Source organism: Rhineura floridana, chromosome 5 (genome assembly GCF_030035675.1).
Source record: "Rhineura floridana isolate rRhiFlo1 chromosome 5, rRhiFlo1.hap2, whole genome shotgun sequence".
Lineage (NCBI taxonomy): Eukaryota > Metazoa > Chordata > Lepidosauria > Squamata > Rhineuridae > Rhineura > Rhineura floridana.
In genome coordinates, this window is record NC_084484.1 from 95607204 (window position 1) to 95677278 (window position 70075).

Below are 70075 nucleotides of genomic sequence, written 5' to 3' on the forward strand. Positions count from 1 at the left end.
ATACTAATTGATCATGCGAATAATTCGCTGGGTTTCTAATGGCCAGCCATGAGTAATCATCGTCATTTTCCTTGCCATCCTACATTCTTGGTCAACCCACCTTTTGCCCAAATGCCTATTGGCCTTAAGTTGTTTTTTCTGAACCAACATTGGCCTTAGGAGGCGCAAAATAGATTGAAAGGCCTCAAGAGCATCTAAATCAGAGTTCATGACTCCTTGGCGGAGTGATTGAAAGGTGTTACTAGCAAGAAGTTGCGAAATGGAGAAGTGCAGGTCACTTGACCAACACATTCTCCGTTCCGTGACTTGGGTCTCATCAGGGATTACTACTGGTTGAGGGGGCATAGGTTGCAAGGTTCTCAAAGACAGTAAAAGTGAAAAGTGATCACTTTCCACCCTGTTGCCAACCTCAAACCTAATTATATCTAGAAGCAGGGCATTAGATGCTAGCATGTAATCTATTGTACTAGCACCCAGGTTGGTCAGGTATGTAAAAGGGCCTTTGGACACATCAACACCGGAGCCATGTAGACATTCCAAATGATGGAGGTGCAGAAGTTCTGCCAATCTCCAGCCTTGTTTATTAGGCGTTTTGTCCTGAGAAACCCTATTAATCAGAGATTGAAAGATAGGTTCATAATTTGTAGAGGCCTCGGTGCTTGACCATATGTTCCCTAGTCTGGCATTAAAATCGCCACATAACAGCAATCTAGAGTCTGGGAATTGGAGTTCCAGCTGGGACAGAATTTCAGAGAGTCGATCCCATATGCTATTATGACCCAACTTCTTAGCCAAAAGGGGAGGAAAGTATATATTAACACAAATAAGGAGTCCTGTAGGTTTACCCCAGATCTTCAAAGTCTGTACGTACTGAGAACTATTATTATCCAATAGTTGGATGTCTACTGCCAAATCCACTGCGATAAAGGTGGTGAGTCCACCACTACCACGACCTTTTGACCTATATTTTACAGCGGGATTGGGAAAAGTGCAAAAGCCGTGTAAGAGCAGTGGATTTGTTTTAACAACCCAAGTTTCTTGTAGACACAAGTTCTTAAACTTTTGGAGGTAAGCCACAAAATCTGCATCTTGCAGCTTATTTTCCCAACCCATAATATTCCAAGATAAAATAGATAGTTGTCAGGCTGGGGAGATTTTATCAATCTCTCTGGTGGCACATACACAACCATTTACTTTGGCGGGAATTTGAGCAGTGGCATCACTAGGGTTGGTGTCACCCGGTGCGGTAACTCATGGTGTCACCCCCATGGACCTCCTCCCGTATCAGACCATACAGAATCCTTAGTAATGTTTTTTGTACTAATGTTACTCATGAACAGTAATTCCCATATATCACTGAATGTAATGGCAATAGTAGTGACATAAACAACTAGCAAAATTAAAATTACACCTTTAAATTACAATATCATACGCACAGCTCAAATTCTTGCTCTTATTACTAATGGGAGTTAATTATCTTGCATATGCCCGTAGTAAATTTTCAGATACTTTCAGACCCTCAGCAATTTTCAAGTGGTCTATGTAGAAGAAAGGTTTGGGAACCCCTGGTATAAGACATCTGCTTATGTCCCTATGCTGCTCTCACCCCTCATTTAGGTGCCTGGGATGCATGCGTGTGGACATACCTCCTTACAGTTATGGAAAGTGATTCTTAATAATAAGTCTCCAGACACAAAGTTACATAGGTATTTATCAGTTGTTTAGTAGAAAATTCAGAGCTGCAGGGTCCCTTCATGATAGTTACAGCCACATACATCCTTTTTTGTTCCTGGATTAAGAATGAGATCTTTGTTAATGCATTCTCTCACAACAACAAACATCTCTAGGAGCCAATCAGCATGAAAATGAAGAGCGTTAGCAACTGAGAAGAGTCTTCTCAGTGGCTGACTCACCTCCTTTCACTCTGATTGGCTCAAATCTGCAGAAAAGGCAAGGAAGCATATTAGAAGACTCTTCTCAGTGACTAACACACTCCCTTTTCATGCTGACTGTAGGATGCTTGGAGACATAGGGACCCTACTCCCAAAAAAGCAGAGGGACCAAGATCCCCTGGGCAACTACCCTCTTGGTGCTTATGGACATGGCCGGAATATATTTTGTGATGTGCAAGTTCAACATTATTTATTAAGTGTGTTTAGGATTACACTGATGGCATTTCCAAATATGTACTTTCACACAGACTTTGGTTTTCCATAACACAATGTTTGTCCAAGCCTCCACACTGGGGGGGGGGCACTACTTGCACACCCTTCCATAAGCACATCAAAGTTGGATACACACCTGAACCAAGACCCAGACAACAGGGCACTCAAAACAAAAAGGTAATTACAGTGGCTGAGTAGATCTTGTACAGTGGTTATACTGACTGGGCAGCCATTGTCCTTCACATTTTACAAAATACTTTTTCCTATACAAAGATTAAATTTCTGTGTATGAAAAAGTAATATATGAAGTGGTCTCAACAGTGAGAAAACTAAACAAGTGAATGGTGATCCAAATGTTTTTCATTCTCACGTTATGAAGCTAGCTGCCAGATGATGTATCACCTTTGCTACGTATGCAGCGTAGACTGAAAAAACAGCACCCAAGCCACCATTCAATACGTGCACGTGTTCTTTCCAACATGAATCTACAGGTCTCAAAAAGTTATGTGTGACAAAGTCCTCAAACACTTTATAACATGCCTCAAACATGGTCTCTTGTTCTACCAGCATGCCTTCACACCATCACTTTGCCAAAACATAAGGATAGGTAAATTGCTTTTAGGGAGGTTCACAATTATGATTTCCTATTTATTTAATCTAAAAATATTTAAAATACATAAAAACAGCCAGGGGAAGATATTGGAGAAATATAAAATAAATACAAATTAAAAAAAGGGGGGGGGGAGGTGAAAAGACCTTAAATGTGCTACTCACCATCTCTCAGCCTATCCTCCCCTCAGGATGAAAACAACGGAGAACCATGACCACCCCCAGGAAGAACGGCACACTTAAAATGTAGAGGAAAAAATCATCTACAACCATAGTGTGAAATCAAATACTTATTGGGACACAGTATGAAGAAATATTTATATAAACATGACTATCAAATATGTTTATGAATTACACAATCTTTAAATATATTTATAGTGCAATCCAATGTTTGTTTACTCAGAAGCAAGTCCCAATGTATTCAATGGGTCTTACTCAAACTGGGAAGTGTGCAGAGAACTACAGCCTCAAGTGATAAGGAACTTGTTCGTTCAACTTGTTCTTTTAAGTTGAGACCATATCCAAGTCTGAGTCTGTGTTGGAATTGCTTTTTAATATGTTTTTAAGCCTTTTCTTTGTTTTTTTAAAAATGTCTTTTTAAAGCTTTTAAAAAATATTTTCAAAGATGTTTTAATATATTTTAAAGTCTGTTTTTATGATGTTTTAAAGTGCTTTTAGTACTTTTGTTTGCCACCCTGGGCTCCTACTGGGAGGAAGGGCGGGATATAAATCAAATAATAAATAAATAAACTTCATTCACCCAACCCAAAATTCAGAATCATGCCTCTTTAGGCTGTTTTCCAACTGTTTATTCTTGCTTTATGGTTATTGGATTTTAAATGGCTTTATTTCTTGTTGTGAGCTGCCTTGATTTCCAACCCTACCTCACAGGGTTGTTGGAAAGACTACACACACACACTGCAGATGTATAAATACATACAGCCCATATAATAGTTTATTGTCAAACCAGTTGGTCATTGCAGAAAAATCAGTATTAGTTTTTTAAAAATCAGTATTCGTTTCCTACAGAATAAAAACTGTAATACCTAAGTAAGCCCTGCCTACTTGCTTTAAAATAGGACTGGAGGAGAGGGGGACAGAAAGACAACACAAACACAATTCTTTTTTACATTCACTCCAAAGTCCCATTGATTTTCAGCACATTCATAACCATGTCTACTCAAAAGTAAATCCTATTGAATTCAATGGGATTTACTCTGGAGATATGGGATTAGCAATGCTTTTACCCCCACAAAAGCAAGTATTGGGAACGTTTTGAAAACACTGCCCAGGATCTGACTCCTACACACAAGAGGGGAAAAAACTGAAATATATATACTTACCCAATTTATGAGATTTTCAGATAAACGGGGGGGGGGAACCACCATTTTCTGGCCTTGCAATGAGGTTTACTAGACACTGCCACAGGTCAAACAAACACTTCACTGATTGGCTGCAATCCTGAACGGGTGGGGTTAAAGCTACGAAGTGCTATACAGTAGTTTAAAAAAAGATCTAACGGGGTGGCTGACGTTTTTATGTATATCTCGAGAACTGGACCACCTAGAAACTTAATTTTTTAAAAAAATTAAAGCTGAGAATCACCCCCCTCTGATGGTGAAACCTGGTGTGGTCTGCGCCCCCCGCACCCCCGTAGTGATGCCACTGGGGGGCAGCTGACGTTTTTATGTATATCTCGAGAACCGGACCATCTAGAAACTTAATTTTTTAAAAAATTAAAGCTGAGAGTCACCCCCCTCTGATGGTGTCACCTGGTGCAGTCCACACACCCCGCACCCCCCTAGTGATGCCCCTATTTGAGCCAAGGTTGGAAAGTGAGCGCTTTTCCCAATGTGTATTATACCTGACTCAGAGCCACACGTAGCAAAAACTGGTAAGCTCTTAACTAGTTGAGTGTTAATTAGTGAGTGTTTGCCTCTACAGGCACCTGGAAGTTAGAACTTGTTGTTTCTCTATTCAAAATGGGCCTTTCAGGCAGTCCTAACTCCTCCTCTGCAAGATATCTCATATTTTGCCAATGGTTAGAGTTTGCAAAATTCCTATTATCAGCCGGTATAGGGGCAGTGGGCGATGTCTCGGAAAATTTATTTACACAGTAACTAAATGGAACATTAAACTTTATCATGGTCTGATGGGCATGGGAAAAAACTCACACATCGCATATGGTCAACCCCTCTATGTTGCGTTTCCCTGGGCTATTAGGGAGAAGAGTAGGGAACGCTCCCACAAGCCCCCCCTGATCACCCATAGACTTACCCTGGGTAATAGGGATAGACAACTGTTGACCCAACCCCCTCCTGGCTTTGTCAGGGGTACACACAACTTTAGGCTTCGTTGATTCTGGTTCTAACGCCACTGGGACTGATACCGGGTCTGACACCACTAGGTCAGTGCCAGATGAAATTTCTTCTTTATATAGATATTTACAAGATGTGACTTAAGTTGATCCAATCTTCTTAATATTTCAATTTGGCCTTGAGATTGTAAAGAGCCGAAAGAGTCTATCAACAATCTTTCTTCCACGTCGAAGGGATCATTAAACACACCAGAGTTTTGGGATCGTTCCTGTCGGTAGAAGTCCAGATCTCCTTTATGCATACATACATTTTTATTTACTGTCATTGACCAATCATACACATACATACAAATACGATTGAGATTAAAAACATGAATTTGAAATCTCATATGCAAAATACAGCATAAAACTTATACAAAGAGAAAAAGAGACTTTTAATCCTATTTAGCTAAGAACATAGTGCCTTTACCATCTGCTTCCTTATATTGCATGCACCAGCACAGAATTTCGCTACCCTAAGGGTTGTTTCCTTCCTAAGATCTGAAAGGAGGAGTGAGACATATGATGTATCAGGACTATGGGGCAGAGTTTGTAAGATTGGGGCAATATAATAAGCACGAGTGTCCTTGTAGTATGAGCAGTAAAGAAGAACATGGGTAATTGTTTCAACCTCCCCCGATTGGCATGGACATCGGCATTGGGAGTATGGGATATACTGGTATCTCCCCTCCAGTAAGGCTGACGGGAGTGCGTTTAAGCGGGCCAGGGTAAAGGCTCTACGGAGCCTAGGGATATCCAAGGCGTAAAGGTATGTTTCAGGGGCAAAGCTGATATTAAAATTTACCAGAAACTGGTAAGTTGCCACCTGAGCTTTGTCATTTTGTAGGGCTACATCCCTTATCCTATTTTTGATCACTTCTTTAGCCTTAATGGGGCCCAACTGGGCCAAGGCTAAGCGAGAGAACCCATAGTGGTGTAGTTTTTCCTCAACTTGGCTTGCCCACCCGCGTGTCAGATTGTCTGTTAGGATCAGTGGGGTTAGTCCCAGCATGTTAGCATTTAGCTTGATCCAATAGTTGAATATATTTATCCACATTCGGGCTTCAAGGGGAATTAGCCCAACTTCCAATCTATATATGGCATTGGGGATGCCGCACGGGGCACCAAGAATAGAGCGTAAAATGTTTGATTGTACTGCCTCCAAGGGGCGAACATCTTTATAGATGCATACCTGTGAGCCATAAAGTAGTTGGGCCATCACCTTACCCTGGAATACTTTAATAGCCAAGGGGATGTGGGCAGCTCCCTACGTATGGAAAAACCTAAGTATAGCAGTAGCAGTTTTACGGGTGTTCTGTATTAGGTGGGCAGTTTGTGCTCTCCAAATGACAGTTGACTGAAAGACTACACCCAGGTACTTGTAGATCTTAACTTGTTCAATGTCGTATCCATTGATAGTCCATCTGCGGTTGGTGTACTTTTTGGAAAAGACCAAGATTTTGGTCTTTTCATAGTTTATTATAAGCTTCTCTTCTTTGCAATATGCCGTAAAAGCACGGAGTGCTCTTCGAAGTAAGCTGCCTCGGTATTCCCGTTACCGGTATGCAAGTCAACCAAGTCCAAATCGACAAGGATACCCTGCCTCGCTATCCACTCGTCTTGCATGTACTCTGATCGTGAAGGACGGTGGGGAATTAAGGCCACTGGGAGGGCCTTATTTTCGAAGTGTCTTAAAATTGCTATTCCAGCCTTAGCAAGGTCATCCTTGCTATTTAGAATTTGACCCACCACGTACCTTGAGGTGAAAGAGGCAATAGTCGAAATGGCCGCTGGTTATAGATGGAGAGCCCATCAGAGCAATGCTGGAGATGAGTAAAGTAAATTTATAATCTTTCCTGGTGAGTTTCCAATTCTAAAGACCAAGGAATAACTTTGCTTAGCCCAATACCTTGTGGGTGGCTGATAAACTACTAAATTATCTAGAAGAAGCCTCCGTAGCGAACTGATCATTTGACTGCTTGATTATTCGGGTGGAGGAGTATGGCGTTGTAAAACTCTCAAGAGTACATCAATCAGAGAGCCACAAGGTTGTGGACAGTTTTAAATGATAGCAGGGGAACTTATAAACATTTCTAATGGTGCTAACAAGAAAAGCATGGAAAGCCCTGGGAGTTTCCCCTTTGTTTGAGAGTATGCCTACAAAGAAATGCTCGAGGAGGAGGGAACAAACTCAAGCCTCACCTCCCAACTTAAAAACCTTGGAAAAGATCCAAAGAAGACAATCTAAAATTACACATTTTTACGCTCCAGTATTGAATCATGTGTTTGTTGAGGATGCCCCCCAAGATTTATACTCTTCTCATGACTGGTCTCTTACCCTCAAGGAAAACACCCATCCAGTTCCAAGGGAGTATTCATCTTTAAGTCTGGCAGCAGAAATAGCTCTAGCCGAGGGTATATGTGCAACAAAGATAACAAATTTGAAAATACCTGGTTTATATCCTGCTGATACCATTTTGCCACAGCCCATAGGGCAGCTCAACATTTCAAACATGGAGACTTCCTTAAACCAAGAAGAAGAAGCGCCTGGTGAATCACAACCAGACACACCTAAGTATGAGGTGTCTGAGGTCCCAGTTTGGTTACAACCTACAGAGTTGGCTAATCCCTCAAGTAAAGAAGTGTCCCCAATCGGGGAAAAAGAAAGAAAACCTTTGGCGGAGGAACAACATGCGGATTTAACCTGGAATGGGCTTCCAATACTGGGATGGTTGTCTATGCTTGTAACGGATATTGAACATGTAAAGGCTTTCCTGTCGGAATGCAACCATCTACTAACACTACTAGTGGAACTGCACCAAAAGGTTGCTCCACTCTCTTTAGACAAGGAATCACCCACAATTCAAAAGAATACCGTCAACTGCCCTGGGTGAGGTGATGCCCAGATCACGGGTACGCAGGAAAACCAGGAGGGGCTTTACCAACTTGAAAAAGAGTAAAAATATGAAAAATCATACGCCTGCCCACAGTAAAAAAATGAATTTTAAGAAATTATTTAATCTGGTGGACAAATCTCCTGCACAGAAAGAGGGGAAGGGAGTGAGTATACCTTCCAAGTGCCCCAAGAGGAAAATTATTACAAACCCCCAGGAGGACTCCACTACTCATTGCGTGTCTACACCCCCTCCTTCATTTTACTCTGTCTCTCACAATTATGGACTGGATTTGTACAATGCCCCCCAGGACCCTTGGTTGGACGTCTTGCTAAAGGAGAACACAAAACAAGCATTGGCGGAAAACTCGCAGGCCATTAAATGGAATTTAGTACTGAACTGCCATAACTTGGTGCTAGCAAATTATCCCAAACCTGGAGGGAAATTATCCCAAACAGAACGTAAACTACATCTCCTGGATCTTTTGAAGAGATTTTCCCTAAACAAATTTATAATAACTGATATTGAAAAGGTGGATTACTTATACTACAGTGGCACAAGAGCTCGAGCTGTTGTATCTTTCAGTCAGAGAGAATGGAGAGTTCAAAGTCTAAAAAGAGAGAAAAAAACCCCAGAGCCCTTTTGGACTTTTTTCTCTGAGAGTTCTCATAATCTGTTGAAATTCATTAAACATCAGTCATATTCACAGAGTACCTGTAATCCTAATACTGACCTTACCCCATACTCTGACCTTCATCTTCTGCAGTTTAAAAGTTAAAAAATGCCTGGCTGATTTTTAATTAATTTAATTAATTTTGGCTGGCAGCTTATGATAATGCAGGGCATGCTCAGTAAGAACCAACTGTCAGAATTCTAAAAGCCAGACTCACAGCTGCTGGGCTTGCCTAATCAGGGGGCCACACCCACACCAGGCTTTGATTTCACTTGAGACAGTCATGGCTTCCCTCAGAGAATCCTGAGAAGTGTAGTTTGTGAAGGGTGTTGAGAGGAGACTCCTGTTCCACTGAGAGAGCTCCAGCGGCCAAACTGGTTTAACAGTCAGCCACTCTGATTGAAGGTCTGTGAGCGTCTCCTAGCAACTCTCAGCACCCTTCACTAACTGCACTTTCCAGGATTCTTTGGGCGAAGCCATGACTGTCTAAAGTGAAATAAAGGCCTGGTGTGGATGTGGCCAGGGAAAGCTTTGGTTTAAATTTGGGTGGGAGGCTACTTGTGCCTGCTGTAGAATAAAAGTTGGGGGAAAGCCTGAAAAAGAAGGATACTGTTCACAATGTTTTCCTTTTGGAAAGGAAAGGGGCTTCCCCTCTGCCCAGTGCCCACCCATCTAATCTCCTCTCCTCCCCTCCCCTCCCCCTTCCTGCCCTCCTCCTCCTCCTCTCCCTGTTCTTCCCCCATGTTAGTTTCACGTATCCTAAGCATGACTGAACAGGAGTAAATCCCACTGAAAAAAAGCATGCAAATGATCAAACCTGCCCTGCCCTACTACTCCCTCCTATCCCCTCCCTCTTGCACCTTCCCTCCCCCTTCCTTAACCCCTCCCTTCCTCCCCCCATTCCAATCCCCAACTTCCTCCTCTTCCTCCTTCCCCTCCCCTCCCCTCCCCTCCCTTCTGCCCTCCCCTTCCCCCTCCTCCATGGTCAGTTTTACCTATCCTAGGACTACTGGTATAGCACAGTGAGGAGGAGAGCCTGGCTGGGAGTCTGCATGCACAGACTCCCCGGGCATTGAACTCCCAGCACAGCAGCCGTTGTTGAACCCCTTGCCCTGCATTAATGCAGGAAAGGGTGGCAGTTGACTGCCTGCTCAGAAGATGCCCACCATCACACCTATCTCCAGTCATGGCTCGGGCCGCAGTCATAACTGCAACCATAGCTCAGGTTCCTTCTTGTCCCATGGCAGGGACACATTGCATGCCGCCCACATACGAAATGCCTCTTCATAAGACAGCCATGCCAGTCCCGAGAACTCGACACAAGCCCTGTATATTATGTCCAAGTACTTCAAGAGAGACAGTCCCCTTTGAGGTTGCCTCTCCATCAGCACTCCAGCGTATGTGCAATTGGCATGACAATTGGCATGACAATTGTCTTGGCTTATAAAACAAGTCCAAAATAGTTTATTATTATTATTATTATTATTATTATTACTACTACTACTATTGTATAAGCCACCAATGCAGAGCTAACGCCTGCAAGGTCTAAACCCTGCAGCCTTTTCCCCTGATTAAATTTAATTACTGATACTACTGCCACCCAACAGGAGTAATGTGATCTAGTTTAACTGGCTGCAAAAACCAGCTGTGAGCATTCATGCACAATATTATAAGCAATGTGTGTGATCTTGCTTAACTGACTGCAGTTTACTGGTTGCAGAAACAACTGTGAGCATTCCACAATATTATAAGCAATGTGTGTGATAAGCAATGTGGGTGTGATCTTGCTTAACTGGCTGCAGAAAAAGGCCTTGAGTATTCAAAGCCTAGCAGCCCTCTTGCTTAACTGGCTGTAAAAAACAGCCTTGAAAAACCAAAGCTTCCAAGTGTGATTACTTTAACTGGCTATAGCAATAGCCTTAGAGGCGGCGCGCCTCCCTATCCCTCCAACCGTGGGGGGGGGCAGCCACGTTCTGCTCTGTAAGCCTTTTCTAAAAGGCCAGTCCCAGCTGCCACCGCTTCTCCAACCCCGCACTGCTTCGGCTGCTATCGCTACCCCCTCTGGGGAATAATAGGCCTAAACGGCCACTGAAAGCGGCCGGAGCTGCCAAAAACCAGCGCCTAATGGCACAGAAGCCAACAACACAGCCCATGCTGCAGCAGATCAGCACCTCAAAATGACGCTGATCCTGTTGATCACGCGGCCATCCTAAATGGCCACTGCTGCTCTTCTCTTCGCTCTGCCTGTCTCTCACCGTTGACGTCGCGCAGCAAAAGAGGAAGGTAGGAGGGGCGGCTGGACTTAAATAGTCCTATAGTCTCCGCCCCTCACGCTGCACATCGCGCTCACGTCACAGGTCCTCATTCAGTCCATTTGGGCCCCTTAAAATCAGAACTGGAGAACACTTAAGTAACATCAAATGCAAAAGGAGAACTGCGCCTCTAGTAAACCATTTTTTAGACCATGACTATACCCACAAGGATTTTGTATTTTGGGGTTTAGAAAGAACATGAGGACCCAATTCCAATATACTCATGAGAAAAGAAATAGAAAGGATCCTCAAACTGAATACCCTTTCCCCAAATGGACTGAATGAGGACCTGGATTTTCTTCCCTTATTGTAAAGATACGCACTTTACACAAGATCCCTAGACTGCAATTACAGCATGCATTTTATCCCAGCTGAAAGTACTTTGCGACCTATTTTACCCCAACACTTACAATGGACACACCAGATTTGCCCTGACGAATGTGTTGCTGATTCTCAACAGTCATGTGGAAAGAATCTGATCCATTACAGCTTTGATTTAAGAAAAAATATAGACAGTCATGTGAGTAAGAAATAATATGTACTCCCACCCCATTGTTTTTTAAAACAAAACTGTATGATGATAGTTTGCAAAAAATGTAAAGACACTCCTGTATATATTTGTTTCTTACAGCCCCTGATGAAGGCTATACAACATTAGCCGAAACGCGTTGGGCTTTTTTGCAGATCTTTTTTATCTTTGAAATTGGAATAAAAATTTGTGAATTTACATATATAATTTTACTCAAGCTTTCTTGTCATCCTGGGGTGCCCCCCGTTTTTTACCTATTTGCCTTATTGGATGACATCCACCTTTTCCTCCATCAAGAAAATGTTATACGATGACTCGGCCGAATGCAAAGTTTGGTGTTTCTAGGGACAGGGAGAGGATTTGCTGCTTTCCTCAGTTAAACATTCCATACAAATTAATATTTTTTTCTGTGAACGTTTGGCTGAAAACAAAACAAGCAGCATAACTAAAACCGCTTTACTAATTAAACTAATTTTAAATCAGGTTACAGGGACCAGCTGGGATTCAGCTATGTGGCAGCTTAACTGTTTCCATGAAAAGAAGACTAGGGAGATGGAATGGGGGGCAGGGTTATATAATGCCAGTGCAGCAGCCAGTTGGGACTTCAAAACCATCATACTGGGTTAAAGGAGGCTTAAAGGAGAGGGTTGGGGGACTTTTCAGTCTCCAAGTCCCCTTTCAGGAAGAGAGCATGATTCAATTAAAACTGGGAGGTGTCAGGAGTGGGGCTTCTGGATTTCATGAATAGGTCCAACCAACCTCCTTCTCCATAATTTGAACCAGTTTTTCATCAGTAATGGTTTGTGTGCTCTCTATATTAAACCAAATTGTAGGGCTGTGCACTGAATTCGGCCAAATTGGGCATATGCAGAGGTTTTTTGTGCCTCAGCTGAGTTGGGCAGAGATATCCATGGATTGCTATGGGTCATATTGGATGACCCAGAATGATCTGGGGCTGTCAGGGGACAGGGCATCAGGCAGCAAGGAGAATCAGCCATCTGATAGGAAAACCCATGAAAAGGCCAAGAATGAGAATGTAGGCCCAATGCTGCGGCTTTCTTCCCTGCCTGAGTACTGCCCTATGGGATGAATGTCTCTGTTCCACAGCTGTTGAGCTGAGGGAGCAATCCTGCAAGGTGCGGGTGCTGCATTGCGTTGAAGGAAAACCACTTGCAAAGCAGCATCACCACAGGAACACTTCCTCTGCTCATCAGGTGTTGAGAGGAGGGAGCGATTTGATACTGCAGGGTGTGATGCTCACTCCCAAGCAGCTTCCAAAACAGCACATCACTTATGGTCATGAAAAGAGATGCAACTCACCCTTCCCAGTCGTGTGTTTAATTAGGGGTTTTAACCCTAATTAAATACTAGTCTGCCCTCAAACTTATTCTGGAGTGGCTTTGAGGTGGGGTGGGTGGTCCCCAGCTTGAGCTAGGGTGGGCTGGCCTGATGGCCACCCCCAGATCAGAGCCACAGGGCAGATGGAGGCAGAGAACCTCAGATGGAGGCAGAGGACCCCAGAGGGTTGGGGACTGAATGTGGCCCTCCAGGCCCCCCCCTCCCTCTGAGCCACACATCTCATTGGTCCCATTTCACACCCTTGAGTGCTTTTGCCCAGCTGGAATGTGTCTTTGAACTGTGATAATGCCTCTTGTCTTGATGGTGGATGGGGAGACACGTGGAGGGGAAAATATAGAACCCTCTGACTTCTGTGTGGTTGAAATGTAGCCTACAAAGATAAGGGTCATATCCATTGCTCCACCCACTTTCCCCTCTGGCCCTGCCCACCCATGGAATCTGATCCGTGGAAGGATGTTCATGAAAGAATGCTGCCCTTGGGCAGAAAAAGATTCTCCTCCCCTGAAATAGCACACCAGCCTTGTGTATCCTTCTGAAGGTAACTGAAGTGCCACCAGGCAAATGCTGAAGACACTTTTATAGCCAGCAAGTCTGAAGAATAACTTGTACAGGGGAAATGTACAGGCTGTAGATGCATGCAGCTAAAACTTACAAAACTTTGTCCGTGCAAGATCCCCTTCAACTGTTGCAAAAAGAGCTGTACGCCATCAACTGAAAGATGCATGTGGCTAGCAGCACTTCTTCACCAATGTCCAAAGCCTCTGACTTCCCATACGTTGCCACATGTTGGTTATGAATATCATTACCACACTGCTACAATGAATAGACGACTGGAAAAAAGAAGATACACTGAGCTTTCTCAGTATGCCTAAAAAAAAGTTCTGAGAAGAACATTCTCCCTAAATAGCCCATTTTCTAACCAAAATGCACAAGGAAGGTGATGAAAGGAACGTACTGAAGATAATCAATATTGTAAGGTGTTAATAATTCTATGCTGCTATTGTTTCCATATAAAGAATCAAAGCCTATTTCAGATTAAATTGTTTGTTGGTGGTAGGGAAGGAAAGATCTGTCAATTTCAGTCCTTTCAGTTTCTCATTTTTCCAATTTTAAATTCGGTTCTCCACATTTTTGCAGCAATTTACATTTTTGAAAAAGAAAATCCTCATAAAAATTCTCCAGCATTTTAGTGTGATTTTCTCCTAATAAACACATTTTTGTAGGAGTTTTAACTCATGTACACATTTTTGCAAGCAAGTTTTTGTCATATAATGCCATTTTTGTATGTTGTTTTCACTCATATTTTTGTCATGGCCCCGTCAGAGGACTCATCAGACGAGGAGTAACAGCAGCAGACCCAGAAGCAGCAGACCCAGAAGGAGAAATGGAGGAAACTCCTGAGAACCCAGCTCCTTCTCCCCCTCAGCTGCAGAGCACCCCAGACACAGTTGAAGCCCTTCAGCCAGACGCAGCCAGTGAACAGGATACTCCCCCCTCACCTGCAGAACATAAACAACAGAAGGTCAGGCAGAAGAGGGGCAGGCCTGTCCACTTAAGGCCAAAACGCTGATGGCTCACATCTGCTGACAAACCTGCTCCTTAAAAGACAAACCTTGGCTTCAGCTTGTTGCTGACTACAATGTCAGGCGTGACCACTGTGTGTCTTCCTATCCCCTGAACCTTGACTTGGACTGATCCCTCAGCAAACTAGACCCAGACCTTCACTGACATCTCTTCTGGATTTCTGGCTTGGCACGTAAGCTTTGAACGGCCTCTGCCCTTATCTTGCTTCCTCCTTGGTAGCCTGGCAGATTTATAGCCAAGCTGCCGGCTGAGGACTTACGGCCTGGCAATTACCAAGGAATCTCCAGCCCTGCCTGCACCCCCACCGACACTGCTGTCTCAGTGAAGAGCTGACAATTTTCACTTTCCTCTGACATATGCATTTTTGTAAACGTTGGTTGGTTGGTGAATGGCACTGAAAAATTTGAATATATTTTGAATATATATATTTTGAAGGATGGCTGTGTTTCGATTCTCATATTGTTTTGGAAAGTGCATATTTGATAGATTTGGCTTGAAATGTGAACTTAATCAAATTTCACGCCCATTCCTAGTTGGACAAGCTAGAACTGTAATTACATACACAGTTCAATATTCCATTGACTTCAGTCCTACAGCCCTAAGGGGTGTGTACACACATAAAAAGTGACAACTCATAGATAACAGCAATAATTGGCTAGAGCAATGGTCTCTACTGTGATACAAACCACATATATTTTCCACGATGTTGCCATCTAAGGAACAAAGATCTTAATTTTTCATTAAAAATATTTTACAGCAGTGTTCTCAAACTGTGGGCAGAGGGCCACCAGTGGGCTTCAGGCCACTGTCAGGTGGGCCTCAGTGCTGCAGACCATCTCATGGCTGCATCTACACCTTTTGGATGGATTGATCCTGGCAACTCCCCACATGCACAGCACATATGCATATGTGGGAACAAGTTGGTGAGAGAGTGAGATGTTAGCACACAAAGTTAGAGGGAAGAAAGACTGACTTACTGACTGACTGATGACAGAGTGGCTGGGTGAATCTGACAGAAGGAAGACAAAGAATGGGAAGGAAGGAGGTGAAAGGGATAGACAGACTGAGGGAGAGGGAAAAGAGAAGCACCTGGGCTGCTGCTCAGGCTTTTGGCCCGTCTGCTTCAACCCCCCCTCATCCCGCCACATCCCACTCTTCCTTCCATCCTTCCTACCCCGTCTCCTGCTGAGCCAGGAAGCCATTCCTCCATTTTCTATGTCAGGTGTGGGGAACCTTTGGTCCTTGAGATATTAGTGAACTACAAGTCCCATCAGCCCTAGCAAGCATGGTCAATGGCCAGGAATTCATCTAGCAACATCTGGAGGGTCCAGAGGTTCCCTACACCCGTTCTAAGGGAAAGTGCCAGGAAATTGAGGGAATTTACAAAGTGAGACAAAAGTTGATATATTTAAAAGTAATAATAGTGAAATGGGAAAAGAGACGAAGGGGGTAAAAGAGAAAAATATAGGAGAAAAAAGTGAATATAAAAGAAGCAGGGAGGAGGGATGAAAGAAACTGACTTTTTTCAGAGACAGAGAGAGAGAGAGAGGGCTGGTTCACATGGAAGCTAAACTTCGGATTAAAGACGCAGCTTTTTCCACAGTGATCAATTTGGAAGGTTCAGACACTTCCTACCTTCCAATCCGCTGTTTTGCATTCACACTAGTTCACAGTCATCTGGAAAGGCTTAGTATCACTGTTTCCTTGTGGCCCCGCCCCCAAATTTACATGTTTACTCCCTCCGGAGTATCCATATTGCTAATTGAGAAGAAGAGGGGTTTTTTTTACTATCGCACACTGAAGCTGGAGAGCATGGAGGGTGCAAGTGACACAAAAAACTATTTTCTGTCAGTTTCATTTCCTCCCAACATATTTATCGTAAATCCCCCCTTTTATATTAAGTATGTAGGAAATGAAATTTTTATAGTGGGAGATTGTGTGTGTGTGTGTGTGTGTGTGTGCGCCTGCGCCTTCTGTCACTTTGCTGGTAATTGGCAGATAAAACTATCTTGCTTTGCAAGAATTGCAAGATCGCCTGCATGTGAGCGGAGCAGAGGGGAACCCTTAAGGAATGGTCCAGGACTAGGGAAAATTGTGGTTTTGGGGAGATGTGGAGGTGGCTCAGGCTACCCTGGAGCTGCTCCTTTCCCCCCTCTGCTGGGGTGGTATGCAGCAAACTAGAAGGGAAAAGCAGCACCTCGTGGTCTGAAGAAATGATTGCACAGTATGCAGGATTATTTTTGAAGGGACACTTGCTCCATGTGGAGCCAGAACTTGCCTTTCTCTTTTGCCAGGTAAGGTCAATGATTTTCCCTCTCCTCCTCCTGTTCTGCCCACTCTCTTTCCCCTCCTCTGGGAAAAGAACGGGTGATGGGGGGAGAGATATCAGCATGTGTTATGCATGTGTGCACGCTTGTGTGCAGCTGCCAAAGTTGTTAGCCTGGGTCATAAAAATGATTTCAGCAGAACTCGTTATGCACTCTGGGCTGCCCGTTTCTATTGCTCCAGGGCACAGCCACCGCTGCTGCCACACACTTCGCAGCCCAACATTCCCTTTCTTCCTGCAGATCAGTGGCGCTGCTTCGCTTTTGCAAAGCACAAGGGAGTTTGAATGGAAAGAGTTTGAACCGTGCCAAAGTTTAAAAGAAAAAAGAAAGAAAGAACAGACCTGAAGGAAGGCATTTTACTGGGGGAGAAAGGGGTGAAAGAAAGGAGGGCTGCAGGAGTTCAGGAGCAGTCAGTCCTAAGTGCCTTGTTAAGCTGCCGGAAACAAAATGGAATTCATGGAGAGTTTAGTGGGCAGAGAAAGGGGAATATCTGAAAGTGACAATCCACCCCCCAAAAAGCACCTACATGGGAGGAGGGCAACTAAGTGGAGATGGTTTCTCTTTCACTTTTTGCATTTTCAGTGGATTGATTTAATACGGATTTAAATGGGAAAGCAGCAACATACCTTGGCCTTGCCTGCAACCTCATGTAAACCCTGTGAATTAAACGGAGATGCAAGTAGCACCAATCTCACAGTAAATCACCATGTGAACGAGCCCAGAAAGAGAGAGAGAAGAGAAAGAAAGAGGGGGTACAACTAAAGTGTGAAACGAGTTGGGGAGAAGAAATGACAAGAGATAAGTAAAAATGCTTTGAGAGCCACAGGGGTGAGGGTGTGAGGATATAAAATAAAAAGCTTCTCCACTAGATCTTCTGGATCAGTAAATTCTCCAGAGCTTGGAAAAGTTACTTTTTTGAACTACAACTCCCATCAGCCCCAGCCAGCATGGCCACTGGCTGGGGCTGATGGGAGTTGTAGTTCAAAAAAGTAACTTTTCCAAGCTCTGATTCTGCCTGAAATGGAGAGGGTGTTGTGGTATCTCCAGAGCCAATGGCTATCCCGTCTAGAGCCGAAAGAATGAGGCTGAAGTGTGGGTGCAAGTAAATCTCATTTTATTAGAGTAATGGATACATCAAAAGCATTGCGCTTCATAGGAAACCCTGCGTTAACTCACTAGAATCCCTAACTATACTCTAGACATGCTCTGCAGCGTGTGAAGGAAGTTGACTCAACGACTCCCCACTTTAAGCGGCAAGCTTATAAAGGGAATGATTTCAAACGTAATCTCTGACTCCTACGTAATTCCTGTATTTGCCCTGTTCGTTTCTCGCGGCGGCGGGAGCACGGGGACAGAGGGCGTGCTTCCAACGGCTCATCGGAAGACACCTGCTCCTGAGCAACAGGCTCAAGATCAGGGGGCTGTGCCACACTGGAATCCTCCTGGGAACTGCTTGGCAAGGGAGGAGCTGGCACTGTCTCTGGAGCTTCCCCCAACAAGTCTTCTGCATCAGCTGGGGGCGGCGCTCTCTCTTCCTCTGAGAGTGCAGTAACCGTGGGAATTGGCTGGTGGACAGGCTGACCCCCACCCGCAAGGTCCTGTCCAGACTCAACAATTCCCAACTCTGCTTCCTCTGGCGGCAGAGGTGCCTGAAACTCATGCCTCCCCCTTCCCTGTCCATTCTGGTTTAGCTGAGGCTCAACAATGGCTGTACTTAATTTGAGGAAAGCTGAATTATGGAACTCCTTTATATGAATAAAAAATAATGTCAGTAATCACCAGTTGATAGGTATGAGGGAATGAATGGATTTAGTTTACATTTAAAGGTGATTATATCAAATCTGCACTTTCCAAAACAATATAAGAACTGAAACACAGTCATCGTTCAAAAATTTGCACATCTAAATTTTGCAATGCAGTTGTCCAGCCAAACAATGTTTACAAAAATGCATATATTGGGGGAAAGTGTGCATAAGAATGAATGTATTATTGAGAATAGCATACAAAAAAGCTTTATATTAAGGGAAATTGCTTGCAAAAATGTGTGCATGACTCAAAACTGCATACAAAATGTGTTTATTAGAAGAAATTTGCACTAAATGCTGATTAATTTTCATGAGGATTCAAAAATCACAAATTGCTACAGAAATGTAGAGAACTGAATTTAAGATTGGAAAAATGAGAAACTCAGAGAACTGAAATTGATAGATCCTTCCATTCCTATTAGCTGATAATACCATTGGCAGGCTATGTATCTGGTTTGTATATTGTCACTGGCTTATGGCCTTGCACTGCCCTTTTGTGACTATGGACATCAGTAATTCTTAGACCTCTCAAGTGTGCCCTGGGAGCAGAAAGTATGAGACTCCCTTTTTACATCATTAGAAAACATAAAATATAAAATTGTTTTAGATTAATGTTTTGTGTGAGGTTATTCTGCTTTCATCATTGGTATGTTTTTTTCCGGCTTTACCATTGACCTGTTTTTATATTATTATTATTATTATTATTATTATTATTATTATTATTATTATTATTATTATTGCCCTCACTTCACCATTAGGACTCAGGGCAGGTTACAGAAATTTAAAATATAGTATTAAAAACCATTAAAACCCACTGCATTCACTGGAGTACTGAAAACATACATCTCAGGTGCCAAAGACCAGGGTAAAGAGGTGCATTTTTAGCATTGAAGCATATGACTGGGAGAGAGAGAAGAAAATATGTGTGTAAAAAGAACATAGTTACAGGCTGATCTTTCCATAGCTCTGATTAAGAATACTTCTGAAATTCTCCATATCTGAATTTCTCTCTGGAATTTCAAGGACCAAACTTCCTGGTTGCATTTCTGAAGTGGTATTAAGAGTTCTCCATTGTTCCAATTTTTTTTTTAATTTTCAAATTTTGTGCAGGCCACTGTGTATGAACAGCTTCACACAGGTTTCAGTTCCTTCTGTCTATTCATGCTTCCCTGCCCTGCTTACATTTACCAATGCAATGCAGAAAGCATTCTGAATCTGACTGAGCACATTACATCAATGTTCTTTTTGGGTGATGTATTGCTGATACACATGTGTATTTGTTGCACGGATGAAACACTACAAAAAAGATTTCATGATCATGCACACTATTGTATCAAGTTTCTATTTCTACTGTGTTATTAATGTGCAGGAGACACATTGGGCATCTGTAAAAAAACAGGGTGCAAAAAGAATTCAAATGCAATTATGTGCTTTTTCGTCGTGTTTAATTAATGTACATGTGTGCATCATTAAAAATGTAAATAAACTGATGGAATGCAAACCTGCAGCAAACCAATTTTAGAATTTCTCTAATTAAATTGGGATTCAGGAAGAATGGAACATGCACTGGCGTGAACATTTAGATCTGGATGATGCAAATTCCTCTTTACATTTGGCTAAGAAGTAATGAAATGGGATGAGTAGGAAGGAGTTGAGCTTCCTTCCTCAACATAACCAAATACCGATACTGTTGGATTTAGGAATTGAAAACAAACATTAGTATGTAAATCTATAGCTTTTAGCAACTTGACACCCTACCCTATTGCCTTAAGATAAATCAACAAAAGATAAAACTTGAATGTTTAAGGGTTAGATGTGCTTTGTTGGAGGGCAAGATGGCGATCTAAGCTACAGCAGCTGTACTCTCACGCTCCTTCAACCTTCTAATTTATATGTGAGTTTAGCTTTCAAACTTTTAATTTTTAACTGATATCCATTTTAAACCAGAGACTTTTAACCTACATCACTCATAATCTACAGAGATAACCTTGATACAAGAATTTTAATTGACTAGAGGCTTTATCTTATGCCGACTCCGGGAACTACTATAAACAAAAACCAACAAGCTAAAGATAAAAAGAATTATTATATCAACATTCCTTCACCCACTCTTAATGGACTTATAATTGAGGGCAAATGTGCCGGGGGAAAACAAGAAAGCAACAAAGCAATTAAGACTGAAAAAGTTTATCTGGTAGCTACTCACTGACAACAGCCAGATTTTATAATAATAATAATAATAAATAATAATAATAATAAAATTTTATTTCTAGGCCGCCTGTCTGGCTGAATTAACGGCCACTCTAGGCGGCGTACATAGACTAAAATATAACATAGAGTAAAATATAACATATAATACTAAACAAAACCCCAGTAGTCTATAGACATCCCGAGCAGCAGGTTCACGCACACATTTTAAAGGAACAATGATAACAAACTTCCCCTTTGAACTAATACCAATATCTTTAGCAATTTCCACTTGGAAGCTGTAATAAGCCCAGTTTGATCACTATTCCCGTTAAAGATCAGATTACGGTTTAAAGAACTGGAAGTAAACAATGGTTCTTACCAGAACAGCCTATAAAAACTTAGGTATTTCACCTAATGAAGAGCTCTCATCAGTACGTACAAACAATGCAATGAATCCCAAACAAACGCAACTAAAAATAACACAATTCTACAATACAAAAGAAACATCAAAACAAGAAATAGAATTCAACTCTAATGCTCCAGTAGAGACAGACAATAAAATAAATGACTGGACATTAAGTAATATAGACCTTTTTACAGGTAAAGCCCCTGAAAATGGAATATTAAATCTTGCGCAAGAGCTTCAAGCAATAGAAGCCTTAAAGAATTCCTTACATTTAGAAGAAGTCAACCTGAAACCGAATTCATTAAATGAGATCTCATACAGTTCCATGCCTCCATTAGAATCCTCCTTAAATGAAACTTCAGCTGAGCCGACAAATTTAAAGGTACACCATCCACTAAACCTCTTTGAGGAAGCTAGGCCCGAGCCAAATCCACTGGACGAAGCCCTATATACCTACAACCCACATGCCTCTATAATGCAACAAGATGATCTTCTTAGTCTTATTTTAAGGGATAGCTCCCCTAACTTTGGAAATGCCGATACTTCACAGACTTCATCGTGCAAGGACTTAATTACAAACAAAGCATGGACCTCTGCAGTAACGCAATCTTTAACTCAAATCTCAAATTTCGTTGCCGAATCTATTTCATTACTTACCACATTAACAAATTGTATAATGAAACAAGAAAACAACAAAAGTGAGAATAATGGAAACCCTGATTTTGTATCCCAATCAACGCAAACTATGCCCATGGAGGTCAAATACTACATTAAGAAATGCTCCAAAACTAAACAACATCATCAAGATCATCGCATGAAATGTAGCAAAAGAAAACCTCAAACCAAATCCAAATCACAAATGAATTTTCGAAAGCTTTTTAAACTAATAGACCCTCCATGTCAACAATCTGAGATAAAAAAGAAAGGGAAAAAACGAAAAAGAGAAAAAGTAAGAAATCCAAAGCTATCGAGCATTCAACCCAACTAACTACAAGAACAAAGCCCTCTGTATCAACTGACCCTACACCCAAATTAGAGCCATCTGAAGATAAAACCCAACAACCACTAAGGTCCACTTCCCAAAAGAACTTACAAAAAAATCACGAAATAGAAAAGGGTAAAAATGTAATATATCCAAAAATGAATCTAGTCTTAAATAAAAATAAATTGGCGTTTATAAACTTTCCAAAACCCAAGGGTATGCTGAATTTAAACGAACGCAAGCATCATTTCTGCAGACTAATAAAAAGATTTCTCCATATTAATCTTACATCTGATGAAATTGAAGATATTAACTACTTATTCTACAACTACGTAAACTCCAGAGCAATAATTTTGTTCTCTGAACCCAATACATCAAATTTAATATATCGAAAAAGATCACAACTTTCAAAGCATACAATATGGATCACGAGAGTATTCGAAAACCATGCTTCTCCTTCACGACTTTACGCAGAAGTTGATTCCTCCCTGTCTCTGCAATCTCTCTATAAGAATCATCTAGATCTGGTGCAAAAATTACCTGAACATTTGGCAAATGAGAGACTATCATCACAAACAGAATATCCAGACAATCAAACAGAGACTGATACAAATCAGGTAATAAATTTAATAAAGAACCATCATTACTTACCTGAAGAATTGCTCCTCATGGATTCATACGGCGAACTTGACTGGAAGTCACAACTTGAGATTCTTGGCAGACTGAAAAAATTAATCACAACCCTGGAAAATAAAAGAAATCCTGGTAGTCAACATCCTTTATTAAAGCCTCCGGTAGAGTCAAACTCTCAAACTAACTTAATACTACCAGAACAAGAAATAAATAATCGACATGAAATTCATTTATCAACACCAGCTAAGACATCTACACTGACTCATGTAACCTTGCAAACGAATCATTTAACATCTTCTGATATTTGACTCAATAATAGTCCATTAATGAACAAATTAAAGATAGTATCCTGGAACATCGTGGGGTGGAAAACCAAGATAAACGATGAATACATAAGAAATTTCTTGTGCAAGCATGATTTTATTTTATTACAAGAAACCTGGGCGGTGGAAGAAATCAGTCTAGAAGGCTATACACCTTATTTTAGCGCCGCATCTACAAATGATAAGGGTGGACGCCCAAGTGGAGGTCTTACCATTTATATCGCAACTTCACTCAGAGTCAAGTTCATAAGGCAACACATCCTAAATAAATTGGCGTTAGCCATCGTTTTAAGATTCCCAAATTTTTCTCTAATAATGGTCAACGTTTATCTCCCTCCATCCAGAGACCAAAAAAATGACTAAAAACCAATTGGAGTTATTAGAACTCGAATTAATAAATATGACCTCAATTTATCCAGAAATGCTGATGACTATAGCTGGCGATTTTAACGCCAGGATCGGATCTTCTGATCTGTCTCTTTATACTAAATATCATCAGCCATCTCCAACATTCGAAAGTGAACAAAACATCCCACCTAGAAAATCAAAGGATGAATGAATAACTTATGCTGGCTTTTGCCTAATGACCTTGACTACTAAACTTAACCTTGTTTTATTAAATGGTCGTTCAAACGGTGATACAGAAGGTGAACTTACCTATTTTTCTGTTAGAGTCTCCTCCACCATAGATCTAGTTTTTGTTTCTGAAGAATTATTCCATTTAGTTGAAAATTATCAAATTATAAACCGCCCTGAGAGTGATCACTCCCCAATATCTTTTCTACTAAATTATAACGATAATTCTATACATTTAAAACAAAACACATTTCCAGACGGAAAAGTGGACATTCGTGCTGAGAAGATTAGATGGCGGCCCAAGATAGAAAAAGCTATAACAAACAGTTTAAATTCCCCCGAATTACAGGCTATAAGGGTTCTTCTTTTATCCCCCTTCTCCTTGTCTGAACCACTCCTGGATTTCCAAAATTTGATGGGAATTATACAAACAATTATTCAACAAAATCGAAATGCTACAACTAATGGGGTTGCCCATAAATCCAAACCATGGTTCGACAAGGAATGTAGAGATTCACATAATGATTTGGTCGACCTATATCATAGGTATAAAAATAGTAGATCCCTGACTCTCTTGCAAACATATTGTGAAGCAAAAAAGAAATATAAAACCCTGATAAAGAAGAAAAAAGAAATAGAAACAGCAGAAATATGGCAACGAATATTAATGGCTGTCAAATTGAAAAATTCTAATGTTTTTTGGAGCTTAATTGCCCATCAGTGGCCAAAATCTAGTCTTAAAATAAATTGTGTAATTCCATCTACAGATTGGGAGAGTTACTTTTTAAATTTCTACCAAGCAAATGACGATATGCCAGCTCTGAACCAACATCCTCTAAATGAGGCACCTTCTTGGCCTCCAGTAGCTGAAGATGAAATCTTAAAGCTTATAGCGCAATTAAGACCAAATAAAGCTCCCGGCCCTGATAACATTCCCTCTGAGGTTTTCAAAACAAACGCAAAATGGTGGGCTCCTATTCTGGCAGCCTTCTTTTCATACATTGACCATTCAATGAAGATACCTAAGGACTGGGGTGCTGCAATAGTCATCCCAATCTATAAGAAAGGTCCACAATCCAATCCGGCCAATTATAGGCCAATAAACCTCCTTAACATTATAAGTAAATTATATACAGCCCACCTCTACTCTAAGTTGGCCACATGGATGGATCAAAATGATATATTAGCCCCCGAACAGGCAGGTTTTCATCCTAATCGATCAGTATTAGATCAAGCTTTGATTTTACACCATTTAGTACAAAAATATGCGAACAGGCCAGATGGAGCTTTATACACTGCATTCATTGATTTAAAGAATGCTTTTGATTCAGTGGACAGAGCCAGATTGTGGGTAAAACTAACTAAGTTAAAGATAGACAAGAGATTACTCTGACTGATCCAAGAACTCCATCACAACACCTCTCTTCAAGTAAGAACTAGCAACAAGGGCTACCTCACAAACCCAATCCCAACATTTAAAGGTCTTAAACAGGGCTGCCTTTTGGCACCCCTATTGTTTAACATCTACATTAATGATGTAGTATATAAAATAGCTTCCATATCTTCTCACTCGCCGATCTTAGCAAAGACCCCGAGAAACATCCTTCTTTATGCCGATGATATGGTTCTTATTTCTAAGACCCCAATAGGCTTAAAACGACTAATGTCACAACTATCTGCATATTGCTCGTCGGAGAAGCTGAATATAAATTATCAAAAGACAAAAATAATGACCTTCACTAAAAAAAGATCTATGCACCGTTGGGTAATTAATGGCAACGCCATTGAACAAGTTAATTCCTTTAAATATCTAGGAATAACCTTTCAATCATCAGGCAGCTTTCAGCTTCATAAAAAACTTGCGATGATTAATGCAAAGAAAACATCGAAAGCATTAACAACCTTCTTTTATACCAAAGGAGGACAATCTATCAAACCTGCATTGAAAATTTTCAATGCAAAAATTATTCCGCAGCTTACTTTTGGGTACCAAGTGGACTCCAATGACAATCTATCTGAACTAGAAACAGTTCAGAATAATTTCCTGAGAACAATTATGGCGGTCCCAAAATGTGTTCCCAACTGTTGGGTGTACAAACCATCGCAACTAGAGTATGGTGGTCCAGAATCAATATGTGGTTAAAACTAATGTTTGAACCGACAGGCCTAGCTCCCCATATTCTAAAGGACAATTGTGAATCGACCTGGGCAAACAACATACTAAACAGAGTAAAAAAGCTTGGCTTCTCTATTCAAGCAATTAACGAATTAGGTTTACTGGCCGCTCAATCTAATATTAGACAGCGCCTAAGTGATATTGACGTCCAATAGCAGTTAATGCTAATTAAAAAACAAAGATGTAATTTAAGCTTTTTAAAACCAATGTCGTATATATCGGACCTCACAATTCCAAAATATCGGAAAGCGTTTACTAGAATGCGTCATAATGTCCTACCCTCATCGCTGCTAGACGGAAGATATAATAATATACCCTATCAAGAGTGTCTCTGCCCATGTGGATCTGGAGAAATTGAGACGAATGCACACGTTCTGTTGCGTTGTCCATTTTATCACTCCCAAAGATCATGTATAATTCTCCCTCTTATAGACTCTAAATCGCCCAGATCAGAAGCCCACTGGCTAAATTTTCTATTAGACGATCACTCACGTGAATGAACTTTGGTGGTGGCCAAGTATTCCTTTTTTTTTTTTTCAATTAATTTTTATTCCAATTTTCAAAACCAAAACAATACAAAAAGAAAACAACACAAATCAATAACTAGTACAATACAAAAAGAAATATATATATATATATATATATATAAAAGAAAGAATATTGACTTCCGATTTGTCATAGTTCAGCTATAAATCTATAATATATAACAAACCTATCTCTTAATAGATTATAAAATCACCTTCCTCCAACGGTTATCTTAGTTGGTTTCAAATCTCATTAACATCATATCATTTTAATCTTCCACAAAAAGTCAAAGAGAAGTTTCCAATCCTTGAGATATATGTCAATCAATTTTTTTTTCTAAATAAACATGCCAATTAATCCAACTCATCAAATCTACTAAGTCCAGTAATTTTAAATCGCTCTTCTGTCATTATCCATATTGGGTCCATCTTCCCTCTTCCATCTTTACGCACCCAAAAATCTTGCTGTCATAGTCATATAATAAAAGTCTGATAGGAATTTCCTCCATCACAGATATTTTCTTGCCATCAAATCCAAACGTATCACTGAAGTATTGTTGCAAAGCCGCATCTCTGTTCCTCTTTTCCACATGATACACTAGTACATCTCTTGAAGGTTTTTCCATTGACACAAAACAGGGATTAATTCTGTTAACTTTCTCCATTTCAAGTTCCATCAAATCCTTCCAGTCCAATAATTTTTTTGAACCGATAATATCTTTATCTCCAATCTCTTCAATTCCTTCAGGGACAGCGCTGAATTCCAAACTGTAATATTTGTCTCCAGGATCCATCACAGCCAAGAAATCCAAATCTTTTTTCATGTCCATAATTAAGCCAATCTCCATAGTTTGAACCTTGCCTTTAATTTCTCTTTCATCCTTTTTTTGTTTTCCAGATCTATCTTTATTCTCCTTTCTCATAGAATCCTGAGTTTCTTTCAGCTCCTGTCTCATTTCGTGAAATTCAATTCTCCACGCTTGTCTATTATTTCTCAGTTCTTGTTTTATTGAGTTAATCCCATTCATTATTTTCTGAAACATGTCTAGAGATAAAGTCCCTTCTTGTACATCCATGATCTTCTTAATTGTCATTCTTAAAGCCAAAGGAACAAAACTCCTTCAATTTTCAATGTCCCAAACAAAGAGCAGCTTATTTCTTTAACCAGTTACAAAGGAGTTAATCTTTCCAACAAACTAACGTCACATGCTAGACAGCCCTTATCTCTTATCTGCTGGGAAGTGTAAGAACGGCTTTAGTTCACAGCGTCGAAATAGCTAGTAGCAGAGAGAATGAGCAGATTCGTCAAAAAAAAAGTAGATCAGGAAAAATAGTCCCAGCCATAGATCAAAAAGATTTCTTATCTCTTCCAATCAGAAATCTCTCGTCCGTTGTAAACTTTAAAATGCTATTTTCCATGTCAGCTTTTTGCAATAATAAAAAAAAAGATAAGCTATTTATATTTTCTTCCCCCTTAGTTCCGTGAATAAAAAAAGGAAAGTCTTACCTCACCTAGGTTATCTCAATTGCTGTTACTTTGACAAATCTCTTTAGCTGTATAGATAAGAAAATGATGAATGTAGACAGGAGGATGTTTGCCTGTTAATCCGTATAAAAAAAAGGGTCACTTATCCAGCTGAGCTAGCATAAAAATCCTCGCTCTGTCTGAGCTGCTGGAAGACAGACAATTCTGACGAATTCCAGACTCCAACAATCAAAACAAAGCTATGTGGGAAATCTCACGTTTCTTCTTTAACCGGAAGAAATTATTCCCAGTCAGAAAAGAGCCTTCTGACTGAATTTAAACTGGATAAGTTTCATCCAAGACGGAGCTCGTCTCAGAGGCTGCACAGGCGTCGGGATCCTCCTGGGAAGTCCAGTGGCCAAGTATTCCTTAGCTGTAATAAATCAAAGAAAAATTATTCAAAACAAATCTGAGTAGTAACAAATTTTACATGATTTTAAAAGAATCTCAATTCCGTCTGCTTCTTGTATTATAAAGAACAAAAACTCTGTACGAAGAAACTTACCATACATAAGATTAGCCATTTTTATTTTAATCCTTTTAATACTTATTGTTGTTAAATGAAATTTGTATATCCATTTATATTGTATCTTGTCAATTTAAATATATTGTGCTACGAATTGGTCTTGTGACCGCAATAAAGGAATGATGATGATGATGAATGTTTAAGAAGTGTTCTCCAAAGTCATAATTTAAAAAAAGGTTTAAAATTCTGAAAGTCAAAGTTATATATATATATATATATTCTGGCATTTTTCAAAATGTTAAACTTATAATTTTATAATTTATATTTTTTATATATTGTATATTGTATAATGTGTTTGCACTATGTTATTGTTTTGGCCGCTTAGAATTCTTTGGAACTGAAGCGGGATATAAACTTTTTAAATAAAATAAATAAATAAATAAATTCTAGCTCTTTTTTTTTAAGGTGAGCTCTCTCTGGAAGCCTGAATAGTGTGGTGAATGAATATAAATAGTCCTAAGGAAATGCCCTGATCTCAAAGTTTTCATACGGATTTTGATTTAGGGTTGAATATTGATATTTTTGTACTGGTCTGAACCTGATGCAGAAATACAAACTGTGGCTAAAAAGCAATATTTCTTTGTTTCTATTTTGCTTCCTAAAATGTCTGCCATATGAAGCTGCTGAGATATTTGGAATGCTGACTAATGTCCCAGCTGAGGTAATCACCAGTAGCAACACTGTTTATCACTTCATTTTGTACTTATCACCCAGATATCGCCACCCTATATGTCACCAAAAAGAAATGAAAAGACCTTAGATACATTCTCTAATCAAATTAAGAGAGATACTTGAGGTGGAGCTTGTCTGGAAATCTGTTATCTGGATGCTGAACACAAACATTAATTATAGTATAAAATGGGGCTCATATTGGCTGTGAAGTACTTTTCTTCATTTTAAGCCCTGCTTTCCAAGGGTTGGAAGCTACCATGGAGCAGAAGGGGGTTTGGCTACTCTCACTCATTTTAATTTCAGGACTTGGTGTGCTGGCTGAAGACAAAAAAGCTCCAGGTAAGTACCTTAACTCAAGAGCTGCTCAGCTGGTCCTTTTCTGTAGTACTGAATGAAAGACAAAAGTTGCCTATTCAACTCGCAACTGCTGAGACTTAGAATCATAAGGATGAACTTGCCCCTGTTGTTGATAAATTTGATAGCCAACTTCTTATCAATGTTAACAGAAGCAGAACAACATCCTTTCGTCAAAGATTTAAAAATGTGCACATCTAACTAGGTAATAGCTATAAAATATGAAAAGATTCCCTCCCCCCAATAATGAACGGATGTGTTACATTCTGTTGAGCTGCATCATCCCATAGATAAGCTTTAATTAGTTGCAGTGTTAGTAGCAGAAACCTTTACAGTTGAAGCTAAAGCAGGATGCTGGGTGGAGTGGAACCAGCTATGCCCCAGTGCTCGAATTATAGGGGGAAAGGTAGGCGGCCATTAATGAAATCTACAAGCCCCCATCCCCCGGCTCCCCCCAGTGCTGTAGCATTCTAAAAACAGTAGCTAAGGGCAGGGATGTTGTTAGGGGGTGGCCCAGGGGGCCTGAGCCTTAAGTCTTTTGCACTGGGCCCAGATCTCCTGCCCTTTCCTCTTCTAAATTTTTTTTTTAAAAAAAACTTCACTTTCAGCACCGCTGGGAATGCAGCAAAAGCACAGTGCCAGTGAGACTCCACTCACCATCATAGTTTTCTCAGAGATCTAAAATTGCATCTATACATATAAGTTAGAATAGGCAAGTGTGTGCTGTGGGCCTTTGCCCCTAGCAATACCCCTCCTAAGGGAACATCACAAAAGGTACAGGAGCTCCACCCCCTCTGCCCACCCTATAATACAGACTAGGGTGTTGACACAAAGGGACCAGCTGCCCTCTTTCTTATGCTAATGGTGAGATGCTAGCACTAGGTTCTGTGAGTTGCTGCTGCCTCAGCAGAGAACTTCTTAAGATCAACCCATTAAAAAGGAACAGTTTTAGGCTCTTACTTAGCTGCTGCTGCAAGCCTGAGAGGTTCCCAAAACTATTATTTATTTATTAGATTTATATCCTGCCCTTCCTCCCAGTAGGAGCCCAGGGCAGCAAACTAAATCACTAAAAACACTTTAAACATAAAAAAGACTTTAAAATATATTAAAAGCACATCATCTTTACAAACATATTAAAACAAAACATCTTTACAAACATAGAGAAAGCTTTTAAAACTTTTTTTTAAAAAAAGCTTTAAAAACATATTAAAAAGCAATTCATGTGATTCAGAAATTGATAGAATGTATGCAAGACTGGAAAAGGCTTGCCTACATAGTATTTTAAGAGCATTTTGCCCATGAAGTAGCCAACTGCATTGACATAGCTGATTGCACTTCACAATTGATAGCGGTAGCAACTTTAAAAATGGGATTGTGCCTGACAAGCAGCAGGATGGTCTTTTTCCACTTGCCAATAAAATAGCATAAAATAGGCTGCTATAGCTTATAGCTTTGGGGAAAAACCCAAAACAAACTGTTCTGTGTATTTACAGGATAATTAGAGTTGCCTGCTCTAATATTTGTAGAATCAGAGTGCCAATGTTACTTCGGCAAGAAACTAAGAGTGTGTCTCCTATGTCTCCACACATTTTAAGCATTTACAGAAGCAAACAATGGTCAAAGGCTGATGAACTAGTAAGGTCATGTAAAGTGTGAAGCAGTTCTAAGATTACTGGAAATACATATTCTCTGATTTCAACAGGCTGAACTCTTGGCATCACTGTATCAGAGGAAATTTAAACAAAGGATTCCTATTTTATTGAGCAGCAAATTCATAAGTCCTGTTCAGGCCTGAACTCCTGTGGACTAAATGTGGGGAGTCTTGTTCCAATGTCTCCATGAACACCAGCTCAACTCTAGATCTTCCTGCTCAGCCTAGCACACACCGGGGTGGGGCCTTCATGTAGCATGCCCCTCTCCCCTTTTAGCCCTGATGTGTTCAAGGCTGAACATATGAAGATGACTGTATTTAGGCAAATATCTGAGCATAGGGCAAGTGCCATTGAAATCTCAATGAGAACTGTCAGAGTCTACCACATATTAGTAAAGATCTAACCATGATTCTGTGTTTTCAACAGCGGAATGCCGATGTCATGTAGATCCCAAAACAAGATTGAATTGTGGACCTCCTGGAATCACTCCCCAGCAATGCAGAGATGCAGGTTGCTGCTTCAGTTCAGAAGTCTATGGAGTGCCCTGGTGCTTTGCTCCAACTCCCCCAAAATGTAATGTATCTCTGTGAAACATATCTGGTTTCTCCAGACCTTAAAACAATATGCAGATGAGAGGAATGGATAAGCTCTGCAATCAGTAATTCATTTAAAACTGCCTTACAGGGAGGTATAGTAACTGTCCAAGGAAGTGTGCTAGATCACTGTTTCTCAGGCACTGGGCTCCTGCCTGGTGTCAAGCCTTGAAATTCTTCAGATCAGAGCCTAGGAGAAAGAAAATGTTCTGTCTGTCTGTCTATCTATCTAATCATAAACAAAAATGGTAAATAAATGCAAATTATATAAACAGTATATATCAAATAGCCTATTCACATAGCCACTCAAGGATAGGCTGGTTGTTATATAAGCATAAACAGATGGTGGGTTATATCTTAAGTCTAAGGATTTCAGTGGATTTGTTCTAAGTATGTCTGAGTCAGATACAATCCAGTACTGCTTCAGGCAATACAGGGACTATTTTTTTTCCATCCTGTTATGTTTTGCTTGAAATGTGGGTTTATTAGGAGCTAAGCTCATCCCCAAGAGATGGATTGATTCCATAAAGGAAGCCACAGACCTGAACTTACAAGATCTGAACAGGGTGGTTCATGACAGATGCTCTTGGAGGTCACTGATTCATAGGGTCGCCATAAGTCGTAGTCGACTTGGAGGCACATAACAACAACAAAGCTCATCCCAGTTTGTGCATAAACCAATTCAGCGATGTAAGATAAAACTGATGACAGTTCATACAGAGCTGAGGAAAAATATCTGAAAGGGTGATTTTCCAAGGCTCCAGGAACATTTGGATGCCACATGCAGAGTACTGATGCTGTGACTGCACTGGCACATCCAAGACATCCAAACTGCAAACATGAACCCACTTTGCCAAGCCCGTACTAAAAAAGCTGTCTGAACAGATCTTAGATTCCAACAGAAATAATACAAGTACATCATTCGGGTTAGGATTTTGTTTTGGTATATATCTGAATAAACATTTTTGGGTCCTGGTATAGAAGTCGGAATCGACCTGAAGGCAGTACATTTACATTTTATAGAACTGCATTTGAGTTACTGGCCTTAGTGCTCTGCTAGGCTGAGATTATTGTTATTTGTTTACAATATTTATATACTGCTTTTCAGGCAAACCTCACAAAGTAGTTTACACAGAAATATGAAAACAATAAGAATATATTAAAATTATATAACAAAACATCAGAGACAAGCAGCAAGTGGGGGGATCTTTCTGAAAACTAGATCTCTACCCTGTCCTCCCCTCAGAGCAAGATGGTCCTTAGGTAGCCCTGTGGCAGCATTTGGGAGGGAAATGATAGCTCCGCTGGAACACCAGGAGCTTGATGATGGATAGCGCTCTCTCTCCCCCTCTCCCCCCTCCCTTACTCCCCCCCCCAGGCAAGATGGCTCTTGACTGGCCCTGTGGCAGATGTGGGAGAAATTCATTTTATGCACACCTTTTCCCAATATATGCATTTTTGTAAATATTGTTGGGCTGGTGAACTACATCTGAAAATTCAAATATGTGTGAATTTTGAAGGATGGTCATGTTTCAGTTCTCATATTGTTTCAGAATGTGTGGATTTGATAAATTTCGCTTGAAATGCGAACTTAATCAAAATTCTCACCCATCCCTAGTGTGGCATCAGCTAAACAAAGATTAATACTGTGACTAGGATCCACTAATGTTAAGGCAATTTTATTCAAAACAGATAAAAAGGTATGTCCCACAGAAGTGAAAACCAGGAAAAACTGCGGATACCCAGGAATCTCTGCCGCTGCCTGTGAGAAGCGAGGATGCTGTTTTGAATCTCATCCCCCTGCTGTTCCATGGTGTTTCTTTCATGTCCTGGTAGCAGAAGGTAAAAAGCAAACATGTTTCATCCCTTTGCATAAATGTAGCAACGTGTTGTATTGGGGCGATAGCTACTGCTTGCCTTTTAAAGTGAACTGTGTACATTCTGCTTCTACTTTTTTTGACTGACTCAGTTTAGGAGGTGAATAAGTTGCAAGAATTTATTATGTGACATAAAGGCTTGTTTTACTGATTCCCAACTTCTTTGTGCTAGCTGATACGCCAAATCCTGAATGGGGGGGGGCTTTTTGCTAGTTTTAGCTCTTCCTTCTGTAGACTCTTTCTCAAAAGATACATTTCAGATCACTCTGGAAGCATAAAGCATGGGGTACACTCTCCTACCTGCTATCACTCTGCCTCTGCTAAAGGCAGAGTGACGTGTTCTGTCAGTAACACACTCTATAGTAATGCTTCTATTAGGGACTTTGCCTTATTCCTCCCCAGTCTTTGATAACAAATGTCCAGTCAAGCCTCAATCCCTGTGTGTATCTCTGTCTCTAAAACATTGCAGGCCTGGGTTGATCCCCTGGAATCTGTTACAGTTACTCTCTAAGGGTAAACTCAGCTACCACCATTTGATATTGTTTCCACCTTTGTTTATGTTTTACCAACACTTGTATTCTTTGTGCTAACTGGCCAAGAACCAGGTGCACTTTAAACCCCAAACAGATTTTATTTGACAAAAGATATAAATAAAACACAAATACTTTTACTTCAGTTTTTCAAGTGTGTAGTTACAGATTGTTGTTCTTCAGTTCATATTACTCATTAAATTCCTTTATTACTACAAATAAACCTGCCTCACTACTCACTACTAAATACCCATCCTGCCTTAGCCCTCTTAAAAACTCTTCCCTATCTCTTCAAATTTCAAACTAGGTCAGCTGTAATTTCTCCCATATAAATGTTCAGCCCTCACACACTCAGCCAATCACAAACCAGCCTACACTAACATTTTACCTCACTCATTCCCTCCTCTCATCACTCACCACTTACCTTATTCATTCTAATATTCTAACTCGCCATATATAACACAATAGAACCCATACAACATTTTAACACACAAGTGTGGAATATCACATGCACCCCCATCCCTCTAGTTATCTGACTGTTCAGGAACTATGGAGAAGAAAATGCAAAGGCAATTCATAGTTGACAGCTGATTTTGCTAACAAATGAGCCATTGTTTGATTCCATTAAAAATAAAGGATATGATTCTGGATACAGCTGCATTTTCCCAAGCTGTTAACTCCAGTTTATACCATTAGAGCCATAACTCAAGTGTTGCAGGAAGTGGGAGGGACAGTCAAAAGTATATAGCATACCGCTGAAATCACTGTGCTGATGATGACAATCATAGCAGCAATCATGCTATTCAAATAGCTTAGCTGAGCATTGGTATGCACCTAACATACAACCCTTCTGTAAGCATTATGAAGTCCACACAGGCCAGGTATACACGGAAAGAAATCTGATGTAAAACCATCCTAGTACAACTCAGACACATACCCCATTTACTTCTTACCCCCATTCAATTCCAATGATGTGAGGAGGAGAGCAGGGATCCCAACTGACCACACCCCATGTGTTTGGGATGAACAAACTTAGACATGCTAACAGGGACATATTTTTTCCATCACAAATGATCTGATGGAGGTGCGTAAGTGAGGGAAAAATTATCCCCTTGTTGTTAAAGTTTTTCTTTTTCCTCTCCTTTTCAGAGTGCTAAAATGAAGCTTCAAAGATGAACACTTTCACAAGGAGGATCTCAGTCAACTGAACCACTTAAGCAAGAAAACATCACATCTCACACATTGTGCTCTAATAATTTTGATTTCCAGTCACTTTGTTTTGCAATCACATCCCTACAATTAATCACAAATTGTGGGTCCTCCCTGCCAGTATTTTAGTGCTTGCCAACTGTTCAAAGCAATAAAAGGATTATAGGAAACTCTAATATTAATGATGTAGGACCCTCTTCTTTTCTGTATACCCCACATTTGCCTTTTGTGTTTATGTCCATGCTTCAGCCTGTAGATGATAATTTAGCTATTTCTAGCATTGAATACTAGGTGACTGGAACAAGATATATAGCTTTCATTTACAAGAAAATTACTTGAGCCTGGATCTATCTGTTATATGGGTGTGAAGAACCCATGAGGAAAAATACAAGTGGCCAAATACATTGAAACTTTATTTTATTGATGATAATAGAAGACCTAGTACATTAATGGGAAGTCTATTACAATACTTTGTCAGGCACAAAATGTACAACAAAGAGTTTTGTGGCACTTTAAAGAATAATATATTTATCCACAAAAGCTTATACTACAATAAATGTGTTAATTTTCCTTAGGTGTCAAAGTCTATTAGTTGTTTTCCCGGTGACAGACTAACATGACTACCCTACTAGAAGTGTTCTATCATAGATCACAATATCTCTGCTTCATACAGACTCTTCTATCTTAATATGACCCCATCTAGATTATTTGGCATACTGGATTCTTCAGAGTGACACACACACACACACCTATAATCGGGTGTTAGAACAAATTAAACTAGAAAATCACTAGAAGCTAAAATGATGAAACTGAGGTTATCATACTTTGGACACATAATGAGAAGACATGATTCACTAGAAAAGACAATAACACTGGGAAAAACAGAAGGGAGTAGAAAAAGAGGAAGGCCAAACAAGACATGGATTGATTCTATAAAGGAAGCCACAGACCTGAACTTATAAGATCTGAACAGGGTGGTTTATAACAGATGCTATTGGAGGCTGCTGATTCATAGGGTCGCCGTAAGTCAAAATTGACTTGAAGGCACATAACAACAACACGATCAATGAAACCAAGTCATTGCCTGAAAAGCAGTGTGAACAGTAACACAGTGACAGAAATAAGTGTTCAGTGATATATCAAAGTGGATGGATGAATTATAGAATGACAAGGACCATACTGAGAGGTTTACTAGTTATGTCTGTGGCCTCCTTTTTGTACTCATTATTTTAAGCGGAGTGGGTAGGATTTTGTGTATGTGCGTATGAGCACTTCAGATTTTGTTACTTCTATTTTTATTACATGAGTTGGTAGGAGACACTTCGGTGTGCAAAGCAACAAATATAACAAATAACTAAATAATTCTATTCTAAAGGAATGTATGAATTCAATTACTGAGCCCTTGAACATCTGTTACTTGTAGCCAGTGAGATCCATTAGAGAAAAATTAGACTTAAAAGGTGCCAGATCTGAAATACAAACCTTTTCCCCAAACCACCCAAAACCTTCTCAAGTAGGAATTTAAATACTGATGTTGCCTTTTAAAAGTAGCACATAATATGTGTGTGTGGATAGCTGGGCCAATGTATCTGCTAAAACTGTGTTTCTCCTTGCATGAGGAAGTTGCAGGCAAAGAAAGTGGTTGTCAGTTAGCATGTCCTAAGGCTCAGTCGGTTGTTGCTCAAGGATGGAAAAATGCAATACATGGAAGAAGCAGCTTCTTGTGACCACAGAACGGTTGGATTTTTTGACATAAGCATGAAAAAAGGCATAAGGATTCAACTGAAAGGTTGCCACAGTAGTCAAATTGCACACATTGTTTCCCCAATCTAACATCCAATTCTTGCCTTTTGCATGAGAAAGTTATTTTGTTGGTCCAGTTAGTGATAGCTGTTGCACCATTTGGGGATCTGGAACAGGAAGAAGGAGAGCTTCTTGAACCATATAATTAGGCTCACCTTTCTTAGTTTTAATAGTTTGCTATCCCTCATTGAATTGCTCAGCAACTGATTCAAGTTGGGTAAGTCAAATGGCTCTTGGCGGGGTGTGGGGTGAGGATTTGGTTTGGTTTTCATTTTAATGCAAATCAACCTATGGCATAATCCTCCAAACAATATGCACATTGAAATGCAGCTATCCTTAGACATTCACACTTCAACAATTTTGTGATGCAATTCTCCAACAAAAAAGGAATACAAAATATGCATATTAGGGCTATTGAATGCATATATTGATGAATGCATTATTTTAGGTAACATTGCCTGCAAAAATGTGTGTTAGGCAAACTTGCATACAAAAATCCATATGTTAGGGAGAAATGCATACAAAAATGCTGCTGAAATTTCATGAGGACTTTAAAAAAATCAAACTGATGTAGAAAGATGGCATGCTGAATTTGAGATTGCAAAAATGTGAAATTGAGAGAAACTGAAATTGACAGATTCATCAATCTGAAAGGGTAAGGGTGTGTGTGTGTGTGTGTGTGTGTGTGTGTGTGTGTGTGTGTGTGTGAGAGAGAGAGAGAGAGAGAGAGAGAGAGAGAGAGAGAGAGAGAGAGAGAATGTTGCTGAAGCCTTTTGATTTCCATGGGCTAGGTTTGGGTTGATTTGTGGCTGGTGGAAAGAATCTGGTAGAACTAGGTTTCCCAAAACCTGAGGTGTCTCAAGGAGCTTTGGAAATATACTGTAATTGCTATGATATGTGTGCAGAGAAGATGCAGCCACTGAAATGTCTGTACTTGTTTCAGATGCATTTTTATCTTAAAGTTTATTTCATTATCTTCATTTAAGATACTTTTATCTTGGATTTCTACATGTCTCCTGCTCTTTATTTGTGTAATTGCTGTTGCTCAACTTAATTAATATTTGGCTGTATCTCCATGTTTCATTTCTGCCGCTCTGATGCAGTGGGATGTAGAAAGGTTGGGAGCATGATTAATTAATTGCCTTGCTGGGTTAAACCAAAGTTTAGTATTACTGCACATATAATATCCTAATCTCCTAATCATGAGTGGGAGGTTGGGGATACCCCATCAGCTCATGTACTCCTCCTCCTCAGTTTTCCCTACTCTTGTGTGAACTTTCCCCTACAAATCAGGGAGTCCTTGGTTTGAATCTTGTCACTCCCGTGGACTCACTTAGGCAACCCATTCTCTCAACCTCAGTCCCCATATCACCAACATGGGAAATAATAATACTGACTTAACCTACAGGACTGTTGCAATTATTACATCTAGATAATGCATGAAGTGCTTTGAACACTTGAAAGTGCTATGCAAGTGTTAAGTATTGAGTAGTATCTATTCTGAACTGATAATGCTAACTATGGCTAGCTTCAAACCAGAACATGCCATTATAGTTAGAAGTGAGTTTGCAAACTCTGATCTGAGCTAGCCATAGTTAGAGTTAATATAAATGAAAATGCAGTTTTATACTTTGATTTACTCCAAACAGAAAGGGGAAGAAAATTCATTTTAAGGTTGACTTATTATTTTCCTTTTCCTTTCTTCACATCAGTCATAATTTTACAAACCCCTTACACATCCTCCACATTATAATCTCCCCTGCCCAACCGTCTAATCCAAAAGCCCTGATTTCTTAAGACTTTCTTCACTGGAAAGGAAACAAATTGAACTGCTACAAAGTCACACCTGGAATTCTTGAACAGGTCTGAAGATTTGGTGAAGATTACAATCAGAAATGAACTTCCGATGGTTCTGGTTCCTGGCCATTGTCCTGGTTTTAGCATTTGCCAGTTTGGCAGATGGCAGAGGTGGCAGAGGTGGCGGCAGAGGTGGCAGAGGTGGCAGAGGTGGCAGAGGCAAGAAAGGTAAACCATGGTTTAACATTGTTTTCAAACTTTAAAAAATGCTCTTTAATAGATCTTAATAGTCTATTCTACAGCAGTGCTATAAACCTAATTCTGTTGTTCCTAAATTCAGAGGGGAAAAAGGCATAAAGTAATAAAAGTAATAACAGAACTGAATTTCATATTCTATACTGTGCTGGAAAAAAGCAGGGTAAGCACACAATACCTTGTGCTTCCCAGAACTGGGAAAGGGCCTGTTGACTCAGTGTTTGGCCCAAAAGCCAATCTAGTTACTAACCACTGGTTTTGAACGTCACTAAAGATGTGACCAAAAAGCAGATTTCATGTACTGTGGTGGTGGTTGATCCTGAGGGGATCCATTCCATTATCTTCTTCCAGTTGTTCAGAGTCCTTTATTTGCAATGTTTATGGAATGTTTCAAAACAGTTGAAGGTTTCTGAAGACCTACAGTTCAGAATCACAAGGCTCTCCTAGAGATGCTTCTTTACCTTTACTTACATATTTCAATTTTTTAAATGGATCACATTAGTATAGAAACATATTTCCAAGCCAGGGTGGCAACATACATATCCCTACAAAAACATTGTGAGGTAAGTTAGGCTGAGAGAGTAAGTGGCCTAAGGTGCAATCCACAACACAATCCAATGCATGCTGTCTCAAAAGTACATTCTGTTGACTTCAGTGGATCTTACTCAGCAAGTTCACTTACCTGCCACAGTACAATGGGTGACAAGGAGCATGGCTGATAAACCAAAACACTCTAAAAAGATTTCAGGAAGATTCAGGGCAGGCTTTGCCTTGTAGCAGGATGAAACAACCTGCTTCAGGTGGTACCACACAATGGGCAGATAGCTGAAGGCATTAATTGGTTTCTGAATAGTATAGCAAGACTTTTTTTAACTGAATGTAAGGAGCATAAGAAACAAATAGAATACATCGAAGAATATTTGTTTTCATTATCAAATTCCAGAGCCGCTCCTCTAGTATTAACAGTTGAACAAGATCAACAGAGGAGCATACTTTTTATAAATCACAGTTATGAAGTCAAATTTTAATGCACTGGTAAAGGCAAAGAACTTTGCAGGTCATTTGCAGTAGTATAAGTTGCATACCCACCAAAAGGTGTTGAAAGGTTCTGGGTCTTCAGATCCTTTTGAGACTTTAAAATTGTGGTTATTTTCTCAATTGCCTCCAGATTCCAGACTTCATTATATCACAAAGCCAACTGTAAGTCATATAATGCAGGGGTTCCCAAACAGTTTCCCTCATGGACCACTTGAAAGTTACTGAGGGTCTTGACAGACCACTTAAATGAGTTTTCTGCCGATTTAGCCATTGCAATGCACTGTGCTAGAAGCTGCATGATTTTTAATTGTATTGTTATTGCTTCTTTTATTTCTCATATTGTATTTTATAGTATTACAACTTGCATTACACAGAATTCAAATTGTAATGCAATAAAAGAAAGAATCAATAAAAATACAATTAGAAATCAATGTGAGTATTTAATGTGGCCATGCCACAGACCACCTGAAAGAAGCTCGGAGACCACTGGTGGTCCATGGATCGCAGTTTGGGAATGGTGTAATGTCTTCCATTTATGAACAATGGGAATTTGAGCAACTGCCTAACAGCCACATTAATAATTCCTTTTAGTGAATATTTACTGTCTGATCATCCAGCAATAACTGCAGAGTCATTTGACGTTTTAAAAAGTGTTGTGCCTGACTGGGGGGGGGGTGAGACAAGAGGTAATGGGCTGGCAAGAGTCATGACCATGCGTGCACCACTTGTGAGTGTCCAAACCAAACAAAGTCTACCTACCATACATGGTGATCCACTAGAGGCTTGGGGAAAGTCCTGCTTCTGTTATATTGTTGAGGTTGTGGAGCACTTGGCAGGCCAGAATACAATGGCTGGTGAACTCCATTCAGATTGATGGGTTTCAACTTTCTTTAACTTCTCCATGCATCATCAAGCATTTTGGAATGCAGTGCCATCTTACACCCTAACTGCGCTCATCTCCATGTTTGTGATGGGGGGGCTGGGGCTGGGGTTGGGGTTAAATTCTAATAGTAAAAGTAAATGAATCTACAATACTAACTGCAATGTGCTCTACATGAGGCTGCCTTTGAAGACGGGTCGGAAGCTGCAGTTTGTGCAAAATGCAGCAGCCAGATTGGTAACAGGGACCAGATGGTATGAACATATAAAACTGATTCTCGCCCACTTGCATTGGCTGCCTGTATGTTTCCAAGCTCGATTGAAGGTGCTGATTTTAACCTATAAAGCCTTACATGGCTTAGGACCACAATACCTGATGGAACACCTCTCCCGACATGAACCCACCCATACGCTACGCTCAACATCGAAGGCCCTCCTCCGGGTGCCTCCTCCGGGTGCCTCCTCCGAGGGAAGCTGGGAGTCTGACAACAAGGGAGAGGGCCTTCTCAGTTGTGGCCCCCAAATTATGAAATGATTTGTTTGATGAGGTGTGCCTGGCGCCAACACTGTTATCTTTTTGGCGCCAGGTCAAGACTTTCCTCCTCTCCCAGGCATTTTGGCATGTGTTTTTAAATGGCTTTTTTAAAAAATGTGTTTTTAAATTTATATATTTGTTTTTAATGTTTTTAATTGTTGTCAACCACCCATAGAGCTTTGGCTATGGGGTGGTATACAAATGCGATAAATAAATAAATAAATAACAATAAAGAGGTCTAAATTAACAATGAGGCATTGGGGAAGAAAGTTCAGAAGGAAAAACCAGCCTTTGTATTTTCTGCCGATTTCTTTGCTTGCCTCCGTGAATCCTTTTAGTGATGTGATCAACAATGATAGTTTTTGGCATCACCATTTTTTTTTAAAAAAAATCATGTGATCACTAGAGACATGGCAGGAGGAGGTTTTCAGAGCATATATGAAGAGACTCATTTGGTTTGGGGAGTTTCTTTGTGTCTCATTAGACCAGTTGAGGGATCACACAGCACCTTTTTCCTAAGGTCTGAGGACATACAGTTTCCTGGAGTCTTCCTGGTATTTTCCCCATACCTTTGCAGTGTCCTGAACTTAGGCAACAAATAATGAAGCTAATAGAAGTGCAGTGCTTTCCGTTTGTGTGTGATTGACTTCGCTCTTTTAAGGTAAAGGTTCTCATTGAACATACTTTTGCACACGTACCCACAAAGCAGCTGCCAGCAAACAGATTATTGTTTTACATTCAGATTTTAGGAGGACATTGGTGATCTGACTGCATCCTATTTGTCTTTCATAGCTAATATTAATATAAACATAAATTAAACTATATTCATGAGCTCTGAAATCTGCATTTTTCTCCTTTGAAAAGGTTCATGTAATGTAATTCCAAGCAGGAGACAGGATTGTGGATATCGTGGGATAGCTAGAAGCACATGTCTGCGTAAAGGGTGCTGTTTCAGCAGCGCAATCCCTAATGCCAAATGGTGTTACTATCGTGAGTAGTACATTTGTGTAAAATATTATATTTTTATCAGTCTGCAACATCAGACTTTTACTTCTTTCCATTTAGTAACTGAGAACGATAACAACTGTGTGTTAATAATGTAGAGCTCAGTTAATAATGTAGAGCTTTCTCAGAAGACATTTTTCTGAGCCCGAATCCCTTTTCTCACCCCCTCCTTACAAAAAGACCACTTTGCAGAATTTTCTTAGAATCTCTCTCTCTCTCTCTCTCTCTCTCCTCCCCCCCTGCTACAATGCCCCAGAATGATACAAGGTCTGTGGCATTGTGGAGGATGCAAAATGGTGGTCAGGCTACCAACACAGTTGCTTGCTGGGGGGGAAATCTTAGGAAACAAGAAAGCAGGAGCGCTATTGCCACTGCTGCAATCCTGAGAAACTGTAGGAGAATTTCTCCTCTCCCCGGAGAAATCCAGTGAAATGGTTTCCTCAAATTGTTTGCCCACAAGACATCATTTGTGCCCTGCCCTAGAATAATGATATCAGTTGTTCATTAATTAGAGCCATTATGTGACTAAATTGTTTCTATATTATAATTGGCAGCTTTCCTAGACCAAGCAAGGCCCAAAGAAGCCTCATTTGGAATTGGGCTGGGGGAAGCAAACAGTGCCAGAAGCCATTTATTTCTGTTCCCAGTTCTGTTAGTCCTTGCTTGATTTTTAGGTATCTGCTACCAGACCTAGCACTATTAGATCAATGGAAGTATTATCTGGCCATGAGCAGAAACCTTCTGCTCCCTCAGGGTTTAAGGAAGGCTCCACTCACCACCACTGCCAGCTAGGATGGTCCTGGGAATTGACAGGCCCACTAGTCTGGCAGATGCAATTGGAGAGTCTCTGGATGAGCAACAGAGGACAGCACAAGAGTTGTACATGCAATTCCTGTTTCTGGGAATGTGCCTGACCATGAACAGATAGTCAATGCTGTCAGCTTTGAGAGCTCCAGTTATCTACTTGGGGAAGGAATGTAGGGACTGAATCTAGGCTCCTCTACTTCCCATTCCAAAATATGATTGGCACCCAGCCTAGGTAAGAGGGGCCCTACTGCTGGACCACAGTACCCCACTCTACTCTTCTTCCTTGCAGTCTGTTCCCCTGTCTTCTCCAAGCATGTAAGTGAGAATGAGGAGGAGAAGCCTCTGCTTGCCTTGCTCTTTCCTTCTACTAAGCACTTATGTGGATTGGCCCCAAAGGGGAGGTAAAGTGAATAGGCAGGGGTGGCAGTGGCAAGGAGGCAGCTGCACTAGCAAAGGATACAGAGGTGGCTGTCCACCAAGGACATTTCAACAAAGGGTTCCTCAAAATCTGAAGCCAACAGTGACTGGCTCTTTCAAAGGTGACAGCACCCAACATATGTTTGGTGGATGCACATAAGAATCTTTGCCAAGAAAACATTGGTATGAACTTTCCACTTTCTCCATGTGCATATCTGTATGTGGACGTGTTCAAATCCTACTAGTGTAGGTTCAGTCACAAAAACAGGTGTAGGGCTTATTTTGCAGATAAGAGGATCAGAATGTTTGTATGAACAACAGCTGTGGAAATATTTCTACTTCAAGCACATGAATGAACACTACAGCTACCATTTCCTTAAACCTCTAATCTCATCACATCACATCTGAACTCCAGCTACACTCAGTCCAATTCCAGCTCCCCCCTCCCCACAAAAAAGAACCTGGCTACTCCCACTATAAGGTTCATCACAGTGGCAACTTAAATCATGCCCCAAGGTGTGAACATAAAAATGGGTATCTATTTATTCCACAAGTAAGATGCAAAAAGTTTGCTAATTTTTAGAATTTATATGAGGGTTTATTTTAATGGCATGAACTTAAATGGAAAAATGCAAAAAAGTGGTGGGAAAAGAAGGCTGTAGGTATCCAACATTGCAGCTCTACTGGTGCAACAGGCTTTTATGCATACAACATAATTTCCTCTTCCTCTCCTGTCCCCTCAAGCTCTCCACATGCCTTCAAAGTTAGCTCCAGAGGGTTGGGGATCTTCAGGAGCAGATTTTTGGAGTGCAGAGGGGAAGGACAGAAAAGAGAAACCTGTTATATGAACAGAACTCCACTCACACGGAATTGGATACAACACACAGAGGGAGAAAGGGCAGAGAGATAACAAGGAAAGGGAATGGAGAACAAAGAATCAACAGATGCAGTGACACAGAAAATAAACAGAGTTGGACTAAGTCATGACTAACTTAAATCCGCTGATTTCAATGGATCTATAATCCTTAGCAGAGCTTGGAAAAGTTATTTTTTTGAACTACAACTCCCATCAGCACCAGCCAGCATGGCCACTGGATTGGGCTGATGGGAGTTGTAGTTCAAAAAAGTAACTTTTCCAAGCTCTGATCCTTAGTGAGCAACCCAGATAGGAAGCCATGCAGATTAGAGTAAGGATAACTCCAATTTGTACATAACCAATGAAAGTCCTCCCATCTCCTTTTCAGGTTCCAGATAGTTTACTGTAAACCTCCCAGAGAGCTTTGGCTATGGGGGGGTGTATATAAATACAATAAATAAATAAATAGTTTAGACAGGAAATCTTACCTTGTAAAGCAGCTTTCTCTTCCTTTATTTTCAGGTGCTTGAAATGAAATGAAGACAGGAACCAGGAACCTCTGTCAATGGAATCCTTTAAAGAGAAAACATAAAATATTAGCAGACCAGTTGCCTCCCTATCCCTGATTTCCTACTTCTTTCCTTGCCAGCGATGTCAGTCCATATCTGTATGCATTGTACACAGAATCTCCAATTTTCAGCATTTAAAATACTTTCACAACACAATCTTCTCCGAGAAAAGATATGAATTTACCAAATAGTCTCAGCTTCATAGCTACATTTTTTGTTAATGTTTGCTATTATTCTTTAGAATATAGATATGCGCTTCATTTCCTCCATCTGCATTATCTTTATGAAACTACTCTGTGCATTCAAGATATTAAAGAACAGCTAAAATGATGTATTTGACTTTTTAATGCTTGCAACACTTTTTTTCTGCTTTAAGGTCTCATCACACTGCCATGGAAAGTGAAACAACTGTATTTTCTGAATAGGCTAGATATTTAGCAATATAGTTTAGAACAGGAGCACACTCCAGAGCCTGATATTTTTGGCCACACTCATAGTATCATAGATTAGGTGGCCTATAATCCTTCTAGGTATAGCTCCCCAGCCAACAGGCCTGAGAATGATTCTGTATTTTTAAGAGAAGAGAAAATTCAGCCAAGTGCAGGTTTTCTTGCAACACTGTAATGGGAAAAACCTCAAGGTAAAATTCTCCATTCCCTCTGCACAACTTTTGAAGATACAGATATCCCCCTTAGGTCTTTTTCTAGAATATTTTTGTAATTCTGAAAACCTGTGAGCATGCTAATAACTCCCTCATGTTTCCCAGTGGCCCTGTATTCGCAACGATTTGTTTGCCCTCACCACCTGAGTTTAGTATTAGAGGGACTGAGAATTCTATAAAGCATATCTTACTCATATACTGTGAGCACCCCCTTGTGGGAAAAAGAAATAAACTTTAAGTGATCACACCATTAATTCCTGCTCCAGAAAACTAAACCAATTCACGGAGGGCTGATTTCTATATTACTGCAGAAGCAGGGAAATCAGAACTGCAGGCTGCTATATTTTTGCCGTCTCTGCTTCTACTACATGTGCAAATGGGAACATGTACATCTCATCTGTTAACTTGCACCCTCTTAATGAGAGGCAACACAGACAAGTGTTTGGCCACCACTTTATGATGAACTGTGATATCCAGCAAAGCAGTGTCTTCTATGCCTTCAATATGCTTTTCTAAATATCTGCCTCAGAAGGATAGAGCCCACCACAGATCCAAAGGCTCCATACTCCATATCTCCTTTTCTTAGAACTGCCATAGGTCCTACTTTACAGGAAACAATCCTCTAATTGCAGGAGTCCTCTGTTTGAAGGGCTGGTCAGTCTATGTCCGGTTGAAAGATGAAGAACCTTAAAAAGAGAGAGTAAGTTGTGCATCAACAGTTATCACCTAGACAGCAGACTGAGCAGGCACACAGGTTACCTGGTCACAGTCCTCCCCACTATAGTGAGATGTCTATTTATTATACAGCCACAAGAGTGGTCTACAAAATCTCAAGACAGCTTTGCAGAGATTGGGAGACTACAGACTCAGAGCACAACATGACAAATGTGAATTTTTTAAACCTAGCATTACATACTGTGGTCACACTATTGATGCGCAAGGCCTACACAAGTGTGCAGACAAAATCCGAGCAGTCATAAATGCTCCAAGGCCAAAAGACGTGTCCCAGCTACAATCCTTAGGATTCATTAATTATTATAACAGATTCCTGCCAAACTTAGCTTCTGTGCTATACCCCTTGAATACCTTGTTGCAAGTGGAGAGAATATTATTATTGTTATTATTAGAATATGGCCGTGGATGAAACAGTGTGAACAAGCTTTCAAGGAAGTGAAGAAAATGATGACATCTGATACTGTGCTCATGCACCATAACCCACACCTACCAGTGAAACTGGCTTGTGATGCTTTGCCATATGGCATTGCTGCAGTTATATATCACATGTCATGGAAGATGGCAGTGAATGTCCAATAGCTTTTGCATCACATTCACTCACAGCTGCAGAGAGAAATGATGCACAGATAGACAGGGGAGCACTGAGTTTGGTTTTGGGGGGTGAAACATTTCAGTCAGTACGTACATGGGAGAGAGTTTACCCACATCACTGACCACCAGCCGCTACTGTCCATCTTCAATCCACAAAAAGGGATTCCGCCGATAGCAGCTGCCTGAATACAGCGATGGGCATTGTTTCTGAGAGGGCACCAATACAGAATAGAATGTAAGAGGACGCACAGCAGATGGATTGTCTCGTTTACCTCTAGAGCAGCCTTTCCCAACCAGTGTGCCTCCAGATGTTGTTGGACCACAACTCCCATCTTTCCTGACCATTGGCAATGCCAGTGGGAAAGGCTGCTCTAGAGGATGAAAAATCTGAGGAATACGCACCAGATGGAGATTCTTTTGACATGTTTTCTCTCACAGAGATTGAGGGTCTTCCCATCACAGCAGAGACAATACAAAGAGAAACTAGGAGACACCCTACACTGTCACAAATCTACACAGCAACAACAAACCATTTGTAGCATTGTTCTTGGGTCGTACTTTGTGTTCAAGATTGGATCTTCTTAAGCCCAATCAGGACAAACAACTGAAACAAGTTGAGCAATCTTCTCATGAAGAAGCAAGAAACTTCTCAATAGGACAACCTGTTCTAGCGAGGGACTACAAAGGAGAACAGAAGTGGGTATCTGGGGCAATCAAAGAAAGGACTGGACCACTCTCTTATACTATAGAGATTGCTCCCAACAACATTTGGAGATGACACATTGACCAGTTGAGGAAATCAGGGGTACAGAACGAAGAGGTAGCACCAGACATGACTGGAGTTCCAACTGCAATTTCTGAGTCACCACCATCAGCACCTGCCCTCGAAGAAGACATTCCTTCAGTGGTTGCTCCACAGTCACCAGTACCACCAGACACATCAAGCGTTTCTGCCTGTGATGACAGGCACTATCCCACTCAAATAAGAAAGCCACCACAGCTCCTGAATTTGTAGAGACATTATGGGTTTATATCCAGCAGGGAGGAGTGTAGTGTACTGGGTCAGTGTTATTATGACTGTGATTGTTTGAGTATGCCTTAATCTATTGTTCTGCCAGTGATTATTTAGGACTGCTTGGAAAACACATTCAGGTATGCCCCCTGTGGGGTTTTCTTCCTGTTCTCCTGTTCTTGTTCTGGAATATTCAGTAAAGAAAATGCTGACAGCAGAAAACTCTTTGACTCCTGTGTCTTTTTTGGCTAAAGGGCAGCAGGAGGACTTAACACTACCTGCTCTCAGGGCATGACTGGTGAACAAAGTAGTCTACTTTTGACCTCGTTGGAGAGTCTCAAATACTTAATCTTAAATTAAGGAGGATACCTACAACACAGCTAAAGACACATTGCTCTTGCTTATCTATGGAAACTGACTTCAGAAAGACTTATCAGTAGATTAGCACATTTGTGCCATGCTGAGTGATACAGTGCTATTAATCACAGGAACCATCCTCATCAGCTACACCTTTGGTCAATGCATTACTCAGAGTTCAAATGCTATTTTTATTTATAGTAGTGAAAATAAGAGAGACCTAGATTTTTTTTGTACACAGGCATGACTCTAACAGATAAGGCTGTAATAATGGAGCTAATATAAATATTGAATTGGCAAATTAAGTTAACGTTTGCATTTGCAATTAACAGAAGGGGAATATGTAACTCTCTATGTGCATTGATAAAAGAGAGCAGCAGCAACTCACTGAGACCTAAAGGCTAATGCTCACGTAATTTGATAGCAGGTTGTGGTAAAATCAATATCTTCACATCGTCTTACTGGGCATTTACTACTAGTAGAAAACTGTTTATGTGAAAATACACATTTGCCCTACATTGGTTCTGCAACAGAGACCAATCAGTTGGATTTGCTGGTAGCTGCTTTACTGTATTTGAGCAACATGCACAATGGGCACATTGATAATAGGTGTTATAATTAATTTTGGAACAGCTGTTAAGACAGCATGTAGTAGCTAGATCTGTATTATACATCACCAGCATCTTAACAAAATATGTTTGGATTTTTGGTCACAATGGATGTGGATCCAGTATGACTCCTCTCTTACACATTTAACTCAACAGTACATCTCAGTCCCCTGTTCTGGCTTCGGAAAGCTCTACTTCCTCTTCTTGACTTGTGGATATTTGTTTTTTTTTTTTTTTCAATTAATTTTTATTCCAATTTTCAAAACCAAAACAATACAAAAAGAAAACAACACAAATCAATAACTAGTACAATACAAAAAGAAATATATATATATATATATATATATATATATATATATAAAAGAAAGAATATTGACTTCCGATTTGTCATAGTTCAGCTATAAATCTATAATATATAACAAACCTATCTCTTAATAGATTATAAAATCACCTTCCTCCAACGGTTATCTTAGTTGGTTTCAAATCTCATTAACATCATATCATTTTAATCTTCCACAAAAAGTCAAAGAGAAGTTTCCAATCCTTGAGATATATGTCAATCAATTTTTTTTTCTAAATAAACATGCCAATTAATCCAACTCATCAAATCTACTAAGTCCAGTAATTTTAAATCGCTCTTCTGTCATTATCCATATTGGGTCCATCTTCCATCTTCCATCTTCCATCTTTACGCACCCAAAAATCTTGCTGTCATAGTCATATAATAAAAGTCTGATAGGAATTTCCTCCATCACAGATATTTTCTTGCCATCAAATCCAAACGTATCACTGAAGTATTGTTGCAAAGCCGCATCTCTGTTCCTGTTTTCCACATGATACACTAGTACATCTCTTGAAGGTTTTTCCATTGACACAAAACAGGGATTAATTCTGTTAACTTTCTCCATTTCAAGTTCCATCAAATCCTTCCAGTCCAATAATTTTTTTGAACCGATAATATCTTTATCTCCAATCTCTTCAATTCCTTCAGGGACAGCGCTGAATTCCAAACTGTAATATTTGTCTCCAGGATCCATCACAGCCAGGAAATCCAAATCTTTTTTCATGTCCATAATTAAGCCAATCTCCATAGTTTGAACCTTGCCTTTAATTTCTCTTTCATCCTTTTTTTGTTTTCCAGATCTATCTTTATTCTCCTTTCTCATAGAATCCTGAGTTTCTTTCAGCTCCTGTCTCATTTCGTGAAATTCAATTCTCCACGCTTGTCTATTATTTCTCAGTTCTTGTTTTATTGAGTTAATCCCATTCATTATTTTCTGAAACATGTCTAGAGATAAAGTCCCTTCTTGTACATCCATGATCTTCTTAATTGTCATTCTTAAAGCCAAAGGAACAAAACTCCTTCAATTTTCAATGTCCCAAACAAAGAGCAGCTTATTTCTTTAACCAGTTACAAAGGAGTTAATCTTTCCAACAAACTAACGTCACACGCTAGACAGCCCTTATCTCTTATCTGCCCGTAAGTGTAAGAACGGCTTTAGTTCACAGCGTCAAAATAGCTAGTAGCAGAGAGAATGAGCAGATTCGTCAAAAAAAAAAGTAGATCAGAAAAAATAGTCCCAGCCGTAAATCAAAAAGATTTCTTATCTCATCCAATCAGAAATCTCTCATCCGTTGTAATCTTTAAAATGCTATTTTCCATGTCAGCTTTTTGCAATAATAAAAAAAAAGATAAGCTATTTATATTTTCTTCCCCCTTAGTTCCGTAAATAAAAAAAGGAAAGTCTTACCTCACCTAGGTTATCTCAATTGCTGTTACTTTGACAAATCTCTTTAGCTGTATAGATAAGAAAATGATGAATGTAGACAGGAGGATGTTTGCCTGTTAATCCGTATAAAAAAAAGGGTCACTTATCCAGCTGAGCTAGCATAAAAATCCTCGCTCTGTCTGAGCTGCTGGAAGACAGACAATTCTGACGAATTCCAGACTCCAACAATCAAAACAAAGCTATGTGGGAAATCTCACGTTTCTTCTTTAACCGGAAGAAATTATTCCCAGTCAGAAAAGAGCCTTCTGACTGAATTTAAACTGGATAAGTTTCATCCAAGACGGAGCTCGTCTCAGAGGCTGCACAGGCGTAGGGATCCTCCTGGGAAGTCCGACTTGTGGATATTTGTATAACCAAACTCTTGGTATGCATCTATATTTTTATCACGATTCAATAGCTGATCTGTTCCACTGACACAGCATTCACACTCTTCATCTTGAGAGTTCCTCCTCTCTTTGTCTTTGTGCAATAGTTCTGCCATTGCTTTACGAGTCACTGAAACACTAGCTCTGAATTCCTCAGGCTGGTCTGCACAAAGCTAAAAGGTAAGATATAGCCCTTCTGTGCTCCTTCCCTCTCTTTGTTAAATCCTATCCTAATTCCTAGGTGACACTGGTATCGACTCATCTGCAGCTTCTGATCTAACAGCTTTACTCTTCAAACAAAGCTGGAATGATGAAGGAAGGAAGGACTAGTCTTGCCTCCCCCCTTTTTAAAAAGGACTACATGTGTGAATATGAGAATAAATGTTCATCCTGATCCATTATATTAAAAAAAAAAACACAAATGTTTAAAACTGAATGAACACATATAAAACTGACACTAACTGATCAATTAATCCCTAACTGCAAGTAGTTGCTGTTTGATGACATCCCCAAGACTGTATTTTTCCCCACCTAGGACAAACCTGGACTTGTCTTGCCTTTTGCTCTGCATGGAGGTATCAGTCACTACTTTAGGATGAGCTTTTTCTTCTGGTTCTTTGTTGTGCTAACCCATATGTGAGGGCCTTTGTGAGAACAGCCATCCTTTCCGTCTACTTGGCCTATTTTTCTGCCTTCTGCATTACTTAGCAGCATCCTCCGGCTAGTTCGAAGCCAAGTTTTCCTATAAGCAAAGCATGTTGTTAAATGGGCTACAGTCAGGAGTTAGCAGGAGTGTGCTTTCTGATTCTCACCCTGGACCTTCTGCCAAAGGGGCAGAGAGAAACTGAGGTGGCAATCCAGTACACACTTACCTGGCTGCAATCCAATACATGTCTACTCAGAAGTAAACTCCATTGGGTCAAGTGTGTATTGGATTGCAGTCTAAGTTTCTAACTCAGAAACAACTGCTTTTTGCTGACTTTGGTAACAAAGGAAGCTATAAATTATCCATTTATATCCCCTAGTGCAAATACGGGTGGAAAGAAGGAGTGTGGCACCATGGTCATCTATAGACAGTCGTATGTTCACACACTTCTTTGACCTGACACAATTTGGCACAACCTGTTTCCTTCCCATTCAAGTGATGAGTATGATGGTCAATTGACAAGCTGCACTGACATAATGTGGATTAATTTAAGGGCGGCTAGGGATGATTCATGAGGAAAGAATTTAAGGCTGACTTTTCTTTGCCATAGAATCCTCCCACTAAGATTAGCAGTCAAATAATCATTTCTGCTGCTTGATAAATGTATCTGGGTTATATATACAATTTTTAAATCAATCGAAACAGGTGGAGTCATGATGACATAAACGTATGCCTCCCAAGATTAAAATTATCTGAAAAATGTTGAACAAACAGACTGGTATAAAAATTATTTTCTGCAAATCTTTTGCCTAGACCTTACATTGTTTGTTTTGCGGAGACGTGACACTTCGGGACAGAGGACTGCAAGCTGCCATGGCGCCAAAGAGCTTTTTGCTATTGGCTCTTGTCCTGATTCTAGGACTCAACAGCCTGGCTAATGGATTTATTCTCCGGCTAAGTGAGTGGAACTGTTTAATTTTTCTTGGGAAATAGTAAATCAACTAGTTAAAACATTAAATAAGAGCTACCCACTTCATGCTTTATAAAATAGCCCTTTTACCGCATGTACACTAGTGTTACACTAACGTTTGTTGTGAAAGGAAGATGCAAGTCTCTTTGAAGATGTAAGACTCCAAAGTCTCCTGGCTCCATGATTCTGAACTCCAGTTGCTGAGGAGCACGAATGGGAGAGGGCTATTGCTCTCATGTCCTGCTTGTGGGCTTCTCTGTGGCTACGTACTGTGAAAAAATGGGATGGGGAACTTGATGGACTTGTGTTCTGAACCAGCAGGGTTATGTTCAAATATTCAGGGGACATCTGCCAGAGAGCCACAGCCAGTTGAGCTGGCTGTGACCCAGTGCATGCTGTTCCTCACATCCCTAACTGTCTGGGGATGCACTTTGATATTTTATGGCTCCCCTCTGAGATTGTGCACATGATAACCTGGATAGAGACACTTGAGTAGTACTGAGTAGCTGTTTGGCAGAGAGGGAACAACAAGGAAAAGGACTACGTTCAGCCACCTCCCCTGCTCTCAGTCCAAAACAATGTACAGACTCTAACTACACTAAGTAGGGCTATACAGTCACAGTCCAGGCTGGTAGATGAGACAGGTAAACTGAGTACAGCAGCTGTTTGTGTGAACAGTGGCCTTTCTTGGTGGTGATAGTTGTGGTAGAAATGATTATGTATATGGAGGGGGGATTCAGTTGAAATGATTATGTATATGGAGGGGGGATTCACACTTGCTGAAACAATATGAGAACCAAAACACAGCCATCCTTTGAAATTTGCACTTCTCTGAATTTTGCAGTGCAGCTCTCCAGCCAAGTAATACATACCAAAATGCATATACTGGGGTAAAGTGTGGGGGAAAAAGCATATATTACTGAAAATAACATACAAAATGCACTATATTAGAGGAAATTGTGTTGCAACAATCTGTATATTAAGCAAAAATTGCATGCAAATATTATGAAAAATGCACAGTAAAATGCAGTTTTTCATAACTTTTTACAAAAAAATGCCAGCTGATGTGGAAATATGGAGAACTGAACTTTAAGAATGGAAAAATGAGAAACTGAATGAAACTGAAATTAGTAGATTCATCCATCCCTTGTTGTGTAAAATGCAGAATATAGCAGTTTTATTAATTCACCAATGAATTGTATATAAAATAGTACCATTTGTTTCAGCAAGTAAAGCTGTGGATGTTGACATGGAAAATCAAGCTCTACATTGTTGTCATTGTATCCTATGCTGAACAAAAGCAAAGAATGAAAGAGACAGTGGACCAGGTTGTTTGCTAGCAGAACTTTCTGATGGTAGACTATTGAGGTCGGAAGAATCTTACAGTTATCCAATTGAAAAAAAAATGAAAGTTCCTTCTACGCACCAGAAGATGAAGGAAAACTGATTAAAAGGTTGGATTACTAGATGAGATTATAGGCTTGCTGCTATATGAATTTTCTCAAGATAGATTTCCCCCCCAGTATTGTTCTCCTTTTGAGATAGGGGAGAGCCAGTGTGGTGTAGTGGTTAGAGTGTTGGACTATGACCTGGGAGACCAGAGTTCGAATCCCCACACAGCCATGAAGCTCACTGGGTGACCTTGGGCCAGTCACTGCCTCTCAGCCTCAGAGAAAGGCAATGGTAAACCACCTCTGAATACCGCTTACCATGAAAACCCTATTCGTAGGGTTGCCATAAGTTGGAATTGACTTGAAGGCAGTCCATTTTCATTTTGAGATAGGTATCATACTAGAATAGAGAAATGCCCACTAAGTAGAGAAAATATGTACAGAGCAGAGCTTGGAAAAGTTACATTTTTGAACTACAGCTCCCATCAGCCCCAGCCAGCATGGCCACTGGATTGGGCTGATGGGAGTTGTAGTTCAAAAAAGTAACTTTTCCAAGCTCTGGTACAGAGTAGCTGGGTTGGTTGTTGTTCACATTGATTCTGACCCTCAGTTTCCTGATCTGTTAAGCTTGATGGTCTTTACTGTTTTCCTTTATCTGAGGTTGCTTGCTAGGAATGCAAATAGGTCTGAGATGAGGAGGGAGACTGGTGTATGGCTGGTGATGTTAAAATGGCACTAATGGCTCTTTAAAGCAGGTAAAAGAAGTGATATTTACATAAGAAATTCGTAGGAGGAAGGGCAGTTTAGGGGGGATTCTTTCCCAGATGAAATATTATAGATTTCCTGAACATAAATCTAGTCCTTATCCTTCCCTGTCAGCTTCTTTTGATTCATCTCCTGGCCATTCAGTCAAAATGGTTTAAGAGAAGAAGGAAAGCAGGCTCACATTATCATAGAAAAATAAATAAAGTGGTCCTTCTAATCTCATAGATCTGATTCAGTGTATCTTCATGAAAGAAAACAGATGTGCTAGAAACACATGGCAGCTGATTCGAGATGCTTTGTTCATGTAAATGTCCCCAAAGACCTAGCATTCTATAGTACAGCAGCAGGGGTAGCTGATGTGGTACCTTCCAGAAGTTGTTGGATTAACATTTCCATCATTCCTGTCCACTGGCTCTGCTACCTGGGGCTGATGGGAGCTGGAGTCCAACATCATAAAATTAATTGATTTATAATGTATTGCGATTTAAAACCCCTGCTATAGAACTTTTTCCTGAGGACACAATTTATTGCTGCCAGTTTCTAGAGGCTATGAGATAATGTCAGAGACAGTGAAAAATCAATGTTGCTGTGTTTGAGTATGCAGCATTCCAGTATCTGAACTGGGACTCACAATTTTCCAAATCAGATTGCAGCATGACAAATTCATTTGAATGTTGTCTTTAACAGGCCCACAACAATGCGTAGTGCAACCCAAAGCCAGAGTGAACTGTGGCTACCCATACATCAGTGCTCAGACATGCCACAGCAGAGGATGCTGTTTCGACTCAAGTATTGCTGGGGTCATCTGGTGCTTCTTTCCTAGAGATGTGCCAGGTATGTATGTATTTATTTAAGCTACCTTTGAGGACAAAACAGTTTTGATAACATATACATGCACAGCAATAATACAAAATACAAACATCCAATACCTCCCTTCCCCAAGCCCCACCATTTGGAATGTCTTCTATGTTAAATTGTACCTTTGTAGTCCCTTTAGTACCAATCCCTATATATATGTGTATATATGTGTGCATATATAGATAGATAGATTGTATTTTATGTATTTTAATTGTATTTTATGTATTTTAATTTATTTTAATGTTTTTGTGATTTTACTGCTTACAATTTTATTATGTACATGTCTTATTTTATTTTTGTAAGCTGCCCAGAGTGCCCTATTATAGGGTAGAAGGGCGGGACAGAAATATTTTAAATAAATATATAGAGGAAGAACTTAGATTCAGATTGTCTTTAAAGCCAAATCTATCAAATCCACACTTTCTAAAATAGTATGAGAACCAAGACACAGCCATCCTTCAAAATTCATACTTACCTGGATTTTGCAAGGCAGTTCTTCAACCAAATCATGCTTACAAAAATTCATATATTAGTGGGAAATGTGCATAAAAATGAATATATTTATGAAAATAGCAAAGAAAATGCATTGTATTGGGGGAAATAGCTTGGAAAATGTGTGCATTAGTCAAAACTGCATACAGAAATTTGTTTATTAGGAGAAATTCACAATAAAATGTTGAAGAATTTTCATTTTTTTAAAAAAAATAAAATGCTGCAGAGAAGTGGAGAACTGAGCTTCAGACAGGAAAACTGAGAAACTGAAAGAACTAGAATTGACAGATATTTCCATCCCTACCCACCATTAAACAACAATATAACTCAGTGGCAACAAAAATAATAGTAAGAATAATACTAAAATAACTATATCATGTAGTCATATTTTCATATTGTCATATTTTCTCACCAGCGTTGACTACACTAGTATCAGTTACTCTTCCCATGTACAGACCAGTTGGACAGAAAAAAATCTCTCATAGCAGGGGAAGCCAATATGGCATTTTCTGGATATTGTTGGACTACAACTCCCACCATCCCTGATCACTGGCCATGCTGAGTGGGGATGATGGGAGCTGGAGTCCAACAACCTCTGCAGGGCACCACATTGGATACTATACCCTGTGTTGTAGGCTTGAGAGATTTCTGACGTTCATGAATGCATACACACATTGAGAATATGAACGAGGATGAGACAGGGCACACAACAGACATCTCTCTTTATTCCTTATTTAATTTTCACCAAATTTCTAGTGACATACTGGAGCAGCAGGCCTTCAGGAGAAGAAATGCAAGTTGAAACAAAAGAAACAAAATACAAAAAGAAAGGAAGAAGACAATGCTCTAAAAAGAATTATTCAGATCTCATTCCATGTGTATCTACAGGATGAAACTAGATTAGACAATAATTTTCAGGTTGGTTCATGTGTTACTTTATGTCACTTTTCACTCACAGGACTTGTCAATACACTTCAGCAACCTGGCATGTGAGTCAGTGGCTCATGGATTTCAGCCGTGCAGCAACTTCCAAGATCTCTGAGGTACAGACAACCCTAGAATAAATTGTGAACTGGCAGTTTAGTTATTCATCCCCTGGGCTTACAGAAGGATTTTTGCAAAAGCCTAAGCACTTTTGTTCCATTCTGAAATTCTGTTTGTATCATCCTGTTTTACTATTATTATGCTTCTATCTTTGGTTTTATAGTGCTGTTTTAGTGGTTTTTATGCTGTATTTTGAATACCACTTAGAGACAGGGTTCGAATCCCCACATGGCCATGAAGCTCACTGGGTGACCTTGGGCCAGTCACTGCCTCTCAGCCTCATGAAAACCCTATTCATAGGGTCGCCATAAGTCAGGATTGACGTAAGGGCAGTACATTTACATTTTTAAGTGGCTTAGGTAGGCTTTTAAATAAATAAATAATCAGAGCAAGCACCTTCCAATATTTAATTTTCAGGAACGTGTGTATGCAGGGGTTTTTTTTCCAGCCAGTGTCAAGCACACAGACAGTTAACCACATCTACTACAGTAGGCTAGAGTGCGAGAAGCCAATGTGATGCTTTCCAGATATTGTTGGACTTCCAACAGCCCCAGCCAACATAACCAATGGTCAGGAATTATGGGAGTTTAGTCCGAGAACAACTGGAGAGCAGCATTTTGGTTATTCCTGGACTAGAATGTGTCATCCTTAAGGTGGGGTCTTTGTTTATTATCAGCTGTAAACACCATGTTGCATGCCCTTAAAGATACAATTTAGAATTAGTTGCAAATTCTGCAACGAAGGGAGCAGTTATTTCATATGGAACTCTCACCAACAATGGGATGTACTCAGGATATCAACACTGAGAAGAGATCCTGGCCCTTCTGTGTGTGACAACCTTTCAAGTACTTGAATACAGCACTCTTCAAAGATTTGTAAGGTTCTCACACAGAGGAGGACCAGGTTTTCATGATGATCATCCCAGAGAGCAGGACATAAAATAATGGGCTCACCTTACAGGAGGCCAGATTTCGACTGAACATCAGGAAAAACTACCCAATTGTTAGAGAGGTAAGACAATGGAACCAATTGCCCAGGGAAATGGTGGACTCTCCAACACTGGAGGCATTCAAGAGGCAGTGGGACAGCCACCTATCAGGTACTCTGCATTGAGCAGAGGGTTGGACTTGATGGTGTTATAAGCTCCTTCCAGCTCTACTTCTTTATGATTCCGTGATTAAGAGTGGTGTGCTAATAATATTTGAAGTGCCCACACAATGAAACAAATGGATTTTCCAATTGCAGGTCAGTCCTGTACAGTTTTCTTCGGAAGCAAGTTCCACTGAGCCTAATAGGGCCAAGTGTGTGTTAGGGTCTTAAAGTATTCAAAGTATATCACTAATATGTTTTTTTAAATCTTATTTTGTTTTTAGAATGTGTCCTCTAAAATAAAAATGAACCACGGATCTGCCTCTCTACTATGATGATCTTCAGGAAGAAATGTAGAGCTAATCCTTAAATTGTACACTTACACATGCTCTCCTGTGGATACAAGTGAACTCTGTTTTCAGTTATGTGTGTTCTTCAACACTCTGCTGTACCCTAAAAAATAAAAGCATACAGATTTTTTTGTGTGTTTCTGCAGTCTCTACCCACGAGCATAGTGGTGTGAGTGTGGAGTAGCATGTGCATGTGAGAGAGAAAGAGGGGAAGGGGGACACTCATGACTTTTAATAGAAAGATAAAAGCAACAGATTGTATCAAATTATATCAATTGTTAATTATGTAGTTATCCTGTTGATATCATTTCCACATATCTTTTCCCTCTAATCTCATTTTTTTAAATGCCCAACCCAAAGCACGTGTTTAATTATATACCTTTAACTCAGGTAACACTTCATGCATCTGAGGAAGTGGACTGTCGTCCGGGAAAGCTTATGCCATAATAGATTTGTTAGTCTTTAAGATGTCACAATATTTTGCTGCAACAGACATACTGCATTTAAAGATAAAGTGTTCACTGGAAATCAACCTAATTATTCTGTAATTTTAATTGTATGCAGCCCTAAGGAGGAAAGCCTGTTAGGTTGCCAGCCTATAAAACTTTCCTGGTGTGAACCCCACTGAGTGTTTTTGCCTGGCTAGAATGTGTCCTTGAACTTTGATCATTATTCTTGATGGTCTGTATGAAGGGTAGACGGGTGTATGTGTAGAAAGTAGCCTACTGTAAAAAGGTAAAATCCAAATTTGTTGCTTTACCCATTTTTGCCTCTCGTCCCATCCACCACTGGCATGTGTTGCCCAAATGGGAATATGGCCCATCATCTGAAGTAGGGAAGAAGGATTCAGTTCACACATAGCGCTGCGCCTATTAAATTCACTTTTTTCTGAAACAAGATGAGAACTGCAACACAGCCACCCTTTGAAATTTGCACTTATCCGAATTCTGCAATGCAGTTCTCCAACCACGCAATGTTTTTAAAAAGGCATATATTAGGGGAAAGTGTGCTTAAAATGAATATATTAGTGAAAACTACCATACAAAAATGCATTATATTAGAAGAAATTCCTTGCAAAAATGTGTACATTAGTCAAAACTGCATGCAAAAATGTGTTTATCAGGAGAAAGTTTCACTAGAATACTGAAGAATTTATTTATTTATTTATTTGTTTGTTTGTTTGTTTGTTTATTTATTTATTTATTTATTTATTAGATTTTTATCCCGCCCGACTAGCAGAGCTCTCTGGGCGGTGTACAACAAAGTGCAAATATATACAAAAATTCCATAGTAAAATACAACAACAATGTAAAAGAATAAAAAAACTAAAAACAATTACAACACATGTTAAAACTAAATTAAATTAGATTAAAATGCCTTAGAAAAGAGGAAGGTTTTGACTTGGCGCCGGAAAGACAGTAACGTCGGTGCCAAGCACACCTCATCAGGGAGACTGTTCCAAAGTTCGGGGGCCACCACTGAGAAGGCCCTAGTTCTAGTTATCACCCTCCAAGCTTCTCTATGAGTCGGAACTCGGAGGAGGGCCTTCGATGTAGAACGTAGTGTATGGGCAGGTTCATATCGGGAGAGGCGTTCCAGCAGGTATTGTGGTCCCATGCCGTATAAGGCTTTATAGGTTAAAACCAGCACTTTGAATCTGGCCCGGAAGCATATTGGAAGCCAGTGCAAGCGGGCCAGAACAGGTGTTATGTGTTCGGACCGCTTGGTCCACGTTATCAGTCTGGCCACCGCGTTTTGCACAAGCTGTAGCTTCCGAACTGTCTTCAGAGGCAGCCCTACGTAGAGCGCATTGCAGTAATCCAATCGCAAGGTTACCAGAGCATGTACCACTGATGTGAGGTCCTCCCTGCTCAGGTAGGGACGTAGTTGGGCTACCAACCGAAGTTGGTAGAACGCATTCCGTGCCGAGGCTACTTGAGCCTCAAGTGACAGGGAAGGATCTAAAAAGACTCCCAGACTATGAACCCACTCCTTTAGGGGGAGTGTAACCCCGTCCAGGACAGGGTGTATATCCGCCACCTGATCAGAGAAACCACGCACCCACAGCATCTCAGTCTTGTCTGGATTGAGCCTCAGTTTGTTAGCTCTCATCCAGTCCATTATTGCAGCTAGGCAACGGTTCAGCACATTGACAGCCTCACCTGAAGAAGATGAAAAGAAGTAGAGTTGCGTGTCATCAGCGTACTGATGACAACGCACTCCAAAACTACTGATGATCGCACCCAGCGGCTTCATGTAGATGTTGAAAAGCATGGGAGACAGAACTGACCCCTGTGGGACTCCACATTGGAGAACCCACGGTGTTGAGCAGTGTTCCCCAAGCACTACCTTCTGGAGACGACCCGCCAAGTAGGAGCGGAATCACTGCCAAGCAGTACCACCAACTCCCAACTCCGCGAGCCTCTCCAGAAGGATACCATGGTCGATGGTATCAAAAGCCGCTAGAATACTGAAGAATTTTAATGAGGGTTTTTTGTTTTACAAATTGCTGCAGAAATGTGGAGATTGAATTTAAGTTTGCAGAAATGGGAAACAGAGAGAACTGAAATTGACAGATCCTTCCATCCCTAGTGTGAAGATTCCCCACCCCTAATCTAAACTGATCTCTTGCAGAAAGCTTCACCCCTTCCACAACAAGAACAAAAGAAGAGCCTTGTTGGATGAGATGAAAGACCCATCTAGTCCAGCAACCAGTTCCCACAGTAGCTAAACAGGTGCCTATGAGAACCCTGGAAGCAGGGCAGGACCACAATAGTAATTGCCCTTGTGCTTCCCAACAACTGGTTTTCAGAGGCACATCCCCTCCAATACTGGAGATAGCACATGACCATCATGGGTAGTAGTAGCCATTTATAGCCTTATGGACTGTCTGCAAGTCGATTCCAACTTACGGCGACCCTCTGAATAGGGTTTTCATGGTAAGCGGTATTCAGAGGTGGTTTCATCATTGCCTTCCTCTGAGGCTGAGAGGCAGTGACTGGCCCAAGGTCACCCAGTCAGCTTCATGGCTGTGTGTGGATTTGAACCCTGATCTCCCAGGTTGTAGTACAACACTCTAACGAATAGGCCAAGGGCTGTTTGTGGCCCCTGAACCATGGGTTCCCAAACTATGTACAAGATCTAGGAAGTATTACAGAAGAAATTAATATGACATCTTGTAAAGAACGGTTTAACAGATGTGCGTACACAAATAGAAACCATGGTGTTCTAACTTCTTTCACACTGCAGAATTACAGAATCATGGAGGCAGAAGACATGGAACAAAGATAGTTAAACAAAAATAAATTGAACAAGGATTTTTTCTGGCATCATTCCGTTAATGAAATCTCACAGAGCCCTCTAGTGTGTGGTCATAAACTACATTTTAAGAATAACGATCAATATAAAGAGGAGTAACACAAAAACTACCTGCTGGATCAGGCCAATGGCCCATCTAGTCCAGCATCCTGTTCTTACACTGGCCAACCAGATGCCCATGGGAAGCCCACAAGCAGGACCTGAGTGCAACTGCACCCTCCCCACTTTCCCAGCAGCTGGTGTTCAGAACTCCTCCTATAGTGGAGGTAGAACATAGCCATCATGGTTAGTCGTCACTGATAACCTTATCCTCCATTAATCCATTTAATCCTCTTTTAAAAGCTGTCCAAGTTGGTGACCACCACTACCTCTTCTGAAATTGAATTCCATAGTTGGAAGAAATGTGAAGAAACTCTTTTGTTTGTCTGTCCTGAATTTTCATCCAGCTTTATTGGATGTCCCTGAGTTCTAGTGTTATGAGGGAGACATTTTTTTCTCCATTCACTTTCTCCATACCATGCACAATTTTATACACCTCTATCAAAGAGTTCCTCATTTGCCATTTCCCCTATTGCCGCTAGTCATAGAAAATGGGTAAGGGTGCTTTGCTTACTTGGTCCAGTTATGTTAGTGAAAGCCTTGGAACTACATAGGATTCTCCACAGAACAAGGTTTCTGTGAATTAGCATGAGTAGCTAATTCATTTTAATTAGAAAAAAGGGGAGCTAAAGGAGAAAGGATATAGAGCATGTAAAAGGGGGGGAGCAGAGAGAGAGAGAAAAGAGAAAGGTAGACATATACAGCCTACAACAAAAAGTGGGTCCTGTGTCTACAAGTGGAAGGCAGCAATTTACATTCTGATTGTCAGTGCTGATTCCATTCTGCGGTAGTTTAGTTTCTGTCAAATACTACATTATTCATCTCACAGTCTGCTGTTTAATGTAATTATGTAATTACATAAGCTACATGTAAGTTTAAAATTTAACATAATGATGTAATTATTTCCACACCATTCATTTCAGTGCAAAGGAAACACAATTTAATTTGGGGGGATTGGAAAGGGCATCATCAAGTATCGCTTGCAGACTGAAAAAATTCACTGGGCATGAATCGAATAAATGAACCACAGAAATTTCCACTTGCTTTCATCAAAATTCTGACATCCCTACCTGTGTAAAGAGTGGTCCCTGGACTGAAAAGCTGAAGAATGGTTGAATCTGGCCATTAAAGAGGGACTAAGATACCAAACTGAAAATAGCAATACTTTATTTTATTCTTACATTAGAAGTGTTCTCCATCTTCAGAAAACAAGAGCTCTAATTTGGAAAATAATGCACATACAAAGATCCTATAGGAATTATCTATACAGAAATATACAAAGCCTTTTACTGTGAGTGTATTTGAAGTATACAGTTAGAACGACAACATCCTAAATCTTTTCATTAGGTACATGAATCAGATACATGTTTGGTTATACAAAATATAAACAAGCCACCTGGGGGAGGGGGAAAAAGAAGACAATGTTTACACATATCTACAACAGTGCAAATGTATCACAGCGTGCAAGCAGCAGTAGTCTCTGAAACAGCAGAACCAACAGGAATCCAAAGTAATGCAGAGTGCATTACACATCCAAGAGAAAAGAGCTAGTTGACATACAGCAGCCTTCACCAATCTGGTACCCTCCAGATGTTTTGGATTACAACTCCCATCAGCCCCAGCCAGCATGAGACTGGAGCTGATGGGAGTTGTAGTCCAAAACATCCGGAGGGCACCTGGTTGACAAAGGCTGACATGCAGTATATGCATACTTCAGCACGCTGAGTTTTTGACAGATTACTTGCATTGACTCTTGCATTTTATTTTATTTTTTAAAAAAACCACACACACACATTAAGTATATTAAATAAGTAAAGAAGGTTTAAGGGCAACAGCTCATCACATCTGAGAGCCGGTATTGTACAAATAGTTTCAAATTAGTAAAGCAACCCCAAACCGTCAGCAATACTGTCACACTGTAACTCATATGCAGTTTTTTTAAAAAGAAAGATGTCTCATCTTTTAAAAAATTAATAATAATTCAGCGTTTCTTTTATAGCTACAAGGACAAATTTTGCGGGGCTGTTTTTAGAATAATTTAGTAGTTTCATCAAAACCTGAGGAAGCTCAATAGGTTATTTAGCACTGGCAGGTTCCTAAAAAGAGACAGATCACATGGAGGATATAAGAGGAAAAATAATCCTAGAAAATAGAGTCCAAGCATATTTCTAACTATGCCTGCTCAGAAGTAAGTCTTAATGAATTCAATGTGGCTTACTTCTGGGTAAGTGGGATTAGGATTTCAACCTTAATCATGTTTTCATGTCTAAAGTCATGTTTTAACAGATGGTTCACATCTTTCAGGAAACGTTATAATTAGCAAGTGTTTCCAATGCCAAAGGACAATTGTGTTCACTACTGTAACACCAGAGGAATTATTTCCAGCAATGGACGCAGAAGATAACTGCTGCCTGAATATGTAAATGATTGAAAACAACAGACTGCAAGTGCAATTCTTTCACAAACAGTTCTCCCCCATTTCTTCTGAATTTCTCAGGTCTTACTGTTGTAATGAGAAGCACCAATACAAGCAAGAGTTGTTCCAGCCCACTAGATACCAAGCTGGGAATTTTTTTTTTCAGTGCATGAATTCACAGGCTGAATAATCAGGTATACAATTTGTCAAAACAAAAAGGAAATATAATAATGCTAAGCCACCAGTCAAGCCAATATGATTGACCATATTCTTGGGCTCTATAAAGCAGTGTTGATATTATGGCTGGCAATGGGTTTAAATTAGAATAGAGACTGATCATGTTCTATGTACATATAGTTTAAAGGTATAATAAAATTTGGCATTTCTCTAATTATGGGACACAGCCTCCATAAAAGCAGCTAGTAGGTCATATCAATCCCTAAAGCAAGTGAACATAAAACAAAGTACCCACCAACATTGTGATCAATGGAAAGTTACAATGTATAATGGAGACAGGATGGTACGGTGTCATATTTGCTATATTAAAGTAACATACTTCATGCAATTTATTTCTGAACTGACTTATTTCCTTACTAATAAAAGTATCGTTTTTCCAAACTGCATCTGGGTTCATGGCACAATTTTTTTTTAAAATGAGAAATTATTCCATGAAGTGGGTGGGAATAAAAGTATTAAAAATAAATATGATATAAATGTAACATGAAATTCCAAAAACTAAAAATACAGAATGATCCTGTTGGCAGTTAGTGTAGGCTACAGTGGAAAGCATCATGAAGCTAGTTCTTTTTGGCCAATCAAGAACAGTTCTATTTGACCCTAAATAAATCCATGCCATCTCATTCATCATTTGCAAAGGTGGAAGGCTCCTTGTGGCTGTATTCTACAATTATATGAGAGCCATGGCTATGGGCAGGTCGATAGCACCTAATTTTTTGCATGGTTGAGTTAACATGGCTTTTTGAGAAGAATAAAGGCCCCAATTTGCTATCATCTGCTTTTGGAAGAGAGAAAAAACCATGTACACATTTAAAATATGTCATATCAACAGACACCAAAAGGTTATGACTGAACTCTCTTCCCACACTCTTGTTCATGGTTGTTAGGTATAATAGCTGCAGGGCAAAGAAATAATTATGGTGAGCCACTGTATCCAGACCCTGGTCTATACACCTTGCTTCTGCAGAGGAAAACACACAAAGGCATTGTTGGAACCAAATGACTAAAATATACACAACTGCTTTGGAAAGAGGAATAAATATACATAGAAATCCCATTTTTGCGTAACTAAGTTATGCAGCTGACCACACAGTGGAGAACCCACAGGGAAATAAAGCACTTATTTATGCTTACTTTTCTTTTAATTTTTTTAAAATGCTCCTTTACATTCCTGATATTGTGCATCACCTTGCATATGGCATTCTAGTGAAGACTTGAAAAAAGAAATTTCTATTTAAATTAAAAAAACCCAACCTTTTCTCTCTCTTTGAAAACATCCTTTAGAAGGAATGATTGGAAGAATTTATAGAAAAATGTGATGCATAAATGGTTTAAAAGAGTTACCAGTGAACATACAAATTACACACAAACATACTCTAAAATGGAATAAAACAATGCTATGCTGCATTTTCCAGCTGCCATCCCTGAATATCTGTTACATCTTGAAATAAGAATCTAAAAAAAGATAGACCTTAACAGAAAGTCATTACATTCTACCTTTACAATAAAGCCTGTTGCAACTATGGGCTCCTGAAACTGCTACACCCCTCATACATAATCACATCAACCTTATTATTTGCTCCTTCAATGGTGGATGTTTTGATTCAACAAAAATATAGAAGCCTCAAGTGAAATGTCGGGGAAGTCAGTGTCAAGTCATTGGGGTAAATTTAGAAACAGATAAGGAAGGACCATCAAGGAATTTGCAGAGAGGGAGTGGGTGGATGGGAAAGTAGGAGAGAAAGAAGAGATACATTTTCTCGCTTTTTGCCCTTCCTCCTTTCTATAGATTTCACACCCAAGCAAGAAGGGGGAAGCAGCGGAAGCCAGTGCTGCCTTCCAAAGTTCTCAATATGCAGCAAAGGCCATTCCATAACCGTTAAGTCAGCTGAAATGCTCATTGGATGAGGAAGGAAGCTGCTGTTTGCTTCTCCTCCCTCCCACTATGAGCACAGAAGAAAATTCTAACTCCTTATCTGTCAAGTCCTCAGCTGGATTAGGGGAAATTATCAGAGTTGTTTTGAAACCCCCCCAATCTGCCTGATTTTTTCAAAAAAACCCTGCCTGATGTCACATTTTATGTCCACAAATGCTTAAATGGTGAGAAACAGGTGGTGTTGCATTAAATTAATGGCAAATTGGGCATAATAAAGTTAAGAGGTTATTGGCTCATGAATTTATTTACACAGCAGGCATAGGGAACTTCTTGCCCTCCAGATATTGCTGGACTACAACTCCCATCATCCCTGACTATTGGCCATGCTGGCTGAAGCTGATGGCAGTTGGGAGTCCAACGACATCTGGAGGGCCACAGGTTCTACACCCCTGATTTACAGGGATGTTACAGTATGAACAAAAATATTATTCTGGATTGTTATCATAATTTTGTAGGAGATACTTAGAACAGAGCTCCACCAATGGTCTCAAAGGGATGATAAGTATGTCAAGTTGGACTGTATATTAGGAATTCTAGCACAGAAAAAAATGATGGATCTGGCAGAAAACCCTTTATCATACAGGAGACTATGCTACTGAAGTAACAAGTAGTGCTCAGATGATTGCCAAACACAGATCTATACACACAATTGACTGTGTAGGTCAGGGGCAGCCAATGTGGTCCTAACTCGGATGTTGTTGGACTATAACCACCATTATTTCTGACTTTTGGCTATGCTGGCTGAGGTTGATGGGAGTTCCACAAAGTCTGGAGGGCACCACATTGGCTATCCCTGATTCTAAGCTGAGCTGACACATTCCCAAAGCTGTTCAAGGATGATGAAAGTGTTAACTAATTTTGTTTTGTATCTGTTAATACCACCCAACTGCACACTCTCCATTCATTCTGATACAATTTGGATGGGATCCCATTAAAATGAATTGAGGAAACATAGGAGCTATGCCTGCTGAGCTGTGCCCCATATCTTTCTTTCTTTATTATTTATTTAGTATATTTGTATGCCGCTTTTCATCACCAGATGACCTCAAAGCAGCTTCCAAGCAAGAACAAAACAATATAATAAAAACAAGGTGCTTGACTGGCAAAATATGAATAGTTCACAGACAAGAATTTTGCTTTAAATAAATAAATAAACTTGTATGTTTTTCATTTTGTCACATTCAACTGCTCTAGGTAAATTTATCCTTTCGCCTCTTCATGGCAATATACAGAATATGTGATCCATGTTTATTATGAGTCATATCTGGTTCAATGACAACTGGGATATCCCTGCCACTGAGAAGAGATACATTGCCTGAATCAAGGGTAGAATTGACATGAAGGAGGACATTCTAACATCAGTTTGGAACATAAAAACTTGAGGAATTGTCTATATTTTCACTTTATCTTCTACCAACATCCTGTTGTGCACCCATTCTGTTTTTCACCAGACCAACTGTGTGTGTGTGAGAGAGAGTGAGTGAGAGAGCTTTTCACACACACACCTCAGTTCCAATCTAACATAATTTTTGCATTTGAAATCATCACTGTCTTATACTAAAAGCTATGATAGCTTCCTGATAAAGAAGAACAAAACCCAACACAATATATTTAATATCCTGCAGAATAGAAGGTTTCCTTGCAGCAGGTTTTCATAGCTCCATCAATAATCTGATGCTGGAAACTGAAGCTTCTTAAAATTAGGAAAAAATCAGCATGACATCACAGCGATATTGGGAGTAACATGCACAATGATCAGCTCATTGTATTATCATTTAATGACCAGTAGTTGAAAGAATTGTGCTTTAATATAATTTTTGTAGATTTTTTTCTAAATCACTCGTTAACCTGATTTACAAGAATGGACTGAGGGCATCCAACTCAACTGGATAAGAAGTCTAGTTATTTGAACACTACCCAGACTAAATTAACACAAGGAATACACTGTTACATCACTATTACTTTTGGATAAATGAGGCCTTAAGGGTTCCTGGATGCCTGCTTGCACTATGGGTCCCTAGTTAGTAGTGCAGATTTAAGTTTTGCCATACATAAAAAGGAAACAACTAATTATCTCTAGCAGTGTAAAATAGCTCATAAAACAATCCAAATTGTATTAAAATATGCTATTTGTCACTCTAGAATCCTGTGCCTTTCCTTCAGTCTTACAACTTGGGGAAAAAAACCCACCCTGAAATTATGGATTTATTCTAGGAGTTTTGGATTAACAAACATCTCTTTGGGGTGCTTAAAATAGCCTGCCAAACAATGACTTTTTTGGTTCACACACACAAACGTGAATCTCAGCATCTACCATACTGTGATCCAATTTCTTTGAGTTAGCCATTTTATCTATTTTCTGAATGAGCTCCTGAAACAAATCCACTTCTGGCCTGAAAACAGACTTATTTGATTCACTAGTAAAGTCATTATAATGTCATTAATTCAACGTCCCAATCTGAGTGCATTGGCTGAACCAGAGCTTGGAAAAGTTACTTTTTTGAACTACAACTCCCATGAGCCCAATCCAGTGGCCATGCTGGCTGGGGCTGGTGGGAGTTGTAGTTCAAAAAAGTAACTTTTCCAAGCTCTGGGCTGAACTGACATGACTTTTAGATCTCTTTCAGGTCTAGGGTGCTTTACTTATTTCCTACAATGTTAGTTTTCCACATGGTCTCAGTTAAACTATTGGGTAAACCCATCATTATATGACAGCCAGTGTGGTATAGTGGTTAGAGTGTTGGACTACGACCTGGGAGACCAGGGTTCGAATCCTCACACAACCATGAAGCTCACTGGGTGACCTTGGGTCAGTCACTGCCTCTCAACCTCAGAGGAAGGCAATGGTAAACCTCCTCTGAATACCACTTACCATGAAAACCCTAGGTTCACCATAAGTTGAAATCGACTTGAAGGCAGTACATATTTTATCATTATAAAGCCAACTGGGAAAGCAAAGGGTAAACAGGGAAAACAAACTGTAGATAGATGACATGAACTGGTAAATCATGTTTAGACCAGGA

At 40.0% G+C, this 70075-nt stretch overlaps 1 protein-coding gene across 1 annotated transcript; it reads left to right on the forward strand.

Annotated features, from left to right (window-relative positions):
- Positions 1 to 29392: 29392 nt before the first annotated feature.
- On the forward strand, positions 29393 to 59157 carry LOC133386083 (putative gastrointestinal growth factor xP4). The gene is made up of 11 exons (XM_061629706.1): positions 29393 to 29485; positions 31579 to 31725; positions 33438 to 33636; positions 39047 to 39189; positions 42533 to 42658; positions 43770 to 43881; positions 48428 to 48461; positions 52901 to 53045; positions 55901 to 56047; positions 57522 to 57606; positions 58981 to 59157. The coding sequence occupies exons 1-10, from the start codon at positions 29404 to 29406 to the stop codon at positions 57554 to 57556; spliced, it is 1170 nt and encodes a 389-aa protein (XP_061485690.1). The 5' UTR covers positions 29393 to 29403; the 3' UTR covers positions 57557 to 57606; positions 58981 to 59157.
- Positions 59158 to 70075: the final 10918 nt, after the last annotated feature.

Bases quoted from the DNA above. Each gene is read 5' to 3' on its own strand.
- LOC133386083 (XM_061629706.1), top strand. From the start codon at position 29,404: ATGGAGCAGAAGGGGGTTTGGCTACTCTCACTCATTTTAATTTCAGGA. The intron at 33,637-39,046 runs GTATTGGGGCGA...GATTTGGTGAAG, and splicing joins CATAAATGTAGCAACGTGTT to ATTACAATCAGAAATGAACT. The intron at 43,882-48,427 runs GTAAAGTGAATA...TTGTTCTGCCAG, and splicing joins GGATTGGCCCCAAAGGGGAG to TGATTATTTAGGACTGCTTG.